This window comes from Diadema antillarum, unplaced genomic scaffold, assembly GCF_040938485.1.
Source record: "Diadema antillarum isolate AM-2024a unplaced genomic scaffold, OU_Dant_1.0 seq00000684_RagTag, whole genome shotgun sequence".
Taxonomy (NCBI): domain Eukaryota; kingdom Metazoa; phylum Echinodermata; class Echinoidea; order Diadematoida; family Diadematidae; genus Diadema; species Diadema antillarum.
In genome coordinates, this window is record NW_027271589.1 from 551,608 (window position 1) to 609,019 (window position 57,412).

At 39.0% G+C, this 57,412-nt stretch overlaps 3 protein-coding genes across 3 annotated transcripts in view; all 3 read right to left on the reverse strand.

Moving 5' to 3' along the window:
* Positions 1-2,207, reverse strand: part of LOC139737162 (mediator of RNA polymerase II transcription subunit 4-like) — a 4,765-nt gene extending 2,558 nt beyond the window's left edge. Inside the window, exons 1-3 of the mRNA XM_071647840.1 lie at positions 2,132-2,207; positions 1,733-1,793; positions 205-375 (exon numbers count right to left, since the gene is read on the reverse strand). Of these exons, the coding sequence (XP_071503941.1) occupies positions 205-375; positions 1,733-1,793; positions 2,132-2,190 (291 nt within the window). The 5' untranslated portion in view covers positions 2,191-2,207. The remainder of the gene's footprint in view (positions 1-204; positions 376-1,732; positions 1,794-2,131) is intronic.
* A 4,402-nt stretch (positions 2,208-6,609) lies between these two features.
* On the reverse strand, positions 6,610-10,659 carry LOC139737163 (uncharacterized). Its single transcript, XM_071647841.1, has 3 exons — positions 10,457-10,659; positions 7,704-8,205; positions 6,610-6,659 (listed from the first exon to the last, which is right to left on the reverse strand). The coding sequence occupies exons 1-3, from the start codon at positions 10,547-10,549 to the stop codon at positions 6,610-6,612; spliced, it is 645 nt and encodes a 214-aa protein (XP_071503942.1). The 5' UTR covers positions 10,550-10,659.
* Positions 10,660-19,370: 8,711 nt separating this feature from the next.
* On the reverse strand, positions 19,371-55,055 carry LOC139737164 (uncharacterized). Its single transcript, XM_071647842.1, has 15 exons — positions 54,946-55,055; positions 47,775-47,917; positions 46,655-46,761; positions 46,053-46,183; positions 44,258-44,581; positions 44,028-44,098; positions 41,461-41,553; positions 39,476-39,532; positions 36,824-36,895; positions 36,084-36,140; positions 35,270-35,353; positions 34,536-34,701; positions 32,836-33,161; positions 31,935-31,994; positions 19,371-19,391 (listed from the first exon to the last, which is right to left on the reverse strand). The coding sequence occupies exons 2-15, from the start codon at positions 47,887-47,889 to the stop codon at positions 19,387-19,389; spliced, it is 1,668 nt and encodes a 555-aa protein (XP_071503943.1). The 5' UTR covers positions 47,890-47,917; positions 54,946-55,055; the 3' UTR covers positions 19,371-19,386.
* Positions 55,056-57,412: the final 2,357 nt, after the last annotated feature.

Below are 57,412 nucleotides of genomic sequence, written 5' to 3' on the forward strand. Positions count from 1 at the left end.
TTTTATTTTATTTTTTTTTTTGGTTAAAACAAAAGAAATAAAATGAAAAATGGAGGGGGAACGTGTGCCCCCTTTAATTTTGTAAAGGCCCCCCCCCCCCCCCCCAACCCCACCCCTTTAAAGAATTCTTTGATCCGCCTCTGGCAAATTTCATGCAGGACTTGATCCCCCAGAATCTGTAGTGCTCCCTGGGTCTGCACTCACCAGGATGTACTCTGCCTCCTTCAGCTGCTTCTGGAGGGTCTTGATGTTCTCGTCCCGCCGGTCCACCTCCTCCTGGAGACCCTCAATCTCCTGCTTCATCTTGCGCTGCTCCTCCGTCTCTTTTAAGGTGGCCTCCAGCTCCTCGTTCTTCTTCATCAGCACCTCCATGATCTGGGCCGGAGTTGGAAGGAGACGAGATTTATGATCAAGAGACTCCAACCAACTCCAAGCATCTCTTAAAGGGATCATACAGTTTTGGTTAAGACCTAACTTCATGTTTCTAACATGTTTTGGTGAGATAAAGAGAAACCTCTAATGAAATATGAAAGAGTATGTAATTCTAAGAGGAATTCATCGTCTATTTGATGAAAATTGGTTTTGAAATGGCTGAGATTGTGAAACAGTGCAAACCTAATGAAAGGTGGGACCCACCTTTTATTACGATCGCTTTGTTTTACTTTGTTTTTAGATGTCTCAGCCATTCCAAAACCGATTTTCAACAAATTAACTTTGAATTCCTCTTAGAATGGTATATGCTCTGTACCATTTCATAAGTGGTTTCTTGATATCTGGCAAAAAGTTAAAAGCCCAATCCTCATGTCCACCAATACTATGCCATCCCTTTAAACTGAAGATTCTTTTCCCAGGACCCCCTAGCAAACTGGAGACTCTGATAGCATGAACATATTCACAATATTGCATGCACAGCACAGACATTCTAGTATTAAGGAAGACCCCAAAACTAGGACTATTTCCTTGTTACCTCCACTAAGGAAGGAGGTCATGTTTTCATCGGCATTGGTTTTTTGTTTGTCTGTTTGCAAAATAACTTTAAAAAGTTGTGAAAGACATTGTGCGCATCATGAGCAACAAGTGCAATGTTCCTTGTAGCCGCGCCAACTTAGCTGAAGAGCACTGGGAGCCATATAGATGCTCTCTGATGATGTACATGTTACCTTTGAAAGAAAGCTAGGCAGGAGAAAGCTACTAACTGTAAGCGGCAGAAAACACATTGTAAGCGGGAGACATCCAGCTAGAGCAAGATAAATTCAAACTTGAGAAGAAGAGTGGGAGATTTTGTGAAAATGGCCTCCAGATGGGAGAATTAGAAATTAGTAGTACTGGTATTAGAATCTCTGTGAGAGGAAGTCACCTTTCCAAGGTTTTTCATGACCTTATGTTGTTGTTGTTGTTGTTGTTGTTATTTGAATTTATTTGGCGTTTATCATTCCTCGAGGAATATTTACACCAAATCAATATTTATAAAATTACTTTGACTGTGCTTGGTTAGTTTTCATTCAAGTAAAAATTCATAGATTTATTCTTTTTTGGGGGGGGGGCAATAGGGGTTGGGAAAAAACAAAAACATTGTTTGCATGAGGTACACTACGGTATGGAGACATGGATCAAGAAATTATCAATTAATGACCGTTGACGGAATGTGAGTTGAAATTCATCACGTCATGAAAAGTGTAAAAGCACTAGCACTAGCCACTAAAAATGACAATTCTTAATGAATCTTACTGACCTGAGGATCATCTGAATGGGAGACACGTTGTCTGACCGCTGAGGTGGCTTCACCAAGGTCTCTGCAATAAAAGAACATGGACATGTTTTATTCAGCTACAGATGAAGCAGTCTTCCATTATTTATATAAATTTATACCCGAGCCGAGGACTGCGTGACCGAACGCTCCGACGCCTGCACCCGCCGCCCTCGGCCTCGCCCAGGCCCAGCACATCGGCTGGTGGGAAAGCACTAGCACCCCAGCCGCAGCGCTGGCGCTGGCTAGAGTCAGGAGCGCGAGCATCGGCGCCTCAAAAGTTTCCATCAAATTTTGAATGAAAATTCATGCAATATCTTGGACAAGTGCTATACCAAATTCAAACTAAAGAATGTGGGCAACTTCTCATATCAAAAGCCTTACTTGGTCAGCACTTCTGCCTCTTCCACAAGGGAAAGTAGTCTCGATTTCGCACTGGCCATTGTCGCTTCTTTGTGAATCCAATCCTCATATTATGCTACAAATGCTACACAGCGCAGCACACACACCATGTATGCGTACACATAATGCGATACATTTTGTATGCACACACCTGTGCAATGCACACAGCATATAACGCAACGTTAATAGTCTATGGTGACGTTGAAGGGTCAAATTGAAAACTAAGTGCAAATCCCAGGCTAGACAGAAAGATCCGTCTGTCCGGAGGACTCTTATATTTTTGCCATTAACGCTGTGCTCAGTAGGGGATCCGTGAAGCCAGACGCAGTCTCCGCGGAACATTCCCCGACGGACAGATACAGACCGATCTTTCGGTCAAATCCCAGGCATACTTCTTTTTCACTTTTGGTGTCCATATTACAGATCGAGCATACGATTACGAAACAAAACAAAGCACAAAAAAAAAACCAAAACTTTATAGCCAGTGTGAAAGTGGCTAATGAGAACATATATTTAAACAGAGTTCTTGTATAATTTATTACTAAGTATATGTCTCTTCTGAAGGTGATCTACGGAGGCATTTTGAAATTATCACAGTTTATCTTTAACCGAAGTGAATTCAGACTGCTTGTCGGGATTTTAGCTGAGAGTTTAGAGAAAGGTTCTTATCATGACACATATTGAATGATCGCTCTCAATATCTTGAATCAACAGGAAACGCATTATATTCATTTATATATCTTAAAGGATAAAACATGATCACAATTTGATTTGATTTGATTTATTTCTGCATTCAATCAGATACAATTTGAATACAAATTTCAAAAGTACGAAGACAAAGAATAGCAAGTGCAATGAAATAAATTGATAACAGTACACAAATAGATACGTGATTGCATTGAGCAGTGTACATACAAAAAAAAAAGATAAAATATACAGCATTTTTCAGTAAAAAAAAAGAGATCGTTGAATGCAGGAGACCACCATCGTAGCGATTAAGCTTGAAATGGATGGGTAAGGGTTAGGGTTAATAATAATCATGTCTTCTCTGTTTTGTCGGAATTAACGAACATCGTATAGTTTACATTGGTACAGATTTGCGTTACAGTTTTTTGTTTTTTGTTTTTTGTTTTTCACAATTTTTAGGTGAATTGGATAAAAACATTGATATTGTAGCTACACCTCCCTCGTGAATACTGACTGAGACGTCCAGAAACGTAACACATTCGTCAGAAATCTCATGAGTGAAGCGAAGTGATGGATGGTAATGATTGCAGTGCTCGATGAAACGATCTAACTCATCTCGTGAAGAGGTGAAAACACCAACATAGTCGCCAATGTATACAGTTTCAGAAGAACTGGTTTCGAATGTTCATATTTTTGGAGCATATCTTCCTCGACGTAACCAACAAAAAGGCATGCGTATACAGGCCCCATCTTGGTGCCCATGGAGACTCCCTTCTTCTGAGCATAGTACTCGTTTGCAAATCTGAAAGAGGACAAGGTGAGCACCAACTCTGCTAATCTCAGGAGGATTACATCATTGGTCAGTCCAATGTTTTGGCTTCTGCGGTGTTTATACGACTGTTTCTACTCTTGATATCTATTTATTACAACACACCGACGCCGCAGATTTGATGACTATATATACATACATATATATATATATATATATATATATATATATGTGTGTGTGTGTGTGTGTGTGTGTGTGTGTGTGTGTGTGTGTGTGTGTGTGTGTATGTGTGTGTGTGTGTGTGTGTGTGTGTGTGTGTGTGTGTGTGTTTGTGTGTAGTATGAAGGGCTTGCTTCCAAAAGGAGTTAAATCTATCATTTTCCATTTATTCAGCGCCTTTTGGAAGCAAGCTCTTCATAATAGTTTTCTTCCTGCCCGGAAGTTAAAAGTGTCACCTTTTTCCACCAAACTATGACACCTGTCACATACAACCACATCATTAAAATATTATCAAAATCGAAAGAAAAATATAGTAGAGTTATTATCTTCAAAGTATCCCTTTGCTCAATGTATAGATCACCACTAAATTCACTTGTTTTGTACATGAAATCAACATATACTGTACACAGACAAAAATGATATTGGCCCTTTAACATCATGATACAATGTATCCTTTGCATCAGATTACTGTTACGTTGTAATAACCGAATTTAACCACCATAACTTTAAATAGAGACTAGGATTGTCGTTGCCAAGTTTGCCCCCAAAAGAGGATTTTTGAATATATCTCTGCACAAACTAATGGAAGAGTTGTGAAGGGATATAGCCCTATCGTTTGCCTAAAGGCATACATAGGATGTTGTTCCACAGCAGTAATGGTTTATGAGAACGACAAGATATCACATGGAGGATAAGTCCGTGTTGATTTTTCTAATTGAGGATTTTAATATAACCCCATGTACTTATTGGCGTATATTGAATCTACACTGCCTTCAATGGTTTTTGTTTGTTTGTTTGTACTTTTTAGTTGCTAAATCACCAACCAATAAAATTGGTTTAAAGTATACATTTTTGTGTTTGACCAGTTGTGAGGTCACAATTATTATGGCATCAAATGTTGCCTCCTCTTGTTTGCGTGTGTGGTTGTTCCAAATACATGTACTATCACTAGCTGCTTCCGGAAAATATATGACGAGTTTGATTGCAAAAACGGGTTAACGCCATTGGCAACATTTTGAAAGTAAGGCCATTATCAAAAAATATAGAGTGAAAAAATATTTTTCCATGACGCTGTACTCTTTACATAACAAGAAATATATCTGGAGGTATCATTATGGTTATCACTATCACCTTAATTATTTGTTTGTTTTCACCCCTATTGTTTTTGCAGCGACTTAAATCTGAGATATCTCAAATTAATAACAATTGATATTATTGTTTTCGTGTGAACTTTAAATTCGACGTATGGCATTTTTATTCTATAGGTTCGATTTCAATGAAAGTTTTACCATTCTGCTGGTCTAATTTTATAGTTATTACTACTATTATCATTATCATCATTATTGTTATTATTATTGGAGCCAACTAAGGGAATGTGGGAATTATACTTTCTAGTTTCTACTTGTGAGCCCGCGGGCATACACACACACACAAACACAAAAAACGTTTATTAGCATCGTGCGTTCAGATTTCGTTCTGTTCTATAGTGAATTACAAGAGGGAAATCTCTGCTTGACTGCGTGTACTTCATGTTTTATCCTCAATTTCTTCAAACAATATTAGTTTCTTAAGGAATGATACATGAGGGGTTTGCTTGGAAAGGAAAAGTCTTAGTATGTGCGAAGGGTAGAGAGCGTTCTTGGTATAAATCGAATACTATTGAGTTAATGGGAAATTATAATTATTACATTCTCATTTCCAGCCATTGGAACGTGTTTTGAGTGTCAAGCATTTTTCATTCTCTCTCTCTCTCTCTCTCTCTCTCTTGAAACATATTCTAAATATGCATATCATACACACACACACACACACACAAACACACAAACACAAACACACACACACACACACACACACACACACACACACATTTATTCATTTATTTGTACGACACGATGCCCCATGGCATATATTCCAGTAGCTCATTGCAAAAGACTATCTTTGAACGTAAAATATTCACAGGAAATAGTAAATCATCGTTACACATATTATTTAAGAAGATTTTTAATGACTCTTTCCTGATCACAAGACTAAAAAAAGCAGGATCCAAACACAAACGTATTCCATTTTTTGTTCATTTATACTAATGCAAGGAGATACAATAATCTAAGGGTATAAGGATGGTCATACAGATCACTGAATATCCGCTTAGCATTGCTTTCATATAGAAGATAAAACATGTTGCCTTGAGAAACGCATAGCCACTGTATATGAGCAAGAATAACAACAATGATACTCAAGTTTTGTGAAGCGCATGCAAGTTACAACGAAGTCTCTAAACGTACAGGAGTTAGATTCGACAATGAACGAGCTAACATGCTGTTACCATGGTTACGTATTTCGCATTTCGATTACACATGACATTATCACAAGATGAATTCGAATTCCATTTGGCCTTGATTCTCATAATTACTTATTTTTATATTTTTTTAACGAGGAGTCAGGACATGTAAGTGAGTGGCATCAATTAGGCCAAAAATAATTTACCAATACATAATGCTTTGACTTTTAATAACCGACATTGATTTGATTTAGTGTTTCTTTGCCTAGCAACAAAAGATATCACTGCTGTATTAGAATGTGATATTGTATATGTCAAACCTTGATATTTACTTAATAGGCCTATGCATATAGCTATGCTATCAAGATAGATCAGATCTAGCTCTCGGCTGAACTGCAGTCGAACTTCAGGTTGTATGTATGCATTATGCAGATCTTTGAAAAGGCAGGAAAATTATGTTTTTGTCTTCAAACTAATGAGATTTCAAGTTACTTTTATACAAACGGGTCACGGTTGCCTCGCGACCAGTGGGGCGTCATAGATATTGGTCTCATGGCCTCAATAAACAATGAGGAAACCGATCCATTCATTAAGCCTACCGATTATGGAAATTGAATGTATGATCGTAGCATTCGACAATACATACGTGTTTTTTTTTTTTTTTTTTTTTTTTTTTTTTTTAGGGATTTAGTAATTCTGCTGATGCTGGCTCACTTAATTTTTTGACACATCATAGACCTCTAGAGTATACGTACATTCATCACAGTTCATGATATTTCAAACTGCCGCTCTCATTCCCCCCAAAAGGACAAAATCTCGTCAGAGAGCAATTCAATAAATTGCATTTCCTTACGAGCTCCAAGTATGCATTTAACCGTTCATAATTGTGAGCACGTCTTTGAGTCTCACTTAGCCGTACTGAGCATACTTCTGCCAGTTGAAGCTTCCTCCTCCCCCTCCTCCTCCTCCTCCCCCTCCACCACCTCCTCCTCCACCACCTCCTCCTCCTCCTCCCCCTCCACCACCACCACCTCCTCCTCCTCCTCCTCCCCCTCCACCACCACCTCCACCATACCCTGGTTTTGGCCTAGGTTTTGGTTTTGGTTTGTATTTTCCACCTCCACCTCCACCTCCACCTCCTCCACCTCCTCCACCACCACCTCCACCACCACCACCTCCTCCTCCTCCTCCACCTCCCCCTCCTCCGTATCCTGGTTTAGGCTTCGGCTTCGGTTTTGGCTTAGGCTTATATCCTCCTCCTCCTCCTCCACCTCCTCCACCTCCTCCACCTCCACCTCCTCCTCCACCACCACCTCCTCCTCCTCCTCCACCTCCCCCTCCTCCGTATCCTGGTCTAGGCTTCGGCTTTGGTTTTGGCTTAGGCTTATATCCTCCTCCTCCTCCTCCTCCTCCTCCTCCACCTCCTCCTCCTCCACCACCTCCTCCTCCACCACCACCACCACCTCCCCCGCCTCCTCCGTTTCCTGGTTTGGGTTTGGGTTTGGGTTTCGGCTTTGGTTTAGGCTTATACCCTCCTCCACCTCCTCCTCCTCCTCCACCTCCACCTCCCCCTCCTCCCCCACCACCGCCTCCTCCTCCACCACCACCACCTCCCCCGTTTCCTGGTTTGGGCTTTGGCTTTGGCTTTGGTTTATAGCCTCCTCCTCCACCACCTCCTCCTCCACCGCCACCGCCGCCTCCACCCCCACCCCCGCCTCCACCCCCTCCGTTCCCAGGACAGTTACCACATGGTGCACAAGGCTTTCCTTTATTACCACCGCCTCCTCCTCCCCCTCCTCCACCCCCTCCTCCGCCTCCTCCTCCTCCTCCTCCTCCTCCTCCTCCTCCTCGCCCTCTTCCGCCTTTTCCTCGAAGCTCTAGCAGGCGTGCGACAAAATTGTCTTCAAAATCCTGCTCGGGGACATCGAGTTCATCGTCGAAATCCTCGACGTCCTCAAAGTAGGGAGCGTATTGGATGTCGATGTAGTTGTCGTCATCAACCTGTGGTTCATCGTTAATCAGAGCCAGATCGTTCGTTCTCTCCTCCATGATCACTTCATCGACCATGTTTTCTCGAATTTCAGGGTCTTCCATGTCTACAAGCTGTCATGAAATTGGTAAGAAACACAGAATTGTGATGTAAATCGAACAGCGTATGAAAAGTTCGCTCTGAAACGCCCTTCCCATTAAAACGGGAAAAAAAAAGACAATCTATCTAACCTCAATTTGGCCTTCAGAAATATTTATAGAAAATATATGACTTATTAATGACTGTACACTCTGTATGGTACTTGTAGGACCCTATCACTTCTGTGTTGATTGGAAACAAAACCTCAATTGAATTAAACTAAATTGAATTAAAATAAAAGAAAATCAAACATCCGCAACAGAGAAATTTTCATTTAAAATCGGACCCCCATAAGAAAAACGAGACAAGGCAAGGGAATTCTAAAATTGTTCTGAACAATGATGTCGATTTCAATAAGATATCAATGTTAGATGAGGCATTGATATTATTACCTCCCGCATGCTCAGTTTCTCCTCACTTGGCAGCCAAATCTTACCCATTACCTCTATGAAGTAAAAGAAGATTTTTTATTTTTTATTTTTTATGAACAAGTCATTTTTGAGGTGGGATGATGAATGTCGGCTATCAAAAGGTGCGTTATATGGATGAATTATTTACAAACATGATGACTACAGTACATTTTCACGTATCATCGATTCGAGAGTTTCATGTCCAGACCAACTGAGGATTAATATTATATCATTCTGCTTGCGTTGCTTGAATCATTTCATTCTTCTTCTGTCATTTAAGCCAATTTAAGCACGAAGCGGAGCTATTTTTTCAAGCTAGGGGATTTATCTTCAGAAAATCTAACCGTTCCCGTATTTTGATGGTCACTTTCTGAATTTCACTGCATATCTCATATTGGAGAAAGCTTAAACGGAACTGGTATACCTTCATTAAATCTACACAAGATTCCAAAGGACTTTACCCCCCAAAAAAGTCACTTTGTCACAGCACCAAGAACTTCATCTTCTGAAATAATGTTGCCCATTTAAGATTGAGTGGTAAGTTTAGCAATTGAAAAGATTTTACACATTCTGCAATTGAAATAGATAATAGTGATTATGAGCAACAACACGGGAGGGCTCGTGAACAAAGACAATTTTTTACTACATTTACATCTTGTCGTACACTAACAAAAAAATAGGAAAAATTAAAACTTTATATCAATTTGCTTTCTTGGACTTGGTGGGTTATGACAGACGAAATGTTCTGACATTTCTCCGCGAGGAGTCATCGAACAATATAATATGAAAAATATCTATTGTGGCCCGTGTTTACTGTATTGCAAATGATACAAGGGAATTTCAAATCTAAAATCGCGAAAGCTCCCTCGTGGGGTGTCCTTCTCCCCATGAGGGAGGCTTTTGATTTTTTTTCATTTGAATTCAGCGATCTGGTGCACATTTTTGGTGGAATATTTGATTTTCTTTCCTTCAAAGAAGTGCTTTCAGTGTTACCTTTAAATCATAAAAAGAACACACACACACCGGATGTTTTTCTCATTTGCTCATCAATTATATTACTTGAAGATTTAATATCTAACAGAGCAGCAGGGGTAGGGTGTGGGAGGGAGATCTCTTCCTTCTCTCACACGAAGAGATTTTATCACTTTTAGAATCTAAATTCAACGATTCAGACCGCACTTTGGTTGAAATGTTTTTGAAAATTTTCAATCAAAAATGTAAGACGAAAGGTTGGTTATTCATTGACGTTGCAAAAAAACAAACAAACACATATTACTGATGCGTCATTTTCTCATTTACTTATTAAATTATTTGAAAATCGAATCTATATTCTAATCTTGACAAAAAAGGGGGAATTGTACAGGGGGGGGGGGTAAAATTGCATACGGGCATTAGAAGGCTATTTCTTGAAAAGTAAAACTCAATTTTGTTCAAGCGGAGAGGGGTGGGGGCGACGTTCGAACACTGGAACCAGCCTCCCCCTATATAGTTACGGGCCTACAGTTATGGTCGATTTCAATATCTCTATCAAAACTTCTATGAACCGAACCCTGAATGTGACACATGCCCATGTGATATCTCCCATCCCCTCCTCTACCAAAGAAAAGATGTTGAATTAAAAGTGTACATGTACAAAATTCAATACAATACAATATGATATGATATAATATAATACAACAATATATGATTTGATATGATAGAATAGAATAGAATAGAAAAGAATAGAGTAGAATACAATAGAATAGAAAAGAAAAGATTAGAATATACATAACATACTGTAATATAATGAAGATACATGTATACATAATATCTTTACCTCTTCACTGAGTTGCACCGCTGGCATTGCGCGACAGTCCCGTGCCAGCAAGGCAACGAGACCGACGACGACCAGCCATCGGAACGTCGCCATGATCACCTCCGGAGCTTTCTCCTGCTTGCGGAGGAGAGCAGTCCGCAAAACTTTCCTGGTGTGATTACCCCCTGTCGCTCACGACTTCGCAGAGGCAACGAGGTCTACTGCCGATTGATGAATGGTTGACGCCTGCGTCAAGCAGCTATCATATAAGATGTCAAAAATGTCGCTGCATATTTAGCGTCTTTCAGAAGCTACATCCTACCATCAGACATTTAAAGCGCTCTTTTAATTTTCAAGTGAGTAAATTTCACAGGGTCAGCTAAATATCAAAGTTCAATTACGAGAGGAAGAAAAGAATCTGTAAAAGAATAATGCTTGTAAGAGAACAAATGGATACTATACTCTAAAATTCAAAAAAAAAAAATGAGACGAGAATCCCCAAAGTAGGTAGGCCTACGCAAAGTACTTGACTTATAACAAGTGTACACGAGAAGTTTTGCAAAAGTGGTGTGATTACTCAGACGTCCGTGTAAATATCAAGGAAGGCCTGTGGCCTGGATTGCACATACGCATACAAAATATTCCAGCCATAGGTCAATAGCAGTAGTCATTTCATTCTTTTGCAATCCCGAGTGGAATTGCTTTTTTTTTTACACAAAATATTGTTTGAATAAAAAGCTACTGCAATAAGTCTCAGAAATCATGTCACGCAAACCACGCTGTGCCGGACTTTTTTTTCTTCATTTGCATCATACATCCTTGTAAAGGTATAATGACTGCTTATATGTTGGTGATGATGAAGTTTTTGAGTACTAAGTACTTAATTGTGCGACAACCCACGCAGGCGATTTGGATTACCATCAGGGTTAGTGCAGACTAATGCTTTGAAACATGCGGAAAAAAGACCGAGGAGCAAAATACGCTTGTTTTCCTTTACAAAACAGAAACGATGAATGGGAGATAAAGACGATTAGATAAGCAACTTAGACATAAATCATAATAACAAATAGTTTAGTGATTAAAATAGACCAACAGACACGATAGATTGCTGAAAAACGTACTGAGAATAATTTCTTAAAATTCGATTAAGAGCGATAGGAAGGAAGAATATAATTATGTTTATTAAAAAAAAATTATTTGGATAAAGATAATGTGATTAAAGAAACTTCCGCCTTTTCATATGAGTGGCACTTGATGCTTATGTGTCAAGATACTGGTTTCTTCTTGCCCCTTCTGTTACTTTACTGCTCTTTTCTTTTTTCCAACGTAAAATTTATATAGGAGAAATCTATGTCCGCGGACGTCATGTAATCGTCACGCAGAATTTTCTTAATCCGAACTTGTAGGAGATAAAGCCAACAGTTGTTTTTTGTCTCTCTTTCTTTTTAATCATCGGTTGACCGGCATGATATGTATGTGCTGTTAATTGCTGTATAAAAATGAAATCAACATTCACGTCAATTGCACGAAGAAATGTAATGTAACTAAAACATGTTTTTGCGATAATTTATGATTTTTAAATTGACTGTGTTTTGATGAGCTCGCTGTTATGATAAGAAAGTGATATTGGCTCTGGGAGTCTTCACCTGGCACCACTTTTAAAACATGTTACGATGTTGGTCATACAATTGAACTTCTTACTACAATGTGATGATGAATCAATACAGTACACTCCCCGTTACAAGGAACACGATTATAACGGAATTCTCGTTGAAACGAAGTTAGAATTAAAGTTCCAAAAATATCTATATATCTTAATATACTCTACAGTTTGCTATAACGAAATTTTGATATAACGAAATTTTGATATAACGAAAGAAAACTGCCTATCCTGAGGACTTCATCGTAACAAAAGTCGCCTGTACAATAGTGATATACTTTCACCCACACACGCACAGGTGCGTATCTTTCTCTCTCTCTCTCTCTCATCATATATATATATAGATTATATAATATATATACATATATATATGGATAGATAGATAGATAGAGAGAGAGAGAGAGAGAGATAAAGATATATATATATATATATATACAATGTACATGTATAAATACACACACATATCAGTGCTCGATATTAGCGGTGGCCCAGGGCCACCAGAAATTGATATCAAGTCACACTTTTTAAGAATAAAATCTAAATTAAAAGTCACGTGTTGAGCCTTGTGTGTGTATGTATACTACATATTCATGTTTATATATATTTATGTACTAGTATACACTACATTGATGAAGGCCCGAGGCAGGTTGAAAATTTTGTGAACAAAAACCTTCCTGTTAGATCTACAGATGGCGTACATATTTGAGACTCACTCTTCTTATAATTATAATATTTGAAGTCCAACACGTGGAAAATTCCAAGATGAACACACATATATATATATATATATATATATATATATATATATATATATATATATATATATTGAGTAAGTTGTCCATGTGTTGGTGTGATAATATCATCAAAAACAAAACTGAAACCAGGTTCATATTGTATTCACTAACAGTTAATTTCGGCACACAAATATTTGAGTGATTGTTCTCTCAGTATCAACACTTGATAAAGAGCAAACCGCTCAAAAATTTGTGTGCCGAAATAAACTGTTGGTGAATACAGCATGAACTTAGTTTCAGTTTGTTTGTTTTTGTATGCGTATATCTGCTAGCATGTTCCACAAACTTGTAAATCAAAAAATTTACAGAACAATTTTTCACCATACTCCAGTGGGCATTTACAGATGGAGTGAATCGGATAAAACACAAGAAAGTTATGAACTCATATTTCATATTTTCTCGACACGATGGGGACATTCGGAACAGCCACATTATGGAAACTTTAATTAGGAAACCAAAACCTCAAGAGAAATGTGGATTGTGTGAAAGCAGCAACATTGGTAGAACGTACCAGGGAAAGTTTGGGGAAAATCGGACAATCGATGCAAAAGTTATTAATTTTTAAAGTTTTGGTGTTGGAACCACCACTGGATAGGGGTTATGACATCATGTCTGGACAACAATTTAAAGAAAATATAAAGAAAATTCAACACGCTTTCACTTTTCTAGAGTAAAAAAGAGCACTTGACTAACCACTTTCAGAAAGCAGGGTGAATAATTACTACCCTTAACATAATAGATTATGTCAATATCAAGTTGATGGAATGTGTAATTTTCATGAAAAATGAATTTTTGTAGAATTTTCTTTATGTTTTCTTTTTATTGTTGTCCACACATAACATTATGAACTCTAGAAGTCTCCTTATCCAGTAATTACAACACCAAAACTTTAAAGACTAATAACTTTTGCATCGATTGTCCGATTTCCCCCAATCTTTCACTGATGTGTTTGACTAATGTTGCTGCTTTCACTCAAGCCACATTGCTCTTTGGGTTTTGGTTTCCTTTAAGTGGTGATGATGACATCAACTCACACATCTACCAATGACCTCTACAGAAATCTTTACAATAAATGTAAGTGTCACAAGAACCAGGAAATTGCCATTTTTTTTTTCACACGAAAGCACATTTTATTGCAGTCAGGATCTCTATAACAATGTTGTAGCTCCATGGTTCAACTTACCAAAGTCATTTCACATGCTTGCTTGCAAGATCTTTCATTCCAAATGGTGCAAGCCACGGATAGACTAAGTAATTATCAAGTAATGATCATCATACTAATAATAATGATGATAACAGCAACTAGATAGGCACTCTGAGAGCGCAGACCTCCGCCAAGCAGCTCATTTCCACCACTGATCTTGTTCTTCCACAGAGATCAGTGATTTCCACCCATAATCGTATGCATGCTGAAAATCACCCGATTTCCCAATATAGAAGCCTTTTGTTACGTCATCAACTTCAAGCTGCATGGTGCGCCTCGCCCGAGCAGAAACTAGAGCACGCACTTTAGTGCGCGTATGAAAACCTCAAAAATGCACAGCTTGAATTCCCAAGCTCATTGACCCTACCTGCGAAAATATCGAAAATCCTTCATAAAATCCATACAAATTTCTGGATCACTACCAAACTTGAATGAGGCGTTCCTTGTGTTAATATCAACTTTTTATGCAAGTTTCATCCAAATCCATTCACAACTTTTTGAGTTATTTTCCACATGAACAAACAAACCAACGGTAATGAAAACATAACCTCCTCCCTTGGCGGAGGTAATAATAATGGTGGCTACTTGTACAGTGCACAGGCCATCTTTAAATGCTCATTGCACTTTGATACAAACAATGAACTACAGATGGTGTAATATGCAGGAACAGAGTTATTAGAAATACAAGTAAGGCATACATGGATAATTAACAGTTTAATAAGTAATTAAGTTTGTTTTAAGTTTGATTTAAAATGCCAAATACATGTGTAGCAGTCTGTTCACTAATGGGTTAATGAGTACTGCCTCTAATTGCATCATATCTCATTAAACTTACAGGCAAATAGATATGTGGGAAATAACAGATTTGGTTGACAAATGCATGCAAAGTAACCCAAGTTGAGAATCATTTAACAGAATTGCCTCCCACAGCTAAGAGAGATTCAAAACTAGACTCACTTGTTTAGTTGTTTCATTATTATTACTTTGGGGTGGGGGGGGGGGGGAGGGTTTAAAGGAACATAATGGATAAAAACATTCCCTTTTACAAAACATAAAACATAAAACAAAAACTCATCTTCATTTAATGCCTACTTTGTTGTCATTTCTGTATACAGTGAAACCTCCTTACAAAGAGGTTGGATATAACAAGACCCCTTTGTAACAAGGTAATTTTGCAGGTCTGAACTCTTTATATTTCTTTGTTTTTCTACCCTGATTAAAGTGAGAAGTTTGATATAGCATGGTTTTTAGGTCCACATTATAAGAAGGTTACCCTGTAATATATTGTATTACTACTGTTTCATTCTAACCCGAGTTGTATTTCAAAGCGTAGATTCAACTTTGTTACTGTGTTCCAAGTTACTAATATGATTAAAAAATGAATTGCAGGGAAACGTACAAATCGTGCTCAGTCTAGGGGAAGGTGCATTCCAATGTCTTTTGTTCATGATATTAGTAATTTAGCAATGATTGACAGATGATGTCACCGGCAGAATCTTGGTTTGGAAGATTTTTTTTTTGTGGGCAAATCCAAATAATCTGCAGAAAAATAAATATGAAATACATGTATATATGGCACATATCTAGATATTCTTTTGTCCACATCAGTGGTGCTTGTACATTGTATTATGAATCGATGCAAGTCAATATGCATTTGCACTGAACAGTCCCTTTAAAAGGCATTAAGTTTACATGAGTTTAATCAAAATATCCCTGACAAAGGTATCCATCGTGCATTCACAAATCAACATGATTACATCACTGGTACAGTGGAAACTCAGTATAGCGAGATCCTTGGGACCAAGACAATTTGTTCATATTATCAGATATTTTGTTGTATCAGTAGTCAATAAACAATACAACACAAAAGAAATGAATTCAGTAGGATCCAGAGCTAGCAAGTCTCATTAGGGGCCGTCTCACGATCTCACGCATGGCACCCATTTTTCTCACGCATCGGGCGAAGTCTGCAACTTGGGCCTATAATAATGAGCAATGCTCAAAAGATTAAAGTGATAGTTGCAATTGAAGGTATATTTTCCTTTAATCTTTCAAAATAAGTAAAAAAATAGTCACTTAAAGATAATAAAAAGTTTTGGTACCTCAAAAGCTTCCCTGAATTTCCTTGTCTTGGTTTGTGTTTCATGTTAAAGTACGTTGTCTGTGAGAATTACTCGCCCCAAAGTGCTCTCATGTCTTAGTAATCATGCAATAATGGTTTCGTACCAGAGCCGACGCTGACCAGCGTCGATAAATATTGTATGAAACCACCGACTGCGACCAGCAGCGTGCAGCCCATTGTACGCATCTGCGACCAGCAGCCCCATACGCATAGCGTAATGGGGCTTCGCATTGTAGCATTCAGGATCATGACAGAATTAGTATCGCGGGTAAATGTCAACTTAAAATCCAAAAATTTTTTCGATTTGAAGACTTACCAATTAAGTTGAAGTATTGAAAACAGGCTTCGAACAACGTTTGGTTCTGCCAATAGTCCCTTTCTGTTCGAATTGATGACTGAATGTGACTCGGTCGAGCTCGAGGACCTTGGGAGAGCTACATACACTGGATACCATGGCCAGCGCATGCGCACACAAACATCTTATCTGTTCATGGATTTGAAATTTGTGTGCATGTGATGTGTTCGCATGCACTGGCTGTAGTATTCAGTGTACTGTATGTAGCTCTCCTAAGGTCCTGTCGACCGAGTCACATTCAGTCATCAATTCGAACAGAAAGGGACTATAGGCAGAACCAAACGTTGCCCGAAGCCTGTTTTCAATACTTCAAGTTAATTGGTAAGTCTTCAAATTGAAGAATTTATGGGATTTTAAGTTGACATTTACCCTGCGATACTAAATCTGTCATGATCCTGAATGCTACAATGCGAAGCCCGATTACGCTATGCGTATGGGGCTGCTGATCGCAGTTAATTGCATGATTACTAAGACATGAGAGCACTTTGGGGCGAGTAAGTCTCACAGTGTTAGTTATATGAAAGGTACTTTAACCTGAAACACAAACTAAGACAAGGAAATTCAAGGACACTTTTGAGGTACCAAAACTTTTTATTATCTTTAAGTCTGCACCTGATCCCACCAATATTCCATTAAGAGCTAAAAATTGAAAAAGATCCCTACCGTGGGAGGGGGGAAAAAACCCCTCCCACAACCTCGCTCATGCACACATGCGCGCGCCGAGACATTGAGTCATGAAAATCTCACTTATAAAAATTTTTTGAACTTGGCATCCCTGAGGATCGGAGAAATTAGTTTGTTGTATCAGGTATTTTGTTATATCAGATCTCTTTATATCAAGTTTCCACTGTATTACAGTCTGGTACTGTTGCCTGCTGAAAGTCCTTACAAGTAAAACACAGCATGTACAATATGCTGGGACATTAGTAACTCGGAAGGGATAAACATGTATGACAGCTTTGTTTTCAGTTAAATTGAGTCACTAAAACATTGTACACTTCTGTCACTCCAAAAACTGTCCAGCTTGACACATCACGAATGATTATTCATCACTTGAATTTGTGTAAAGCACTTCAAAAGTTCTCATGCAGGTCTTTCTGTTGGTGACTGGATAGAAGACAAGCCCAAGGCCTATTCTGATATCAACTTGAGCGATGTAATAAAGAGCTTACAGTTCATGATGGTTCGTTCCACCAATATACCAATATACATTAACATGGTAACGTTGATATGCTTGCGGCCATCCTCAGCATGTGCACTATCCTCCATAAAGTACATCAGAGCAAATCGCACGGAGAGGTGCAGATGTCGAGAAGACAGCCAGGCTGGAAAACTGGTATCCAATCCTGTAGCAGAAATTGCAACATGTGCACAAGTTAAATTTCGAAGTATTATCTTAAAGAATATATCTTTAAATGTTTCTTCTGAATGCTTGACCATATTGTCATGTGCTTCTCTTCATATAAGTAAAGACAATGGTTTTCACCTTCATAGCATTTGACGTTTCCCAAATATGCTTATGTTTGAAATTGGGTCCAAATTCTGGTCAGACATAATATTGGATGAGCACAAATGTAAACTCAAATAGTCATCAGGCTCTATGAAGTCAGCAAATTTAACTTTCCTGAATATATGCATCACACACAGACTAACAAGCAATACCAAAGTGCATGACCTTGAATGCACAATACTAGATTGATTGCACAACATAAACACAATTAGCCCAAGAGCACTTCTATAATGCCACATCCCAAGGCCAAGGTGAACCATGAATACGGAGCGCTTTTAGTCAAAAACAGTGCATGGGAGAGCATGAAGTATTTGTTGAAACTAATACAGTAGATCCATAACATACATTCCCAATGGTTATGGTTATTCATGGTTGTACTGCATGACCATGCACTATACAGAAATCAATGAACATTGCATGGTATCACATCTTAATCAGTCATATGACGTTAATAGTACTCACTATAAACAAAACAAATAATATATATATCTAAACACAGGATTTAACTATCAACGAGAATGAATATGTGGGGAAAGGTAGCTTGTTTGTATTCTGCATTTTTTGTTGTCATTAACAAGTTGTATACATGTACGTCACTTATGTGGCAAGATGACTATCATCATTAACCCATTGAGGACGAGTCCTGAGCATACTCGGGCAGGTGTCTACGGGAAATGTGTGTTGTGGCAAAATCAGTCCGTCCTCAACGGGTTAAGACTCTGTTTGAGCTGTATGGTGTCTCCTCAGAGACAGTTTCAGGATGAAATGTAACTTCTTTACACTTGAACAGTTGTGGGTTTCTCAAACATAACCTCTTGAAATCACAGGATGATGAGCTTGGGTACTGTTGACATAGATCCCTAGGAATTTGCAAAATTACCAGCATGTAATCCTACCATCCAACACAAAGCTCACCTTCATTGCTTGGTCCCACACTACTACTTCCATGTCGGGTCGCCTGATATGCTCTGCCACATCATGCAATCCAGCTGCTCTGATTGCTCCTTGGCTCCAGAAAACCAAGGAAAGAGGAGGTGGTCAGGTGACTATTCCCAGTCATGTGACAGAGACTGGAATCCCTTCGCACGTCAGGTGACTTTTCCCAGTCATGTGACAGAGACTGGAATCCCTGCACTGGTCAGGTGACTTTTCCCAGTCATGTGACAGAGACTGGCATCCCTCTACTGGTCAGGTGACTTTTCCAAGTCATGTGATTCAGACTGGACTCACTCTACTGCAATGCAGCAGGGCAGAGAAGCAGAGATCATCCCGAACTTCACACAAACGTGGGTCAAGTCACCGGGCGTCACCCTAGCAATCAGCAGATACAGGGGAGACAAACCAACAAGGCTTGTGTTAAAAAAGATACAGCCAAAAAAAAAAAAAAAAAAGACATTTTCAATCAAATACAGCACGTGAAAAACAGTGAAATACAACCCCAAACTTTTTACCCCCTTTTTATCTTTTTTTATTTCATGGTGTGAAGAATGACATTAGCCCAGGTGGTTGATAATGCGCCACATATTGATTGCACATTTTCTTCAAGTTAATTTTGATATCTTTTTCCACGTGCCTGATATTTTTTTTTCCTCACTCAAAGAAAAAAAATGTCTTCTAAAGTCTTTATATATTGAATACTGCATGAATTTTCATTGTGGTGCACGCCTAGCTTGCTCAAAACATTTGCTCCTTTTTTGGCAGTTTCTAATAGCAAGTCTTTGAGCAAATTTCCTCTTTTTTTTTATCAAAGTGCAGTTACATGCCACAAAGTTTGTACGTAGGCTTGTGTTAGCAAAGAGATGGGTTTTCCATCATATCGTTATTTGACACATTTGACAGATTTTGAAGAATGTTCTCCCAACATTCAAACTCATGTACACTGTCCCCCAAGCTACAAGATCTACAGCATTGTCGCAAGAGTGGTTATTTATGTCGGCCCAACCCATAATGTAGTACGTCAAAAGATTTGACACTTAAGACACCTGCAAGCACTTGAGAGGAACAAAATGTACACATAAAATCATTTAATTGGCAGGACTGATGTGCAACCGTTCACCAGTTGCTTGGGCATCAAAGGTTAGTGTTCCTCAAGTGCCCTTAAGCCCCCGCAAGCCTTAGGTTCTCTGAAGTTTCGATTAACATTTGTTTGGCACTCAACTTCTTTTTATTTCAAAGTCCAGGTTTACAACAGAGCAGTGCGCAAACACGAGTCCTTTTCTCAAAGTTGCACTCAAGTAATATGTTATGTATTCCATCAAATAGTTCACCGACATTAGATATACAAATTGTATATACATACATTTATACTCCTGGTTATGAGCGGAATGCCAGAAGCACACTGTAATGCACTAGTACCAATATTTTTTCTTGTTTTTTATAAAACATGTTTGCTTACATGCTGACAAAACACTCGCTCAATAAATTCCAGAGGTGCTCTTTATCGAGACATAGCTACACTTCTTCAAATTTTTTTTCACCCTCTTAGACAGAAAGAATGCACTGTCGCCAGGATTGTTTTTTTCTTGTTGACATTTCTGTCTGGAGTCTTATTCCCCCCCACAAATAAAGCTGTGCAATGTATTGTGGAAGTGGAGTTTTCTTTCTTTACTGTATTACAACAGCGTAAAACCGTATACTGATTTTTTTTTCTTTTTTCTTCAGTGTGTACAACCTCGCTTTCACATTTGAAAAATCTTACTTTATTGCACGCACACAAAAAAAGTGTAAATCATTCCAAACATTCTTTTTTTATTTTTCTGTGTAGCAGATTTGTACTTGAAAAAAAAAAAAAATCACTGATTTCCCCTCGCAATTCATTTGAAAATAGAGCGGTGGCGAGACTGTGTATTTCAGCACACATTCTTCAAGGTTCCCTTTTTGTCTCTGCCGCAACATTTTATCTTCTTGTACATTCTCTTTACGCTTCTTTCTCTTCCTAAGAAGAGTGGTATTAGAACGATAACTAATACTTACCAATTTTCTGCAATTTTGTGGAAGCTCTTTCTTTCTTTTCCTTGATTTCTTGAATCTTTTTCCCATGTTTTCCTTTTCGCCTCACCGATTTGGTGGGACAAAAAAAAAGGGGGGAAGAAAATTGCCCCATTCTGTTCTGCGACTTGAACTTGACCTTTGACATCAGCTTGCGAGATTTTCAGATGCTGCCCCTGATGAAGAGTCTCAAGAGACTTTCACACTGCTTTGCACAAAATATTTTGCATAAAATCTTTCTTGTATTGTTTATTTTTATCCCCCTATCATGGCAAGATTACAGGCAATTGGTTTGGGGTTAGGTGAATTCAGGATGCATCAAACCCACCTCCCCATTTATCTGGGGAAACTAATACCAAGTTTTGGGCAATACATAAAATATAAACAGGCACTTGCATGTTTGATGCATGGGGCCCTCACCCAAATGCGCATCCTTGTAAGTGGGAAAGTACATTTTGTGATGCCCTGATATTTCTTTATGACATGTCCCACAGTAGTTCCTTCACTTATGTCTGCGTCAAACACTTCTGAATTGATTTGTTTCGATGGACATGCCTCACTCACATGTACACATTTAATTTCTGCTCATCAAATTACGAGTTACTTTGTGCAAGTAGATTACACGATAACAGGCATGACAACAAACTAACAGTCAAATAAGGACTGAATGAATATTGGAACAGTAGTTTTTGTAAGTTTACCATTGGCATCACGCATGATCATTCGATCACACTGGTAGTCATCTGCACAGTTTTTAATTTCTTAGGACGGTCACTCCTCTGAGTAACATTTCATAGCGAGCTTGTCCTCTAAGCTGATGCCAGAACTTAAACATATATATCTCGGAAAGCTTTTGTGTTCAGTATCTGACATTCATAGATCAAGACAAATTTGTTTGTTTTGTTTTGTTTTGATATGCATGCTTTCGTTCAGATATTTGAGTAGTATCATGTACGTGAACATTTCAGGCAAGTATCTCAGTATCTCAAGAGCCATGCAACTGGTGAACCCATGGCAACAAGGAATGGTTAAATCTGTTTGATGCATGGATCACATTTCTAAACTGAACATATCTTAAAGGGGCATAGTCCCGGTAGTGTAGATGGCGCTGTTGATGCTACTGCCGATCACCGTTAGCATTGATACGAAGATTGCTGAAATTGAGCTGTCATCAAGAGTAAAGCGCGTAGGTGTTGCTAAGTAACGTTGCCTTCGTTGTCTTCTCTGCGCATCACGCAGTCTGTAGTAATGCCAGGGTGCGTGCATATGTGCTTCTTATTATGACATCACAAAAGAAATTTGCTAAAGCTGTCATCGCCCTGACCCGAATCATGAGCCGAACTGTGATTGAACCACTGACACAGTGGATCGGACTTCTTCGGACTCGGGAAAGTGGGCCAAAGCGTAAGCGCCCAAGAGAAGTCGATAGCATAGGTCTCTATAGGAAACTTGCGCCGTGCGCCCGCGTACGCATTTGACTAAAACACCGGGACCATGCACCTTTAAATATCCCACCACATACTACTACATTCCTAAACTAAATATATCTTAAAGGACAAGTCCACCTTCATAGACATGTGGATTGAGTGAATGCAGCAATGTTAGTAGAACACATCAGTAAAAGTTTGAGGAAAATCTGACAATCCGTTCAAAAGTTGTGAATCTTTGTAATTTCTGCTCAAGTCACTGCTGGATGAGAAACCTACTATGGCTGGTGATGTCACATGTGTACAGCGACATAAAGAAAACTAAAAGAACACTCAACATATTTTCACTTTTCTCGCATAATGAAAGAACAATTGAAATGCTTCTTATTTCCCTTGCTAGATGTTCGAAGCCGCTGCTCAAAAATATTTGAAGCATGTGCCAAACAAGATCTGCCGCGCAGATACGAAGACAATTGACTCGTGTCTCATTGCATAATCACCAACCACTTGCAAAGGAAGATATGTCTTTGTGATGGTAATCACTTTTCACTATCCCTTCTTATAAACGGTAGGTGGTACAGAAACAAGGATGCGCGAATAGAAATTGAGCAAAAAATGCTGAAATAAAGATGAAAATTACTCGACTGGGCATACCTGGGCACTAATCTGATATATCTATCAATAAAGAATTATACTTGAAGATTATTCTATATTAGTTTCATTTGTGGAAATTAAGCGGAAAATTGATAAACCAAGCTTTCCAGGATGGTACAGTTTTAAACATTTTCACATGATACAGCTCTGATTTACGCTTTTGCACAAATTTCTGGACAGGATTAACTTTTGTTTTACATGCTTTATCATTAAGTGAAATTTCATTTCATTTAATAAATAAATAAGCAAAGTATGGCCGACATTATGATAACGTTCAAAATGAATCTTCAGATTGCTCAGCAAGACGGCGGCTTGGAACATCGATCATCAAAGGCACAAGTGCACCTGTGGAATTCTTTTGTACATCAAAAGAAATCTGACAACTGTTTGCATAATTACAGCCAGTCGGAACTCCAGTGTATAAAACCTCCTTGCTCAGATGAAGTCATGTATAAAATGTCAAGTGAGACTTTAAGATGTGGAGAGACACTTGAGAAAAAAAAACAATCTCGCATTTTTTTTTTCACTCCAGTGAGCTACTAAATGAAGATTGCCCAAAGAAATTATCTTTTTGTTGTTTTTGTTTTCACATAGGCAGTTCCACCCACACACTTTCAGATACCGCATAACCTCATATTTTCACAAATGAAAGGCTTTACGACATTTCAAAAGTTATTACTTTTCTGGTTGATGAATAGCACACTTATCAACGCTCCCTTATTGTGCAGAAATTTTTCTTCTCCCAAACCAATATCATCTTTAATCTTAATGACACACAAGGAAAAGTGCACAATTTTACCATTCTTGATTTCTTCATACTTGTTTTCTGACGACAGATATTGGCTGAAAAAGCGGCTAAGATATGTACATGTACATGGTCCTGTCTTGTGCTACAAATCCTGCAGATCAGCAATGCAAAGTTTCACGATATCAATTTGTTCATATGTTTGCGCTGCAGTTAATTTTTGTGGCTGCATTGGATTATATGATTTTGTGCAGTGGTGGTGCATACCAACTAGCCATTGTCAACTCCAAACGTCTAAATACCAGTACTTATGCTCTTTTGTCATTGTATTGATGTCATAAATGCCAAAGCCATGCAGCAGCGCGATGCCAGTCATAAAAGGTGACATCACAATGCCAAATTGCTAATTGCTTGTCTACATTTTTTATGTAAATCAGAAAACATTTCTTGCGATATGGAGATGTAAAGTGGCATTATCAATGTCCATGCACAAACCTTGTGAAAATAAAACCCTCATGAAAATATCAGCTTAGAGAGTACCTAGTTTACAGTACTATATACGACATATGCGATGTATATTCAGTGAGTCTATTTTTTTCTTTGTGAAATGGGATATCCCGACAATTTTTGCAAGTGGTTAAAGTCGTGATCATGAAGGACATAAACGACGGAAGAAACGTATACTTGCACACTGCATTCATGTCAGGATCAGAAATTTTCCCCATGTTGTTGAATTCAGGACAGCACCCGACTCACAAAATTTGCAAAAAATTAAACCCCCGAGATATATATATGGCGTACACAGCATTTCATATCACCAACTGTTCTACTCTCCGCTGTATTCAGGATCTATTGTTTGGATCCTGAATTAGCCTCAGGGCAACTTTAAGTCCTGAAGGTTACAGTATATGGCATATATTTAGCGAGTTTAATTTTTCGCAAATCTGGACTGCCTGACAATTTCGCGTGTGATTAAATTAGCTATTGTGGAGTACAGGACTGAACAGAGATGCATGAGGTGCAAGTCACATTCACGTCAAGATCAGAGCTAATATTTTCACATTTCAAAATCCGCGAAAAGCAGAGGACTTGCGAGATTCACGAAAAATAAATACCTCACAAAATATATGGCACATACAGTAATCAGGAATTCTCTTCATTAGAAAAGCAACAATTGTTTGCATTCTGTTCTTGATTTTTTTTCCCCTCTTGATAGTTGTAGGGAAATCATTCGATCAATCTACATGTTCTACTACAAAGTAAAAGGGATGTTAATAATGTATATGCTTCACTTTTCTATCTTTTGCTTCATAATCCCTCTGTTCTTGCAAAATGATACTTTCTTTTTTCAAAAGTATTCTCTGTTAAAAAGTTCTGGTACGAATGAAACGTTTGTCTTTGAGACTGTGATATTTCTAATTTGACTTCAACTCCAGGGCCCGTATTCTACTGTAGACCAAGGTTTAAACCCATTTTAGACTCACCTATGGTTTAGCTAGACCCGAGGTTTAATTTTGTATTCTGCTAGCGAGGTTTAATTAAACCCGAGTCTATTTCGGGTTTAAATTAAACCCGAAATAGTCTTGGATCAAGCCACCATGGTGCCCTCTATGGAAGAAGAAATTCTCCCTCTCTGAGTACTTTTCTCTCCACAAATCCACTTAAATTTATTATTGGCAGTGTATCAGCCACATGAGCGTGAATTTCTTGGATTTTGAATAGTTTTTACGGGTATTTATGTCGAATAAGGGCATGCTGTATTTTTGCTTGCGACGACTCGTGAAGCACTGTACATTACTGTGCAGTTTGTGTACGTGTGCGACGCACATCACAGGATACATGGTAAGCGTATATAGTATGCGTAGCGCTATTGTATTCCTGGCCTGGCTAGCTAGCTTTGAATGCTCAGTACCAGCAGAGCCGCCGCGCTGGCCGGCGGCACGGTTGCTGTGTGCGCTGGATGGGACATGGCTTTTTATGTCGATTGAATCGTGAGTTCGGAATGGATTGGGGATTGATCAAACCAGGACTTTGAGGTAGGAAATTGAATAAAAGCTTTTCTCTTAAGATTGTCAGTTTATAAAAATGGAAACCATTCTAAAATGTAGAAATAGATAGCAATATCTAGGCCTATATCAACCCTGTCTCGATATACATACCGTACTACACTAACCTTAAACTTTTAATAGATCTAACGTTAGTCCTAACGTTATAATAATGTACTCTAGCTATTCGAATAGGTTCTACTAACGTTAGTAGGACCCTACTCCTAGTCCTAACGTTAGTCCTACGATCTAGGTTCTCACTGTTTATTATAGTTTTAAGTCTATCTATGCCAAATCGACCTCAGCCATCAGGCTCGTTACACTCTAGTCCTACATTGAGTTCTTGGTCTAGTCTTCAGGTTATTTTCATCGTAAAGTTTAGACTAACTACAGGTAGTAGTATTTCTAACATATACATTGTAGATCTCGAGTCTCTTCTACGGTGTATAAGTGTACAAGTACTAGATCTAGTACGTAGTAGGCGTATCTCGTGTGTACACGCGTGTGGCCGGCAAGCTAGCTGCTGTACGTATCCAGCCAGCCACTCGTTTTGTGCCATTGGCATTGATCTGTGTGCTGGTACCCTTACCAGTCATCGTTAGACTCGATTTACACTCGAAATAAACCTCCTCCTGGGTAGGTTTAATTTAAACCCAATTTAGACCACAGCTGGACTTAGTAGAATACAAATTAAACCTGGGTTTAAACCTGGGTCTAAACTGGTGGTTTAAACCCAGGTTTAAACCCCAAAAACCCACTTTAGACCCAGGCGTGGGTTTAAACTCGGGTCTAAGTTTTTAGCAGAATACGGGCCTAAGGGTTCATATCATTCTGCACGTTTTTGTCATTCAGTCAATTATTCTAAATTCTCTTGTTAAACTTCCGGCATGAAAACCATACGCGATTGCCAAAGTGTTGTTGGATTGTGAAATATATATGTACATATTTTGATTGGGTATCAGCATGTCAAACAATCATTAGTGTATAGCGACCAAAGAAAGAGTAGAGCATGACAAAAGAAGTTTGTATGAACAACTTTACTTGAGACATGAAAAAACTTTGGACAAATGATACACGAAGCAATTACTAAAATGGCAATGATTTCTTTAAAAAATGACAAATGTTCTTTTCAAAAATTACCACACTCCAGTTATGCCACAAATGTGATTTTTGGAGGAGTATTAACATTTTTTCAGACAAACTAGAGCAAAAAAAATTTATATTACTACTTCCCTCTCATCATCCGGTTAGGCATTTGGAATTCCAAGGAATATCTGGTGGGAGGATTGGCAAAAAAACCCCAAACTGACGATACCTTGAATGCAGATATGCATGCATTTCACAGCACAAAGACAGCTAAGTGCACGCTAAAGTTTGATATTTTTATCATACCTTAGGCATATTGTACACTTAACATATATGTGGAGTGTGAACATACATTACAAAGTATCTATTAGTCAGCATACTGTCAAAAAACTGGTTTAAAAGAAAAATGTGTTTTTCCTCTCAAAATAATCAATGAAAATTTTTAAGTTTAAAAATGGAAAATGTACTATCAGTGAGAGATTTCCGTCAAATTTCTGGACCACTGCATAACGACGGTAAGTTTTGACCAACACGTCTCTCTTGTATTATCCTTGTTGACAATTTGCTTTGTGTATTCACGCGCTTTGCACTCTATACTCATGGCACATTGGTCTTAATACCGTTTAACGTCAACGTGAAGTGCGGCTGGATTGAACAGAATACAATGACCATTTTAAGTAATCCCCTTGCGACATTGAACATCACAGAATAAAACGACACTTTGCACTCAGATCATAACAATATTCACTTAAAACCACTTATTTTTGTCAGTCTATACCATTGGCTAAAGGATTTCGCGGCAGGACTTTTGTTGCTTTGTATTCTAGTGCGAAAAAACTCTCCAGAGCTGGCCGAAGACACTTTTCAAGATCAAATGTTTCTGCGGAAGACATTTGTACGTGCCTTATTCCTCACCACAGCATACTACCACAGGCAGTATACATTCCGTCTCAATTCAATCATGTGGTTGTTTCTTATACTCGGCAATTACGATGCAACATGAGCTTTTGGTAATCATTTCATTAAGATAAAATGCAGTATTAAAAAAAGTAATCAACAAGCTTTATACAGAAACTTTTTTTTGTGTGTTAATCTTACTCACAAGACAACTATTACAAAAAGTAACAAAGTAACAGAACATCATACTTTCCTACAAAATCTTTATACAAGCTTATGTAATCCTGATGCAAGTTTACACAGATGATGTCATAAAGCAATTAAGTTAGTCTATAAACTACATGTAACTGTATGTACAATTTCATTTCTTTTTTTTTTATTCATAGCATACTTTTGGGTGAGATCTTGATTTGTTTTCTTTTCCTTCCTTTCTAAAAAGCCAGCACTTCTACCATCTCTGACATCTTTTTCAGTCATGACTTAAAATTCTCCTTCTGTCAACCAAAGCTTGGTAATATTTGCATATCACTCTTTTAGTAACAGCCTTTATTTTGAAATCTACAAGACATAGACAATTTTGTAAACCAGACTTACTTTCATCTCTTCCCCCCCCCCCCAACATATTTTCCCTGTCATTATCCCATTGTAATATGACATCTTGAAGCTTCATACTTATCAGCTTGTAAAAAGTGTGCCTCAGTTTGTAAGATGAGGAGAGAAAAAGAAGCAAGCTTTGTTTAGTCGTGGTGAGTTTCAGATTCACTAGTCTCTATTTTTTTCTTCCTCACATTTTGGTCTCTTTGCTTGCTTACAGTCCAGCAGTCTTTCCTCTACTGTTTTCCCTTCCAAAAGACTTGTTTAAGCGAAATTGTCCCTTTTATCAATTAAAAAGAGAAAAATCAATGTTGCTATGAAGAGAAAAAAAGAGAAAATTTGAAAATTAGCCCTTTGCTATCATCATAACTTTTCCTCTCCACGCTAATACTGATAGTCTAATAGCGACTGTAAGGGCGGCTGGCCAGGCCAGCCCCGTTTCTATCGGTGGCGGCGGGGCGCCCTCCGTAGGCGGAGGGACCAGATCGGTAAGGGTCCCCATAACCCCCGGGCTTTTCGGCACGCTCAGCGCGCCCACTGGGGTAAGGGTCGCGGGAACTATAAGCGGATCTTGTGGCGGCTGCACTTCCTGTGGGGAGGACGGACAGGGTATGGATAAAACACGACATGGGTTGAAGAAAATCATTGTTACAATATGACGGTAGCTTCATTTTTTTTTCTTTTATTTTTATTTGGTCCAACATGACCAGGAGGCCTCTCCTTATCTCAATCTCTGTGACATTTTTCCTCTTTCCTGTCCATAGAGTAAACTATTACTCAATAGATGATATGATATTCCCCTTTAATCCATACATTTATATATTTTTTAAATCAAACCATAAGTTTGTTTGTGTGAATGTGTGCTGCTTCGCTATGTCCCCTTCACGTTATGTCATATTTGATGCATTTTGATAGATTTATTATTGAATTAAAACAACTATCTGTCTGAAATTATTTACCAAGCAAAGACCTCAGTCTCCCGAAATTGAATGTGTCATCATCATAACAGAGTTGTAAGATGATGAATGTAATATGATTTACACAACTTTCCTTCTTCGAAAATAAAGTTCCTGGTGTTTGGAACTCTAGTTTTTCCTACACAGAAAATAATTTTATCCTGTTTTTATCATCCCATAACATTATTTCCTTTGTTTTTTTTTTTAAATCATATATGAGAGTGCTCTGATAAACTAAATATTCCTTTTCAATCTTTTCGTGATGAGTTTTCTGTGTCAGATGGAGCTCATTCATGGGAATCATGTTCACATGTTGATATGTTTGGGATTTTTTTTTTCACTGTTGTTGTTTTTTGTTTTTGTTTGTTTGTTTTTGTTTGTTTGTTTTTGTTTTTTTGCAAACATGTCCTCGCTCCCAAGCTCTGTTTGGTGAGGCCTCCCGGATCATGGAATTTAAAAGGATAATATCAGATTTTAATTGCCTACAGAGAAACAGATAAACTGTGGAGGGTTTAATTTGTGACTACTTGAATGTTAGCACATCATGAAACATGGCATTTCTCACACACTTGGAACGTAAAGATGCATTTTCACCGTATTGCTTACTAAACCTTTACAGGACTGAAAAACAAAAAGAAAGAAGAAGAAAAGTCACTTATGGCTTGAGCTGAGAGGTGGCCAGAAGTCCTGCCGGAGTTCATACATTCTTTCCGTTTGATGAATGAATCTTTCACTAATTTTACTTTTCTTTTTTTCAAAACACTTTTACCCCACGACTCTACTAGAGATCTACCGCAGAAATGATTTCGTTTGTGTCCACAAAGGCCAAGGAATTACACTCTTGCACAAGGAAAATAACATTTCAGTCTTTTTTCTTTTTTTTTAAACAAAATGAATGAAGAACTTTCCAAATGGGATGCCATGTTAAATAACCAGCCAACATGCAAACCATCACTAATCTATCAGGTATGTCATAATTTGCCCAAACTTCTGTTGCTGTACTAATATTTACTTTCACTTGGAAAAACATTACTGATAACTTTCCTGTTGAATTAACTTTTCCTTTAAAAAGCTGTCAACATGATTTTTGTTTTTCTTTACATAAATTGTTTCGACCTGCAAAGTTTTTATGGTCTCATGGGCAAATTCGAAATCCTTCATTATCAGCCATTTCCCATTTCATTCCCTCTTTCAAAAGATGGTCTTATATGAAAGTGTGCTGGCTGAACTAGGATTTACAGATTTTTTCCTCCATTTAGTCCCTCATGTTTATCTGATTTCTTTAAACAATGTTAAATATTTCTACCTTTACTGAACACTTAGTTTGCAGCTTGAACATTTTGCAATCAAAGTAGCTCATTGCTTTATTGTTCTGCTCTGCAACAATACATTATCTCTTTCATAATTTATTTTTTTTTTAATGTTATGTTACAGAAGCACACACAATTTTTAGTTCATGTTGCACAACGCAATTTTTTCTCAATATTTTGTACAGGAAAGAAAACATCAAAGGGCATAATCCAGCTATGATTGTGGTGATCCTTTACTGGTGATCAATCTGAAATAACTTGCGCGCAAATTGAATAAAAAATTTTGATAACTGTCATAAACCCGACGAAGTGACGACATGACATGCCATATCGCTTGCGAAGCTTTGCAAATCTATTTTCAAAACCGGCAGTTACATCGTAATGGAAGAGCAAGGATTCTGGGTGATTTTTGTTCTTATATTTTTCCCCCTGTGATCTTATAATTTCATATCACACTGCTAAAGAAAATGGCAGTGATTTTGTTATGGATTGCAGATTATGAGTGCCATCTAGTCTTCGGAAGCTCTGTTTTGTGTGTTATACTCTCTATTTTTAAGTTTGCAAACATGGAAAAAAACTTGACCGTGAAAAGCTTTGGCAAGCAATAATATACACAGATGCGTTGAACTGGCTTGTGTTTGTATACAATTCACTTCCCTGTATTGCTGAATGCTTAGAATGGTTTCAGTTTCATATAAATCAAATAAAATGACAGCAACTATAGGAAGATTATTCACTTTTCACAATTTTCCGGTAAGATAAGGGACTTGGGAAGTATGACATCCATCTACTTTGATACTTGTGTGCCATTGCAATGGCTCCCCCACCATTATCATTTCTTTTTTTCTGTCAATAATTTTTCATATTTCATGCCAGCTGATCAGCTTTTCAATGCTATCAACAGTTGCACTTCCCCAAATATTTTTCCCCCTCTCCACCACTGATGATTCCGCACAATGTGGGTTCTGAAGAACCTGTCAATTTCGCACCAAGATTTGAATTATCAATCTTTACAGCATCGCGCTTTCCTAGTATTCCTTCACTTTTTGGCAGATTTCATGTCCTGTAGGTTCTGCCATTTTTTTTTTTTTTATTATTTTGCACACTCTGAAGCTGCTGCATCTAAATGCCCTAAATGCTCATCACACTTACCTCCCAAATCCCTGGCAGACCCATAAGATTCGGCTCCGTAGCCCCGGGCGGCTGGCTTTTCTGTAGGCAGAACATATAGTCGACAATGAGGCACGGCTTGACAAATCGCCACTCTTTGCTTGCCATTAATTATCGCGAAATAATTTTGTGGCCAAAATTTTGGGCAAAGTCTCTCTTCTAACATTAATGCAAATAACATCCACACTAAGTTAGCAGTTTGTTTTGGTGTTTTTTGTTTTTTTTTCTAGAATAGCTTTCAAAATAAACTAAACACTGACAAAACTGGACACATTCTAAACTGTGTGAAGGTTGTTTTCCTACAACAGTTTTGAAAGTGATAAGTAGAAGTGTGCAACAAGTAAAATGTTTTGATACTGCTCCTCTAACAACTGGAACACCAGGATGGCATGGAAGAAGATTTTGTCAAAGATATCGCAAAGATATCTGTCAGTTTTATTTGTTGCTTGGCAAAACTTAAAGTAATGTAGAAACAGGGAATTTCACTCCTTTCTGAATTTCAATATGCCAGTCTGGAAAAAAAAGGAAGAAAAGAAGTGAACCATTACTATTTTCACATCACATTTGGTTGCTAGTTGCTACAAGAATGCCACCACTACATAGACTGTTATTATCACCAGAGACTTGTAATTGAACAAATTCACTTTTTTATGTTTTCACAGTACTCTTATCGACATGCTACTATGAATAATCACATCACAATTAGAAGAGTCGCCTTCCTCCAAATGGCACTACAGCAACTGAGCCTCTAATTTGACGAGAGTGTCAAAACATACACACACCGCCTGCCTAGCACTATGTTTTGGGTACATGACATAGAATGATTCAGTGTAGTAAATTAGAGGGAAAATAGGCAAATGAGACGAGAAAAAGTGATTAATACCATAATCGTCGTAGTATCTCGCAGACAGGGAAGCTGCTGGTCTCTCCTCAGGGTAAGCTCCGGCTCGGCTTGCGCTGGGGTAATCCCCCCTCAGGCTCTCCTCCCTCCGAGCCTCGCCGTATTCCCGCGGGACCCCGCGGGCGGCGGCGCCAAACTCTCGCGATGGGGGAGCCTCCCGGCCACGGGCCGGCTCGCGGGGCAGCATGGACTCGCGGGAGAGCGCCGCCTCGCGTCCGGCGCCGTAACCCCGGGACAGGCTGGACTGGGCTGGGGGACCGTAAGGATCCGCACTGCGAGAGCTGGTGGCAAAGTCTCTCTCCAGGAGGCTGGAAGGGAGTACACATAAAATATGTTAAAGGGATGGTATAGTATTGCTAGAGATGAGAAACAGGCTTTTAACTTTTTGCGAGATATCAAGAAACCACTTGTGAAATAGGACAGAGCATGCCATTCTCTGAGGAATTCAAAGTTCATTTGATGAAAATCGGTTTTGGAATGCCCAAGACATCCAAAAACAAAGTAAAACAATGGCATCGGAATAAAAGGTGGGTCCCATCTTTTACTAGTATTGCTCTGTTTTGGGTATCTCATCCATTTTAAAACCAATTTCCCTCATATAAATGTTGAATTTCTCTTGGAATTGCATGCTCCTTCATATTTCATAAGAGGTTTCTCATTATTATTTCTCCCGAAAAAGTTCGACACCTGAAGTTAGGCCTCAACCAAAACAATACAATCCCTTTAATAATGCTTTTTGAACAGAGTAACCCTAATATGGCATGCGCAGTAACCACAAGACACAACATTCTTGGGCAAATTTCATATTCAAATTCATAGCAAAAATATGATGGTCACATCGACTAAAGATACAACAAAGTGAGCACTGCGTTCCTTGAAGGCCCTGCAAGTGTCAGTAACTCCCAACTGACATTTTTACACACAAGCAATAAAAGATATGATTAAATATCTAGCCCACAGACATAAAAGCACTAGGCAGGATCCAAAGGCAGAGAATACCATTTCAGACTAAAAAGCCCATCTGTTTAACCAACAAGGTTCGGGAGCTGGAGTTCCAACTGGCTATGAGTATTCAAACACAGTTTTCTAGGCATGTAAAAAAAATAAAAAAATAAAAAAATAAAAATCATAAGTGCATTTGAGCGTTTGATGATCGGAGTTCGATGCTGCCATCTTTCTGAGTAATATGAATATTCATTTAGTACTATTAATGTCAGATATATATTGCATGTTAATTCATTAAATGAAATGAAATTTAACCTAATAATAAAACATTGGAGTCGATCTCTCCAACAAATACATGCAAAAGTGTAAATCAGAGCTGTATGCTGTGATTGCCATATGAAACTGTACCCTCTTGGATTTTATCACTTTGCCAATTAATTTCTGTAAATAAAACTGATGTGGTACAATCTTCAAGCATAGCTCTTTATGAATTAATATGTCATTTTAATGTCTAGACATGTCCAGTCAAGTAATTCTTATTTTTATTTCATCAATCTTTGCACGATTTTTATTTGGGCATCCCTGTGTCTTTGTGTCTCCATATCTTGAATCTTCCTTGACTAAACCATGGATCCAACTGATTGTCAACATTCAAACAAAGTTGGGAAGATGTGTAAAAAAAAGGTCATAACCCATCATACACACACTTCAGTGAGGTCTTGGGTATATAGCGTTACCTGTCTCGGGTGGGGCGTGCCGCATGAAGATCGCTCGACCCGCCAGCAGCATAAGGGTCTCGGCGGTACGACTCAGCTCCAAACTCCGAGCGCGCCGGTCGTGCCTCCGCATAATCGTAGGAGGCTGCGCCGCGACTGGCTGGGTATTCCTCCCTTCCAGCGCGACCTGTTTGGAGAGAGGGAACATTTCATTTTGTGTCGGCTAATTTTTAGAGGTGAGGATCAATGAAGGTGTGTCAGCATTATCATTAAAAAAAAAAGGCATGCAAAAAGTTTGGGGAACTTCATACATGATTGATAACTGAAAGAAGTCAGTGATGCATTTCTACAAAGCAAAATTATGGAGAAAAAACACTTCATACTTTTACATTTTGATTCAAAGTCTCACTAATTGTGGAGATTTCTCATAAATTTATTTCAGTCTCTCCAGAAAAAGGGCATGAAAACAAAACCAAATAGATCAAATGTAGCATGAAAGAAAATGTTCCTGCACATATTTTTTTAACTTGCTTTCTAAAAAGACAGCACATTACCACAAAACGGATGCACAACCTTGTGCCATTGGTGCAATTCTGATCCTGGATATCCGCATATGCAGTGTGACATTAATTATTTAGAGTTTGGTTAAAAAAGCATGAACGTATGATCTGAACTTGGTTATTAGGAAGCACTTCCCGACAGTGAAATTCTTCCAAATATTCCCTCGGATAAAGGTGCACGGCAAAGTAACTTACCATAGCTCTCTTCTGCGTACTGGCTCGTGCTGCGGCTTCCGTACGCAGCCTCACGCTCAGGGGGAAATGACGGCCGTGGACGCTCTAGGAAGCAAAACAGGGGGAATAGATTCATCATAGATGGACTACATCATTAGATGACTGAATACAATGCATCTGACACTAATAATGCAGTCCAGGGATCTAACGGAATACAGCAGCTCCTCCGATAAAGAAAAACAGGGAAAACAATGAATATAGAAAGATTTGAGAAATAGTCATCATTACATCCCTCACAAGTTATTTCTTGTCCTCTGATTGGTCGAGGGCATTGAAAGTGATAAAACATATTTCCACCATGAAAATCCTAGTCCAACAACACTGTATTTCCTCAGGGAAATAGCAAAAAAAAAAAAACCACACAAAATCACGGTGATATTTGCTTAGCCCATGTGCACCACTCTTGTCACAAGCTTGTATTCTTTTGCATGAGACACACATCACAGTACAGTTTTCCATCAAACGCACTGCATCTACGCTTCGCGAGATAAAGAGCATTGCGCAGTTGATGCATACACTTTCACATTGTACTTTAGTGCATACAAAAAAAAAAATAACTTTAGATCAGTCAACCACCAACTCTACTTTGCTGTTACTCTTAAAATTCATTGGGAGGGACATAAAACAAATAATTCAGGCCATTGTTCGAGGTTCTGGTTGAACCTTGTGCCTTCGGTGAATTCAATAGCACCATTTTCTTAGGGGCTACTGAAGTCACCTCATGCACAGTTTGAACCAGAACCTCTAAGGCCTGATATATTTGTATATCGCTTACCTGCATGCCTCTCAAGGGGTGGTGGAGCACGCGCCTCTCTCTCCCTCAGCAGAGGCTCTGGTGGACACAATAAAAGGGATAACAATGAGAGACATAATTTATTAACGAAGGAAAGGAGAGAGAGAGAAGAGAATCAATGCTGTCACACATTCACAGTGGCAGAAGTTAATCCCTTGTGTGCTTTGAGTACTGATTGGCTCAAAAAAAAACCCATAAAATTGTACACACTGTCCAAAGTCTCTGTCATGGAAAGGGTTGAGCACACTGAAACATGTCTGCAAAATAATATCAACTTAATTTGTACAATGTATACAAACAAAATTTCTCATGTTTCATGTCAACCTCTGCCACTTATTCTGATCTCTGGTCTTGTCATCTTTTATATGCACAGTTTGCAATATAATCTTATTTCTACTACAAGTGATTTACAAAGAGAGAAAAGAATAGAACACTGAACACATTATCGGTCATTCCATACATCTTTACTTTGTGAAATGTTATTTGTTACTCCTCTAGCCTCAGTCCCACCCTTCCCCTCTGAGGTTGTCTTTGTTACCTACAAAATATTTGCTGTTCTTTTTTTTCCCCTCTCCCACTCTCTCTTTGGTGGGAGAGGAACATAATATATGAATTTATATAGATATACAGATATATAACTATATTGATGTATAGATACATAAATATATAAACATACAAATACACATATATAAATATATAGATATATGAATATATTTCACTACCTTCTCGCCTGGCAGGTTCATCCCATGCTGCCGGTTCTCTGGGTAGCAGACCCCTCTCGGAGTAGGACGGACCTATAGGGGATGAAAACGGGATCCAAATGAAGCAAAGATTAGGTTGAGCCGATGATCTTGAAAAGAGCGATATCTGCATACGACATTGCAAGAGAGCATGGATGCATGACATTTGCGTTGAGAAAAAGAGAAAAGAGTGAAACTCATATGGGGAAATATGATTATCTTTCTCCTTTTAAGTAATGATGTCAGGCAAACAGCTATGTATGCAACTGACACTTTGGGAAGCAAGTGGACAGGAAATAAAACTGCAAAAAAGAAAGGCACTCAAATCACTTAATAACAAACACGAAAACAGATAATCACATCGCAACAAGATAAAAGTCTGTAGACTGGTAGCTAAGTCCCATGTTGCAGGCCCAGAGCACAAAGCATGAGCTTTCATAAAAGCAATGAATGCACCACAATTCTTGGATAAGTGGTGCATTACTGCAAACATGATCACGCATGTCAGGAAAGTGAAGAAAGGTGGGAAAGAAAAGTCAGTGCATGTTAACATATTGGTTGATTCTCTATGGAAGCATCTCCCTCTATGGTTTAAGCAAACTTTGCTTTACCAGCTCATGTGTTACATGAAATAAAAGAAAATTGTTGCAGATTAAAAGGGGGACAATACATACTATAGAACAAAAACACTGAACATGGAATACCAGGACTGACTTAAAGTGAAAAGGGCTATGAAAATTGTTGATGTTGAAATTGGAATATAAGCGGGATCAAAATGTTTCGATCTCCCCATCTCGATACAGAGAAAAAACATTCTTATGTTAGTCTTGAAAATCACTTTTGATGAGAAGAATTCATGAAAGAGATGCACACGTATGTTATTTTCAACAAAGCTACAGCAAGCCATTGGCATGTAGTGTTATGTTGCAACAGCACAACAACAAAAAATCATTGAAGATCCTGATGAGGATGCTTCAAGGAGACTATAAAGCAAACAACTTGCGAGTTAGATCTTTACCAATTACAGCATGACATTTTATTCAAGGTATGTGAGCTTTCAGAGTGAATATGGCTGACACGTATGCAGAAAGATCAAAATGAATCAAAACAACTTTTAGGGTAAAAATAAGAGAAAAATCACAAAAGATTGACTGATTTAAGTCTGGTTAAAACAGGCACCCATAGCTGCACTCATATCGTCTGACAAAATTTGCGAATCAGATATATGACATGTGCAGCTTTTTGGACTTGGTGGCCTTTCCAAATCTTGTCTCTCACTCTAGATTACAGAAAGTGTTCACCTCCGCATCTGCAAAGGAACGAGTGAAAAGCGTTGCGATGGAGTGGCGCACTTCTACTTAAAAACAACACATATTGATAAGAGAACAAATTGATGATATAAAAAGTGAAATTAGAAACATGATGTGTGAGCGAGAGTCTGCAACCGCTACATTGTTATTACTCAGAGGGAAGTCCATTTCTATAGTGAAATAGATGCTTGTGTATGTGTGTGTATTTTCATCAAATGGGAATAATAAAAAAAAAAACAGAACACAACCTTGCCTCAGATCAGACCAACCAGAGCTCTTGCTTGTGAGTAGCATTTACCGTGGGTGGAATGGATGAAATTTTCAGAGAATAGCATACTACCACACCAATTAGTATTCCTTCCTTACCGTCAATATACAGTCCAGTCAAACCTGCCTTAGCAGCCACCTGTCTATAATGGCCACTTTTTTCATCTCGCCTGACCGGTCGCCATAGACAGGTTTGACTGTAATGTCTATCTTGTGAGAATGTGCAAATTCCTTTCCTGCTGCAGTCATTAAAGGCGCATAGTCCTGGTGGGTAAGAGGGCGCTGTTGATGATACTGCCGATCATCATTAGCATTGATACGAAGATTGCCGAAGTTTAGCTGTCATTGAGAGTAAAGCGCCTAGGTGTTGCTAGGTAACACTGCCTCGTTGTCTTCTCCGCGCATCGCGCAGTCTGTGGTAATGCCAGGGTGCGTGCATATGTGCTTCTTAGTACGACGTCACAAAAGAAGTTTGCTAAAGCTGTCATCCCCGCAGCCGAATCATGAGCCGAACTGTGATCGAACCACTGACTACAGTGGATCGGACTTCCTCAGACTCGGGGAAATGGGTCAAAGCGTAAGCGCCAAAGAGAAGTCGATAGCATAGGTTTCTATGGGAAACTTGGGCCATGCACCCGCATACGCATTCGACTAAACCACCAGGACCATGTACCTTTAAAAACATATAACACCACACACACACACACACACACACATGAGAGAGGGAAAGTATGTGTAAGTAGTATGCACCACAGAACGTAGGCACAAAGTCAACATATACCACACACTAACACAACGTCCCTCACACTGGAATGTGCAAAAGACCCTTGTTTGCTGAGGAGATGACGGAGAAAAAAAAAAATAAAAGGCAGTTAGAAATGAGAAGTAGTGTCAGCATGAAGTGGTGCAAATTATTGTCATCTATTGAGGCAAAACAGAGATGTGATCAGTGAATACATGATTTTTTTAACTCCACAACAACAGCAAAAATGAGAAGAAAAGCATGGAAATGACTGTGCACAGTCAATATCTTGGGCTTAATTTGGCCCAAATTTACCCGCTGGTCTCCTGTCTTCCCATCGATCCGGGCCGGGAGAGAGGTAATCTTGGTAGTCTACAAACAAAGAGAAAATGATGAAGGGTGTAACTCTTTTTTTCCCTTCTTCTTAACCATGCCTGTCTTAACCCTCAGTAGGGGCTGAAAGCTTTCAGGTCATACACTATTGTGTGCTCACCATGAAAAAATAGTAAAATATATGGTCAAGGTGTATGATCAAAAATATAAACTTAAGTGTTCAAAGTGAAAAAACAAAACAAAACAATGACATAATGAACACAAACATATTGCATAACATGAACACAATATAAAAAGAGTGCACAGACCCAGTATGAAAACTACTAAACAAACATATGGTGTATAATGTACATTGTAGGCTAGGACGGTTGACAAGTAACAGTCTTTCAGACAAAAATTGTCAATTTTTCCCACTTTTTTTTCTTCAGAAAACTGCACTAAGAAATGAAAACTTCCTACACACTCAAATTCATGTTAGTAGTTATCACCGTCTTCAGCCTGCAAATTTCATTCATATATAATTTCACCTTGATATTGGTCAATATACTAGAAGACTTTTCAAAAAAATAAAAAATAAAAGCCTATAAAAAAATATCGTTATCATTTATACTTGACATTCTCTTCCCATACTAAATTTTGTTAGTGTTCAAAATCAACAAGCACAGTGGGCAATTCTTCCTTGGCAAACATTTCTAAAAATGTTAGCATCTCCAACATGCTTTGGATACTATTTCTATCCATTTCTATTCATCCTAGGCACCTATGCTATTTCAACTGCTTTCACAACACTATGAACAGCTACACTGCTACCTACACACTCTAGATACAAGGTACAAAAGACGAGCACAAACACCAAAGTTTATTATCAGACAGCATACATGTATTCATCCTGTAGATATTGCTCAAGAAAAGCCAGCACTTTTAAATGTTTCTGCAAACTTAAAAGCAAAGTCGCCAAATCAAACTTGATTTATCTTGAGTGAATTGAAAAAAAAAAATGACAGTTCAAAAGAGCAGTAACTATAAAGCAAGTTTATGAGCTGCTTCCATTTTGTTTTTTGTTTTATTTTCAAAGATAAGATGATCTTTTGTCACCATTTTCTAACTTGTCACCTACCCACTGACTATAAAAGTGCTTCATTTCAAGATACCAAGAAATAATTGGGACAGATTGATCACTTATCTGACCCAGTCTTCAGGCAAAATGACACACTCGTCATGAGTAAATGTATGATGTATATTGAGAAAAGCGAAAGCTGTAATATGCTCCCTGTTTAAAAGGGACTGTACAGTACTGGTTGAGGTGAGAATTCAGCTTGTAACATTTTGTGAGATATCTAGAAACCACTCTTGGAAATGTTAAATAGCATACAATTCTATGGGAAATCAAAAGTCATTTGATGGAAATCGGTTTTGAAATGACTGAGATATCTAAAAACAGAGTAAAACAAAGAGATCAATTAAGTCGTGGCCTGTCAATTTTATATGGATTGCTTTTTTTTTTTGTACATCTCAGCCATTTCAAGACCAATTTTCATCAAATAAATGTTGAATCCTTCCTGAAATTACACGCTCTTTCATATTTCAAAAGAGGTTTCTCATTATCTCACCAAAAAATGTTATAAACCTGACATTAGGTCTCGACCAAAACTATACAATCCCTTACAATGACTAAGGATTGTAGTAGCGCTTTGGCTGCAAGCATACATATGTATCACCTTGCTCATACAACATTAGTTGTATAAAGTTCACTTGCACGACAAAACTCTGAAAAATTAAATGACACATTAATGTATCACCCGTTGCCCTCCCTCATTATCCAATCCACACGAAGCCATGCCATAACGATTGGCCGATTGCTTGCTATACCGCACTGCCAAATTCACATGGCTTCCTGTGTGTACAACTCAAAAAGTGCCAGGGTAGTCTTACAAAAAAAAAAGTTACAAGAGGGCCGGAGAACTCACCGCGGTAACTCTCCCGTTCCCGCTCAACCGGTCGTCCCCTGGGCTCCCTCGCTGGCCGATGCTCGGGCAGGCCAGGGCCAGTCATAAGGGGCTCTGAGAGGCAAGAATTTCTCATCTTTTATATTTTTGGCACGGCAGAAAGAGAACCAGCTTTCTCAGTTTCTTAAAAACAGTTATGAACATTTTCTCTCTTTGTTTTTGCATATCTTTTTTTTTAAATCTTCATGACCTATTTTTTTCTGTTTGCAAAGAAACGTTTTGCAATATTCATATGTGTATATACATGTATGTAAAAAAAGTCTTGCAGGAAAACAAAAATATCCAAATTTCATCAAATTTGGTTCCAAATGTCGCGATTAAAACCATTAAAGTGGATTTCTCAGTCCAAACTCATTTATCTCTACCATCTACTATAATTTTTCTCGCAGCTTTCTCATTGTGAATGTATAAGGGTGCGTTCAAACGCTCTAAAGCGAACCAAAGCGAACTGAACTAAAGCGTACCGTACCGAACTGTGCCAGTTTTGGAGCGTTCGAGCGCTCTGTTGAGAAAGCGTACCTCACGAGCTATTTTTAGAAAAGGTCACGCTTGTTTACAGCAAGAATGTCATTCACCTTGTGCTTGACCTACTTACAGCTGTGCCGAACAAAGAGAATGATGTCTTTGCATTGTGACGTATGCACATGATACGCGCGTGCTGTACAACGAACTTTTGGTACGCTTTGGTACGCTTTCGGAGCACATCGGGAAGTGGTCCACTTTTGGCTCGGTACAGTACGGTACGGTACACTTTAGGAGCGTTCGAACGCTCCTGTGGCGCGGGTACGGTACGGTACAGTTCGCTTTAGGAGAGCACTCGAACGCGCCCTAAGTGTATTTGGTTTGCTACTTTGGTCATCAGGTGTTTTTTATATGTATTTGTGTAGTTTTATATGTATATGTATTTGTGTAGTTTTATATTTTAATTGTAGACTGATTGTATTATTATGTATGTTCTTGCAAAATGAAATATATTGTACAAAATTCTGCAATTCACCCATCTTCATGGCTGCAAATGAATTTTTAAATAAACCATTATCATTACCATCTTTTTCTTTTTTAAACTTTCCCTTTCTATCTCGACACGTAAGTCAAGTCCTTGTTGTTTAACTTTCTCATTACCACCTATAAATCCTATGAACAACACTTGTTCTGACTGATGTACATGCTGGACTAGTATTGTCACTGCATGGTACTGTAAAACACGATATTTTCGTGCCATTAAATTTTCACGAATTGGAGCCGACGGCCTTTCTCGAGACATGAGATTTTCGTGAGTTGCCTCTAACATTCAATGCATCTAGCGTAGACAAGAACTTTCACAAGCATTTTAATTTCGCGAATCTTGGCTCTCGCGAAATTTGCGAAAACTGAAATGCACACGAACATTCTTCGTTTTACAGTAATCTGTATACTGGAAAAACAAGATATTATCCTGGCTTGAAATTTCCGCTAAATTGCACCCAACGGTCTTTATTGCCACATAAATTTCGCGAATGAATATAGTGTAGAAGTACTTTTGTGTGCATCTTATTTTCACACATCTTGGCCCTTGAGAAATTAAAATGCGCATGAGCATTTCAGGTTTTTACAGTATCTTAAGATCTCCTATGGTGACCAGGGATGACATCTCATAGCACTTTGTATCCAGGGGAAAAGGCGCTGTAAAAGCAACGTAACTGCCACTTGCAGCTGTTGGTATTGAGCGGGATTTATCATCTTAAATATTCCCATTCACCAATAACTCACAGTTTGCACCACTTACTTCCCTCTTCGTCGTAATACGGTAAATGTTATTCTTGCAAGTTATTGATTTTTCGTGCTGAGTAGCTAAAAAAACGTATTCGCCAATTCTTAGATTAGCCCAATTGCATCCTTGTTATGTTTTCATTTGATTCACAAGACAGACAGAGTTTTATTTCCTATTTGATTCCTTCCCTAAGTTGATGTGCTGAGTGTAACCCAATTATTGTATGTGTTTATTTACTGGTACACACTGATTTATGTCATGTTATTCCTACTTGTGTTTTGACTTGTCTGTTATCTCTCGTTTTTCTTTTTCCTTTCATCTTTTCCTTTTGCACTTAGAAACAATGTATTAAGTGCATTGCAAATGTAATGTATTATTATTAACTTATTATTACATTTCCAAGCATGAAAGCCGATGTGCTTGGACTGATGTGAATACTAACAGACCTGCTGTAAATTCAATACATTTGCTGTAGAATGTCAGGTAAGTAGTATATACTCTAGGTTGCGCGCGCAGCTGCACTTCTGCCAAGTGTCTCAAGCAAGCAATTCACACTCAACCATTTCACGGACAGAAAATGATTAAGGATTTCATGCTTTCTCTCCAAATAAATGCTACATGTCGCTTTCCATACCATCCCCATGTGGCATTCCATACCACCCCATCATGATTTGCTAACATGGATTCGGTGGATCCCTGTGAATATGAGATCAGGTCTATGTGGTGTGTTAGTGTGCTCGTAGCAGGCATGCAAACAGCATGGCTTCTCAAACCTTACCTTTACTAAGGAGAGGTCTCGCACGTGGTTCCGGCTCCACATCAAGTTGCGGTGTTCTATCCAGAAGTGTTCTGGAAAAAAAACAAATCAAAAATGTGAAAATAGGGAAGACTTGTCTTCTTTTTGCTCTTCTTTACTTAAAACGAAAATGTTCAAATTTATCATGAATGAAATGAAATATTTGATAAAGAAAGCAAAAGATGAGGAAGCAGGTAGTTTGGTTGACATACCTCCCAACACCACCTCTGCCTCTGGAAGAGGGTGGTCCTCCTCTCGGTGCCCCACGACTAGCTCCTCGCGGCGCTCCCCTCATTCCGCCGCGCGGCGAACCCCTGGTGCCACCTGCCGAGGCACCCTCGTAAGCTCCTCGCCCCATGCCCCTGGTAGGGGGCCCTCCGCGGCCCATCTCTTCCCCGCCGGGGCCCATGCCTCGGCTCGGGGGCCCACCGCGTCCCCTGGGCATGAACCCGCCCCTCGGGGGCGGACCACCACGCCCTGAGAATCCGCCCCTTGGACCACCGCGCATGAGTGGGCCTCCACGTCCCCTGAAAGACCTTGGGGAAGATTGAGAAAGTTCAGAATGATCATTAAAATTGCGCTGTGTTATCAGTTAAAGGCATTATTTACCATTTGCAGATGAAACAAATACCCTGGTTTAGTACTTCAAAATAGTTCTGAAACATGAGTTGGGGACAGAAACGACTAATGTAAACATTTTAATCAGCATAATCAATTTCAAGTATTGTTAAAATTGTTTCTAGAACAAACCATCTACAGTTTTGGTTTATTGAGAAAAATAGTGATATCTCCTTATACTTTAGGCTTTATTGCAACATTTTTATATGGCAAGATGTTTTGTTTTTTGTTTTTTGTTCAAACCCAGCTATGCACTAGTCTCATATCGCAGTATATCAGACTCATCACTATTTTGAAGCCTTTCTGCTGATAACATTACGTTCCACCCTTTACTAGCAAGAAATTGAAGTTTTATCAGTATTTTATTTGCAGGATCAATGAAAAATTGTGAGGTGGTCAAATCAACAGCTCATTCATTTGCATTCCATACCCACTTTGAATGATGCATCAAAACATTAGCAAATTTTAACATTTCAATTCTTCCTTACTTTTGACTCGACTTTGATCAAATATCCATCTGCTGTGCTTGTAAAATGTAACCTTTTCTTGTCAAACTAACTTTTAACTGGCATGCAATTTGCCTTCTAAGTATCAAAAGAACAGCCCTATAACAAAAATCTTCAGAAGACAGTACAATAACTAACATAGCCTGAGTAGTATCTGTTCACATCTCAATAAGTTGGGATAATGCTGTTTCTAAAGTGAAATCTCATTTAAAGGACAAGTTCACCTTAATAGACATGTGGGTTGAGTGAATGCAGCAATATTAGTGGAACACATCAATGAGAGTTTGAGGAAAATCGGACAATCCGTCCAAAAGTTATGAATTTTTGAAGTTTCTGCTCAGTCATGGCTGGATGAGAAGACTACTATAGCTTGTGATGTCATATGAGTACAACTATATAAAGAAAGTATAAAGAAAATTCAAGATATTCTCACTTTTCTCACATAATAAAAGAACACTCGACTTCTCTCTTTCAGAAGTCAGGGGGAATAATATTACCCCTAACATAAGTTAGTAACAAGTCGAGGAAATGTGCACTTTATTCAAAAAGTCAAGTTTTGTGAAATTCTCTTTTTATTTTCGTTATATTGTTGTACGCATGTGACATCATACACTGTAGTAGTCTTCTCCCCCGGCAGTGATTGCACAGATATCTTAAAAATTCATAACTTTTGAACGGATAGTCGGATTTTCCCCAAACTTTCACTGATGTGTTCTACTAACATTGTTGCCTTCACTCAATGCACATGTATATGAAGGTGAACTTGTCCTTTAGTACTTGATGCTATCCCAGAATGCTGCTGCAGGGAGAAAGGAATTTTATTGATCTTAAAAAATACCGAGAGATCCACTACCCTTACTGCTGTACTAGAGCAAAGTCTTACCCCTGTGGTCCACCGCCCCTCATGCCCATCCCCATGCCTCCGCGGAATCCGCCGCGTCCCCGCAGGCCAGGGTTGCTGGCATGAAGGCTCTTGAGAGCACCGTCCACTTTCAGCGTGGATCCTTCTATCTCCTGGTTAAAAACAAACAAGCAAACATCTTTTTTTTAAGCAATCAAATTAAAATCTAAAAAAAAACAACAACAGATATCTCTTACCCAAACAGATATTTACATATCTCTTCTATGATATTTAATTATGACTATTGTTCTTTGACTGCTGTATTCTTATACATTCGATATAATGAAAATAAGTTCCATATAATGAAAATTTACATTCAAATTTACAAATTCAGGCACAAATTGATTTCTCTTACCAGACCATGTAACAAACTTTTGTTCTACAATTGCAGGTCACTATCATCTGAGCAAGAAAAATGCATTTTTGATCTTCAGTAAAATGTTTTATTAGTTACCATCTTTCCCTACCTTGTTCAACCCCTTGAAGACTCATCCCAAGCACACTCTGGCAAGTGTCCAGGGGGTCCTCAACGGGTTAAAAAAAATCATTCTTCGCGCGTAATCAATCGAATTGTCACTACTTACCTTGCCTTTCATTCCTTCAATGGCATTACTGGCATCATCGCTGCTTTCAAATGTGATGAAACCAAATCCTCGAGATTCGCCAGTCTCCTTGTTCTTCATCAGATTCACTATTACGGAGGGGAAAAAGAGAAAGAAAGAGGGTGAATAAGTGAGAGAGTACATGCATGTGTGTGTGTGTGTGTGTGTGTGTGTGTGTGTACAGTTGTGCGAGTGAGAATGGAGAGAGATTCAGAGAGGTAGAGTAATCATAATTCAGTTGCCACCGAGTGCCTATGCACTGCAAGATGCACTCCCTCACAGCTACTGTACAGCAACAAACACTCAACTTACTTCAACATTTAATTGAGTGGGACGGAGGTACCTCGAGTACATGCCACCATCTACATACTTTGGTCATACAGTTTGTTATACAGTGCGGACTACAAGATAGTTACTTTTCAATTTGAAATCACCAATTATGGGCTGTTATCACTTCTCTAATCTTGATGCAAAGGTAGTTTATGACCCTTACACAATTTCACCAAAAGAAAAAGTTACCTTTGTAAAAAAAAAAAACAAAACACACTTTCAGTTCAAGCAAATAGTTTCAGATACAATTAATGGACAAAAACCTACAGATCTGAAGTTACAAACAAAAAGGTACTTGAACTTGAATGTACATAGCTGTTCTCTTCATATTCTAAGGACAATGTCCTACCCCTGACAAAAATTGATTTTTGCATGATGTCTATTGCATGGGACTGACTGTGGGAGAAACATATCCAAAACTTGACCACATTTTAATCACTCACTAAATTTCAATAAAGATATAAAGACCCAGGCAGGGCAGGGTTCTACAAATTTGTGGCCACTCGCTCATGGCAACTTTATCTAACCAATAGACAAACCACATGGAAAGGGCATTTGCAACACGTAAGCCCTTTTCCGTGTGTCAATCGATTGTATGCCAGTGAGCCTTATGCAAACTGACTTTACGCAAGTGAGCCGTTCATAATATCGTCTGATTTTGATGTCAATATTGCCTGAGGCAAATAATTCTTTTTTACACTCCAGTTCTTTTTTCATTAACAACAACAAGCGGTGGGAGAATGTCCTTACAAATGCCCTGCCTCATACAAACCTTCAGTGATCTTGCCGAATTTTACAAATACGGATTCCATTTTAGCCTCCGTCCAAGCCTTCGGCATACTGCCGACGAAGATCTTGTTGGGCGAGTCTTGAACTGCAGCCGGCATGATGGATCAAGTGCTTGGTTTGCACGTTCTGTAATATTGACAGCATAAACACTTGCATTGATACATTGAACACTGAAACAATATTTAAAACTTCTGCGCAGTCTCACAAATACAACACTAAAGTCAATTTAATTGTTCTTTAATTAATATTGACAGCATAAACACTTGCATTGATATATTGAACACTAAAACAATACTGTAAAAGTGGATATTTTCGCGTGACTAATCTTTCGCGCTTGGCCGAGTCGGAAGAGTTTCGCGTGTTTTTAAATCCGCGGAATCAAGACATCACGCACAGGCACATATGGCAAGCAAAAATATTCGCGTGCTTTTATTTTCGCGCTAGTTTCTGGTTGCGCGAAATGCGCGAAAATTTCAACACCGCGAAAATTTCCACTTTTACAGTATTGGAAATTTATCTGCAGTCGCACAAATACAATGTTAAAGTCAACTTAACTTTACCTTTTCCCCCTCCCCCTGAGATTCTGGAAGAATGCAGTCATACAAGGTTGTACATCATCTTAGCAGCTAGCAGTCAGGCTTAAATTTATACGGTCTAAGCTGCTTCTACTTTCGCACCCCTCCCCCACAGAATTATTTAAAGGACAAGTTCACCTTCATAAACATAAGGATTGAGAGAATGTAGCAATATTAGTAGAACACATCAGTGAAAGTTTGAGGAAAATCAGACAATCCGTTCAAAAGTTATGAATTTTTGAAGTTTTTGTGCAGTAACCGCTGGATGAGAAGACTACTGCAGCATATGTATAACTTAGATGTCACATGCGTACAACAATATAAGGAAAATATAAAGAGAATTTCACAATATTCCATCTTTTGAAAAAAGTACACATTCCCCTGACTCGTTACAGACAAATGTTATGGGTAATATTATTCCCCCCGCCTTTAGAAAGAGGCAAGTCAAGTGCTCTTTTATTATGCGAAAAAAGTGAAAATATGTTAAATTTTCTTTTACATTTTCTTTATACTGTTGTACGCATATGACTCACAAGCTGTAGTAGTCTCCTCATCCAGCGGTTCCAACACAAAAATTTCAAAAATTCATAACTTTTGCATCGATTGTCCAATTTTCCTCAAACTTTCACTGATGTGTTCTACTATTATTGTTGCATTCTCTCAATCCTTATGTTTATGAAGGTGAACTTGTCCTTTAAAATTACAGAATTATTACATCTAAACCCAATATCTGGAGCATAAGTTCATGAATAAGGTGGCACTAGACCGCTAGTATACTTTCGCACCACCACGTCAATTAATCTCCAAACATGCACAACTTCACTCTAAATCTCCAACAAGCACAAACATTTGCCTCTGAAGAAACCCAAATCCAGTAGAAATGGAATATTTGCCATTTTGACACTTTAACCCTGTCAGAATAAGTTAACCGCAGCTACTAGTAGTTCACTCTGCGCCAATTGTGCTGCACAGGAGCAGATGGCACGACATGGTATATGAAAAATGCTCACGGCATGGCTGCGATCACAGCGATTGATCTCGGGGAATAATTCTCCTGGTATCGCATCGCAATTTGCTATGCACTTTTACACCACTGCTACACAAACTATCTTTTGCGGAGCAGTTTTCTTCCATAGAAATGTACAGGATACCATGTGAAATATTGTTCATCAGCTGATATTGCTAATCAAATTTGAGTTGGAAAATTATTCCCTGGATCTGAATGTAGTGATCTCGTATTGACCACAGCAGATTCTTCTATGGGACCTGTATCTGTAATAAGATAAACTTGTGTTTCTGCCTTTCCTTCAGTTTGTACAGATAACTCGCGATTGAGGTTTGGGTTACTGTTTGTCACTTTGTGTTGTTTGAGTGTGTGTGTGTGTGTGTGTACACGTGTGTGTGTGTGTGTGTGTGAGTGTGTGTGAGTGTGTGTGTGTGTGTGTGAGTGTGTGTGTCTGTGTGTGTGTGTGTGTGTGTGTGTGAGTGTGTGTGTGTGTGTGAGTGTGTGTGTGTGTGTGTGTGTGTGAGTGCGTGAGTGTGTGTGTGTGTGAGTGTGTGTGTGTGTGTGAGTGTGTGTGAGTGTGTGTGTGTGTGAGTGTGTGTGTGAGTGTGTGTGTGTGTGTGTGTGAGTGTGTGTGTGTGTGTGTGTGTGTGTGTGTGTGTGAGTGGTGTGTGAGTGTGTGTGTGTGTGTGTGTGTGTGAGTGTGACTGGGTGTGTTTGAATGAAAAAAAAGACTGCGTGCAAAATGCAATCATATTAAAGACAAGGGTGATAGGATATGTAAAGAGAAAGGATGGAAAAGGGGGGAAAGGAAATGAATAAAAACATACTAAAAAGGCAAACCTGGAAAAAATAAAACAAAAGCAGGGTTCATACTCTTTCTCATGAATTAAATTCCATGACTTTCCCTGACCATTTTAGCCAGAATTCCATGACCTTTCCATGACTTTTACACAATTCTTTTTTTAACACATTAAACCATAAATTTGATCTCAATTCAAAGCAAAGCAAAGGGAATACACACACATCTCTCACAAATAACAGATAATTCTATAATTCTTGCAATTCCATGACTTTCCATGACCTATTGATGGAAATATCAGTTTTTCATGACTTTCCAGGTTTTCCATGACCTGTATGAACCCTGAAAAGATACAATATAGAAAAGAGACTTTAATAATTAAAAAAAAAAAGATTATAGAAGGAAAGAAAGTTCTAAGAGAAACGTACATTGTAAAGGGAAGAAAGGGAGAGATGGATATGTTTGAACAAAAAAGAGGAAAGCAAAAAAAAAAAAAAAAAAAGATTGAAAATAGTTCTGAAAGCACAAGGTAGAATGACAGAATGAGGGATTAATCAAAACTGGGAAGAAAGGCAAGATGAATAGGAAGGTAAAAACATGGGCGTCACCAAGGGGGGTGCGTTGGGTGCGAACGTACCCCCCTTCAGATCCTTAAAAAAAAAAAAAAAAAAAAAAAAAAAAAAAAAAAAAAAAAATCAGTCTGCGAGCGACCTCAACGCCGGACGCTAAATAATTATTCTTTTCTACTTTTTTTTTTTACATTTTGCACCAGGGACCAAAAAAAGAAATAAAAAATTCGTGGGCAACAACAATTCGCACCCCTGGTTCTGGCAGCAATGATTTTATACATATCTACTAGTAGAAAAGTGAGCAAAGAAAATGGGATTCCATCGGGATTCGAACCCGAGACCTTCGGATTGCTAGACCGGTGCTCTACCGACTGAGCTATAGAAAGCCCTAGTGCAGTGTTCGTCCCAGAAACCCTTAATTCTCAATGCTCGGGTGGTCAGAAGCTATAGCAGTGTGTTTGTGTGTGACACACACGCACACACTTAAACCTGGCATAAACCCGAAGGATAATTCAACTTGGGGATAAATGCGAGGGATCACCGAATTGATGCAGCTTTTTGAGTTTGTAACAAATAAAGAAAGAATAAACTGACCAGAAAGAATATAAATTATTAGTGGAAAAGTGAGCAAAGAAAATGGGATTCCATCGGGATTCGAACCATAGACCTCCGGATTGCTAGACCGGTGCTCTACCGACTGAGCTATAGAAAGCCCTAGTGCAGTGTTCGTCCCAGAAACCCTTAATTCTCAATGCTCGGGTGGTCAGAAGCTATAGCAGTGTGTTTGTGTGTGACACACACGCACACACTTGAACCTGGCATAAACCCAAAGGATAATTCAACTTGGGGATAAATGCGAGGGATCACCGAAGTGATGCAGCTTTTTGAAAAAAAAAAGCTTTCAAAAAGCTGCATCACTTCGGTGATCCCTCGCATTTATCCCCAAGTTGAATTATCCTTCGGGTTTATGCCAGGTTCAAGTGTGTGCGTGTGTGTCACACACAAACACACTGCTATAGCTTCTGACCACCCGAGCATTGAGAATTAAGGGTTTCTGGGACGAACACTGCACTAGGGCTTTCTATAGCTCAGTCGGTAGAGCACCGGTCTAGCAATCCGGAGGTCTCGGGTTCGAATCCCGATGGAATCCCATTTTCTTTGCTCACTTTTCCACTAATAATTTATATTCTTCCTGGTCAGTTTATTCTTTCTTTATATCTACTAGTATTCTATTTTATCGACCGTACTGTACATCCGTACGATACGGAGCAGGAGATGCTCTAAACTGCAGATTTTGGACATCCTTCCCCCGCTTGGTCACTTCGACGCCACCTCGCTGGTCATACCTCCCCCAGTCATGGACATAAACCGACACCCTTGACTACCAGTGGCGGATCCAGGGGGAGGGGCGCATCGGGCGCCCCCCCCCCCTCCTCTTAATTTCCAAAGCGAAAAAATATAGCTTCAAACGACAGTTTTTGGACTGTAAAATGTCAACATTTTCAAGCTCGCTCGCTCCGCTGGCTCGCATTTAGTCGTAATGCCATTCTCCTGAAGTTGCTGCCAGTAATTGCCGGCAGTTGCACCCGGTGCGCCCCCCCTTAATTTCCAAAGCGAAAAATACACCTACAAACGGCAGTTTGGGGACTGTAAAATGTCACAATTTTCAAGCTCGCTCACTCCGTTCGCTCGCATTTAAATTCTCTTGATATTGCTGCCAGTAATTGCCAACAGTTGCGCCCGGTGCGTCCCCCTTAATTTCTAAAGCAAAAAACAGATATAGCTTCAAACGGCAGTTTTGGGACTGTAAAATGTCAAAATTTTCAAGCTCGCTCGCATATGCAATTCTTCTGATGTTACTGCCAGTAATTGTCAGCAGTTGCGCCCGGTGCGCCCCCCCCCTTAATTTCCAAAGCGAAATAAAGCTACAAACGGTTTTTTAAAAATATGGCTAAGAACAGCAGTTTTGGGACTGTAAAATGTAAAATTTTCAAGCTCGCTCTCTTCGCTCGCTCGCATTTAATCGTTATGCAGTTCACCTGATGTTGCTGCCAGTAATTGCCAGCAGTTGCGCCAGGTGCACCCCCCCCCCCCCTTGATTTCCAAAGCGAAAAAATATGGCTAAGAACGGCAGTTTTGGGACTGTAAAATGTAAAATTTTCAAGCTCCCTGTGTAGCTCGCTCTCTTCGCTCGCTCGCATTTAATCGTTATGCAATTCACCTGATGTTGCTGCCAGTGATTGCCAGCAGTTCCGGCCGGTGCCCCATCCCCTAAAAGGTGCATGGTCCCCGTGTTTTAGTCAAATGCGTACGCGGGCGCACGGCACAAGTTTCCTATAGAGACCTACGCTATCGACTTCTCTTTGGCGCTTACGCTTTGGCCCACTTTCCCGAGTCAGAGAGTCAGAGAGTCAGTTTAGAGACAAATTGTTCAATAATAATGTTCATCAAAATATAGTGCTACCTCAAACAAGTGGGACTGTTTGAAATCGATAAAACAAGCAAAACATGCATCAAATTGCACCATTTACAACATCAAAATGTTCAGTTCTAACCGTGGGAGGGGGTTGGTCCCCTTCCACACCCTCCCCCCTCGCTCGCTCCGCTTGCTCGGGCTCGGTCGCGTTCATGACATCAGTGTAAGAATCAATGTAAGAAGTTTATTGAAATGATACACTCACAGTAGTTTATAGACACATTGTTCAACAACAATTTCCATCAAAATATACTGCTACCTTAAACAAGTGGGACTGTTTCAAGTCGATGAAAACACGCAAAAAGCCTGCATCAAATTGCACCATTTACAACATCAAAATGCAAAAAGTTCTCACCATGGGAGGAGGGGGGGGGGGAAACATGCACTTCCACATCCCCCCCTTGTTCGCTCCCTCGCATACTAACATCCCCCCCCCCCCCCAAGATGAAATCCTAGCTACGCCGGTGCCCTTTCCCTGCTTGGCTTCCCTCAAAAAAACCGTAAAAGTCTAGGGATTGAGAGCTTCCTATATTCCAAATGTCTGTCCAAAAAATCTCGTTACATTTAGTGTCAAAACGCACCCCCCTTGAAAAAAAGCTGGTGACGCCCCTGAAAAAGAACTATAACATTTAAAGAAAAGGATATTGGTAAAAAAAGGAAAGGTTACAGGGAAAGATAACCAGAAGAAAGGACAGACAGAAAATGAGATTGGATAGGAAATTGATAAAAGAAAGATAAAAGGAAACCCAAAAAGAAATGATTAATAGGATGGAAAGGGAAAGTTAGGAATACCTGCAAAGAAAAAGAAAAGAAGGAAAGATTACAAAAAAAAAAAAAATGGAAGAGAGAGATACATGTATAACGAGATGCACACACATCCACACAACACTCTACCAACCCTTTTGGATAGCAGCCCCTACACCTGCGACATCCATTGTACCGTTAGCGGTTATACATCAAGACTTGGGTGAATAAAATGTTTTCAGCAAATTCATAGACATCATAGACTGATGTCTAAAAACGCAGCAATCTCTTTGTTGTATATTCACTAAAAGGTAAAGCTTCAGAACAATTGACTGTATCCGATATGCGCTGCACTGAGCGCATTCGTACTGTATTGAAAGCTTGTGTGCAAAGCAACATTTTATTTCAGGTAGCCAGCCCGGGTCCGACCATACGCTACCGCGCTACGCGAGGCACACTTGTGACTTGTGTACAGTGCAGTGACAGGGCTCAGGTTTGTAGATTTCACGCGATGGAGATTTTCTGACACTTGTATTGATTGTAAAAGTAAAAAAAAAAAAAAAACTTCAATCCGACTTTGTCATGTTTGTTTGGAGACTCTGATGCAATATAAGTGATAATATACAATATTACAAATGTACATGTACATGTATAACAGATATAAATAAATATGCTTACAAGACCAGGCGTAAAGGACGTTTAACTACTCTAAACTTTAGCTAGACCTACCACTAACCGTGTCCAAACATTCAGGCATAGCATCACCGCCATCACTCAGCATGCACAGTGTGGCGTGTCGTATGCACACAGCGGTATACAGTGCACCTTCACAATCATGTTCACACACACACACAATGCAGTGGGTTCTATCGCGTGACTAATTGACCGAAATAAATTGGGACTCTTAAATTAATCTTATGGCCAATTACGCCAACATTTTCAAAGCGCTAAAACTCATCATAATAATGTCTTCAGAGATACGTACACAGAAAAGTCACAAAGTACAGCAGAGAATGACAGAATGCCCGAATGCTCCGTTGAGTTTCTTCGTTGCCCCCTCGTTTCTGATCTCAGATCTGTCACGATTGAATGATGGCGGCGTGTACGCACACACATTGTACGCACGCTTATATAATGCATGCCGTGCATGGCCCATACGTGTAGAGTTCTGTGTACCACATGTATGCACGCGCACGCAGCCGTCCGGCATGTTTTTTTAGACGGCACAGATTGGGGAAACTAAAAATCTATCGGGGACCCTATCCCTAAACCTAACCCTAATCCTAATCCTAACCCTAACCATCAAACCCTAACCCCAACCCTAACCCTAACCCTAACCCTAACCATAACCAAAAACCCTAACCCAACGTTTTTCCCATAGGTTTAACACGCGCCATGCCCCAATCTGTGCCGTCTTAAAAAAAACGCCAGCCGCACAACCACCACTATAACGCCCTCAACGTCGAAAATTAGTATAGTTTAAGGTGGTTTTTGTCTTTTGCCTTCGGCAAAGGCGGCGACGCCGTCGCCGCGGAGTCCATTTGGCAAAAGGTCTGGAAATCAGACTACCACAACTACGACGTACTGCGTAGCGCACACAAAAGGCGCAGAACTGTATGTTGCTAATTATGTGGGACCTGGGGGGGGGGGGGGGGGGGGGGGGTGGAGGGTGTTGAGGGGGGTGAGTATTTAGGGTCCAAGGTTGACTACCCCCACCCCCATCCCTGCTTATAGAGTTGAAATATTAAATATTACATGTCAGGGCTGCCAACATTGGAAACTAGTTTAGAGTGAGACTCCCATAGGCCAGTGCTATAATTTAATTCGGAGTCAAAATGAGTGAGATCAATAGAAATGTAAGCAAATGAAATAAAGTTTTAGAGTGAGAAAGGACCAATATGAGAGTCTCACTCTCAATAAGTGAGAGTTGGCAGCCCTGACATGTAGGCCTACCGATACATGTACATGTATTTTCATCATCATATACCTACAATGAATCATAATATATTTCCTTTTTTTCCTCCCTTATATGCAACTCTATGGGCCTATACACTCAATTTGACTCCAATTAAAGATAAGTTTTGGTACGTTAACAAAGTTTCCCTCAGTTTAATTGCCTTGTCCTAGTTTGTGTTTCAGATTAAAGTACCTTTCATATTTATTACACAATGAGACTTACCCCAAAATGAGTATCAAAAAACCAACAAAAAGTTGCACGCTCTGATTTTACGTAAGGACACAAAATAGGTGATATGGGCAGGGGCGCAGATCCAGGAATTAATTCCTCAGAGGGGGCACGTTTACAAAATTAAAGGAGGGTGCACGTACCCCTCCCTCATTTTTTTCTTTTTATTTCTTTTGTTTCAACAAAAATGGGGGGGGGGGGTGCACCCGGTGCATACCTCTCTAGATCCGCCACTGATGGGTCAACCTGTTCAGTCAATCTCCAGATCGATTTTCATGTTTTCTGAAAGAGTGATTCTTCTTCTACATTTAGGTCAAAGTTTTGGATTATAAAAGGAATGGGAAGTTGTGTTTTTAGCAGTTTGTCTAAAACACTTTTTTTTTTCTTTTTTTTTTTTGCAGAATAGTGTAATTAGGAATTGGGGGCCCCTTTTCATTCCATTACTAATCCTTTACATGTGTTCGAGTCAAATAACTTTTGAAAGGACGGTGCTACTGCTTTGAAAGTTGGTTTTAGTCAAGGACAGAACATGCTTAGTTTCAGCTTTATAATCTGAAAATCCCTTCATTGTTGTTGCTACTGTACATGGTGTTTTACATTACCCGTACATCCTGTTTTTTGTCCCATTCATTGCACAGCGGGCACAACTTAATTGGTAAGATTAAGTGCTTGAATAACCCCTTATTTGGAGCCACTTTTCACACTTCACATTAATCCAGAGTGTGTGCTTTCTTTCAAATATTTAGGTAGGTTAGGAGAGTCCATTTGAATTGAGTTATACACCATTTTATAAGCTTAAAAATCTGCTCTTAGATCAGAATTTGCCCCCAACTGAAAATCTATGTCTGGCGGCTTTTTGTTTGGTTTTGTGACACAGGGTTATCATCAGCTAATTTTAATTTCATAACACATACATACACACACACACACACACACACACACACACACACACACACACACACACACACATACACACATACAAACACACATAAAAAATATAATAATAGAATACGATAGCTTGTTCTGCAAACTAAATAACTGACTGGGGCATAATCTATACCTACATGTTCATGTACCAGTACAGTTATGCTATTGTAATACATGAGGGATTGGAAAGATCACATTATTCCGATTTATTGAAAAATCAGTTTCAGGGATATTTGTAATGACAGGCTAAGAAAGCAAGTCAGAGAACATGCTGAATGGAAGCAACAGGGTTATAGTTGCCATTATATACTCACCCCCCCCCCCCATTTTACAACATCGT

What these genes read in the sequence shown, in the direction of transcription:
- LOC139737164 (XM_071647842.1), bottom strand. Translation starts at nt 47,889, where the DNA reads ATGCCGGCTGCAGTTCAAGACTCGCCCAACAAGATCTTCGTCGGCAGT. An exon ending in ATTCGGCAAGATCACTGAAG is followed by an intron (nt 46,762 to 47,774) that starts GTTTGTATGAGG and finishes CCTCCGTAATAG; the next exon opens with TGAATCTGATGAAGAACAAG. An exon ending in GGAAGACAGGAGACCAGCGG is followed by an intron (nt 36,896 to 39,475) that starts GTAAATTTGGGC and finishes CATCCCCTATAG; the next exon opens with GTCCGTCCTACTCCGAGAGG.
- LOC139737163 (XM_071647841.1), bottom strand. Translation starts at nt 10,549, where the DNA reads ATGGCGACGTTCCGATGGCTGGTCGTCGTCGGTCTCGTTGCCTTGCTG. An exon ending in CGGTGCAACTCAGTGAAGAG is followed by an intron (nt 8,206 to 10,456) that starts GTAAAGATATTA and finishes ATTTCATGACAG; the next exon opens with CTTGTAGACATGGAAGACCC. An exon ending in AAACGGGGGAGGTGGTGGTG is followed by an intron (nt 6,660 to 7,703) that starts GTGGAGGAGGAG and finishes TTGTTTATTGAG; the next exon opens with GCCATGAGACCAATATCTAT.